Source organism: Lindgomyces ingoldianus (assembly GCF_010093535.1).
Source record: "Lindgomyces ingoldianus strain ATCC 200398 unplaced genomic scaffold BDR25scaffold_3, whole genome shotgun sequence".
Classification (NCBI taxonomy): Eukaryota; Fungi; Ascomycota; class Dothideomycetes; order Pleosporales; family Lindgomycetaceae; genus Lindgomyces; species Lindgomyces ingoldianus.
The window spans coordinates 1-56901 of NW_022985164.1; the positions used below are offsets into that span (position 1 = coordinate 1).

The window sequence follows — 56901 nt, forward strand, 5'->3', positions numbered from 1 at the left end:
ATTAACACCTATAGGCCTTGTACAAAGGATATTAGAAAACTACTAAGCTAGCTACAGGGGAGAGGTGCGACTAAATACATAAGGGAATAGGGGTAACAGCAGGGGTCAGGGCCAGGTCGGGGTCGGGGCTGATACGGGGGCCTTTCGAGCCATCTGAGATGGAACGATTCATGAGGATCGTTACAGAGCTCTGTACCACTGCGCTAATACAACTAAAAAGGTGCGAATAATTAACCAACAGTTAATTATTGCGTACAGAATAGTATTACTACCTACCTTAGCAGAGGCAAGTAAGAAAGAAAAGTAAAATATAAAAGTTTCTTTTTAAAAAGATCTTTTATTAAAGTTAACTTAGTTACACTAGTACTAGACAGTGTATAGGCTGTTACTAGATAGCCTATAGGCTCTACTAGATTATAGTTGCTTCAAGCTACAGCTCTACTGCACAGAGATTTATATAATATTAGATAATAAACCTTACCTAATTAAGTCTAGTTGCATGTACAGCATTACTACTTAGTAGCTATTATATATGCCTTTATATATTCTAGTAAAGTAATGCCTTATAGTTCTTACTAAGTTTACTAGCTTATATAACTTTCTATACTATACAGCTTTTAAAACTTTATAGAGACTTTATAAACTATTAGTAATGCTGTTTAGCTTAATAGATGCTCTAGCAACTTTTTAAAGGGCTATTAGAACAGCTTTAAATAAATACCTTAACATATTTATACTAGCATACTTAGACAACATCCTTGTTTACACCTTAGGAACAAGAGAGGACTACATTATTAAAGTAAAATTAGTGCTAGACAAACTATAGTAATATAGACTCTAACTATAGCTTAGTAAATGTAAGTTTAATATCTAGAAAACTAATTACCTTAGATTTATTATTAATAGAAAGGAAGTAAAGATTAACTTAAAAAAAATAAAATGTGTTATAAACTAGCTAAAGCCTATAAATACAAAAGGTGTAAGAGAATTTCTAGAATTATTAGGCTATGTTTAATAGCTAGTAAAAGACTACTTAAAAATAGCCTTACTACTTATAAAAGCCTAAAGTGTAAGCTATATTTAATATTCTTTTAGCATATCTAAGTAGTGTTATTAGGAATGCATTAGTATAAAAAAAGTAGTTTAGTAGGGTCTTAGTAAAAGTAAGCAACTTAAGTATATAAGCAACTCAACTATAAAGTACGTTAAAGCCTATGTAAGGCCGGATGTCCTAGAACGGGCTAGTATGGCCTTACCTGACCTGTTTGGAGGTCACATGACCTGTGCTTTGTATATAAGCATGAATCCTAACAAGCGAGGCATGGCAGCGATTCGTCTCTCTTACAATACACTCCTATCTTTCTCCGAAAACTTGCTCTCAGTGCTATCTGTGCTATCTACTATCCCATCTTTACAGCCTATTACAATCTAGATACATAATCTGTCTTAGCACTATGTAATAAAGCAGCTCTGTTTTAGCTAAAGCAACAGAGTAACTTCAAGTATATACTCTATATTAATCACAACTAGAGTAATTTATAGTTAGTTAATTAATTATCTTTCCCTAATGCTTACTTTGTAATAGCTAGTATTAGATATTACTTATCTATTGCCTCTACTACTCTCTACTACCCCCTCTTAGTAATTAGTAGTTACTTTCTCTTTGTACCTTTATCGAAGACTACTCCTATAGCCTATTAGTTCAGCCCTCTGAGCTTGACATAGCAACAGCGTACGGCAGCATCTTAGCCCTAGGCATCAACGCCCTGTAACAGTATTCTAATACGTTGTTAAACTGCGTGACTAGAAAGGCAGAGAAAGTTGCCAGGGTGGACGTCTCGCTTGTAAAGTACGTTAAAGTAGAGATGCCATAATTTGAAGGAATAATGTTCTGATGATTGAAAGATTCATAAACGAATGCTATGCTGCAATGCGCAACGCAAGTGAAGACTCCACAAATGCAACACCATCCATGCTAGAAACGAGTGCGCTATGCTATGCTCCGCATCAAACCCAATAAGACGCCAGAAAAAGTGCGTACCTATCCCATGTTTGTGTACATTCATTCCATCACGCTTCCTACTATGTTAGAGTTTCTACCCTTCCTACAAACCCCAACCAACTCGTCTCTAGACATAACCTTCTCAAGCCCTAAATCCACTCTATCCACGCAAAACCCAATCTTCTGTTCCTCTGCTATACGTGCAAAAGCCCCCATGCACCAATTCATTCTCTCTTCGTCCCCATTTCGTGTGTAGTACGCTGTTACGACGAGAAGTGGGAGAAAGATGTTTTCCGCCGCAGCAAAAGACGTGTTCGATGCGCAAAATTGCACGGAGCGGCAGATCAAAGATGCGAGTTCGGAGATCGTTTGGGTAGGAGGTGGAGAGTGTTGTGCTGCAGCGGAGATGGCAGAAAGTGAGAGGTGCGAAATAAGACGGTGGCGGCATTCAAGAAGAAGCAAGAAGGATGTCCAATGGAGGTTGTACAGCAGACAGACTTCGATGGAAAGGAATTGAAGCGGGAATGGAACGACGTCTGGTCCGGTTTGCGCCTGCGGGAGCGTCCAAGGCCCGGGAATCTTGGTCTTTAGGGTGTCTTCCCATGGACGCAGGGACGTTTCTAGTGCGGTAATGTCGTCTAAGATGGCTGAGATGGCGGAGGGAGGTATTGGGGTGCCAGAGTCGGCCGCGCGAGAGACATTGTCGGTAGTTGCGAGGATGTTGGGAAGTGGAATGATGAGTTCGCACCACTTGAAGTACAGGTCGTTTGAGTAGGAGCGAGGCGTGGCATAAAGTTGGCGGATCAGAGGGCGGTATGAAGGGTCTGAGAAATGGTATGCGCGGCGACTAGTTATGGCTTCGAAGAGCTGGTGTAGATCCCTTTTGTCAGTATGACCTTACTTGAGAAGTGATGGGCATCCCCTTACTAACCCCCTGATTGAGAACATAGAGATGCAACTCCTCGAATGTAGTTGGTTCCTTGAAGCCTTCTCTAAGTAGCTTCGTTGCCCCTTCAATGTGAGTAAGCTGACTTGCTCCGCCACCGTTAGACATGAATATTTCTGTAGAGCTCATCACCAACGTGGTAGCGAGTAGATCTTTTCGGAGTGTAGCACTCGGCTCGGGTAATACTTCTTGTACCATGCGGAGGGCCTCGAGATACATGGTCCTACTCTGATCGACAAGATTCTCGTCTTGGTATTGCGTCCCCACGAAGCAGGTTGCCAGTGCACCAATCGCAGTGTCTAAAATAGGAGAGAGTCCAACCCAGAGTGGGAGCAGAGATCGCCAGGATCCTGTCTCAGTACCCTCCTGGAGGGTATCTGGGAAGGGTTTGTTTGGATACGATCGTCTGTAGTATAAATCAAGAAAAAGCTGGGTAATGGCAAGGAGGTTGGTGGGGTCAGGGTTCGGATGATTTGTAAGAGTTTGCGCCGGCGCCATTGAGGGTGTAAGGTCGCTTGAGCAAAAAGAGAGGGAAGTTGGTGGTCGTGGTGGGATTTGAGATTGCTGGGAACCACTTGGTTGTGAGTCTAAGTCCAGCACAAGGAACTTTTGCGCATTTTGCGATCGCCACGCCGGTGGAGGTCCTGTTGATGTTACGTTGATGAAGATTGAGCCTACGTCGTATCCTCCGCATGGCTTGTTCCCTGCGATGCACCCACTGCATCGAGGTCTTTTCTTATCACACTACATGCAGTCAGTATGAGTAATGAGAATAGATTCATATTCAGCTCCATTGCACTCGCTCTTCGCAAGCTTGCTAGCTATATAGGGCGGATTCTGGTGGCAAATGTGGAATTGTAGGCCCCCTTACCTCGACTCGGCGTTCCCGACATGATTTGCAGCCGCCAATCCTCGATGGAGGGGAGATCATGGTAGAGTAGGTTAAGCTAGTGATACCGTTGGTCGGTGGCGCGACTCAATCCAGATTTTACCCGATGACCCGAAGATGCGAATTCTCGAAGGAAGCCTTGAGGTGTGACACTTTTGTGCCTTGATAGGGATAAATCGTTTCGCGGGATGCTATTCAGGTGGTAGTCTTGTGATATGGATAGTGCAGCAGGAGAAGTAGGGTCTGCGTCCGAATTGGACGGTTCCGAGAAAGTTGGAGGGTGGAAAAGAAAGCACGTGAAAGACTGTTGTGGAGAGCAAAACTTGCAGAACGACAGGAGATATACAAATTTGATACGGAAAATTGCCGTCGCATTGAATCATAGTATTGATAGATAAAGATAGAAGGACTCCAGCTCCGTCCCAAGCACCAGTTCCTTGGATACTCAGATCGAAGCTTAATGAAGCGATCCCTACTGCAAGAGGCATAAGGCTTGCCTGAAGTGTTCTAGAAAAATAAGGATAGCACTCCTATTGGTCTGAGCACAGTTCTTTGTAACGCCCGATACCGCGTGCCGATGTGGTGGTGTCGAAAACAGTCAAGGCCTTCTGTTCATGCTCTCCTCAGGCAGCCAGATTGTCGAACAACAATTGCTTGTGCCTCGTCGGCTCTTCGTGAGAAAATGCCCTCTTTTGTGGACTTCTGCTGATAATATTAGCTTCACCCTGGATCCACGTAGGAGCAGCCACCAGGATGAGACGCGAAGCCTCAACTGCCTCATTTCTCGTGACCACCGGGGCCAGTGAATGGGTCATAGCATTGGAGTCTCCCAGTCTGATTCGAGGGCTTGTCCGCCGAGGCCAGCCCGATTCGCAAAGCGAGTCTCGAACGGTTTGCAACAAGACACGGAGGCAACAGCATTAGCGACCGACGGGCAGCCCTACGAGGCTTGAGGGCGGCTGAGCAGCCGCGCAACTGTTTCCGCAGGTTGAGGCCTCGGGATGTACCTATTCAAAGAGTGAGCGAGTGAGCGGAGAGGGCTCGAAGGGAGATTCCGCGCTGGGGGAATTGACGTCTGACTAAGACCTGAAGCACGTGAGTCGATCCCGGACGGCTTGGTGCTCATAGGGGCAAATGCACTCCAGATCAAGACTGTATCCCAACCGCAATTCACTACTTTTCGCTCTTATCGCTTTGCAAGAGGCGTCCAGCGCTCAGTGCAACTCGAACACTTACCACCGCCGGGTGATCGCTCTCAGCTCCATGATTAGAAGGCTTGTGGTAGACGTTGTGGCCAATCACAGGGCAGGAAAAAAGATGGCTGAGCGGCTCAACACGTGCTGACGACTCTATGATTAGGCATCTTGTCTCACCACTGCTGAATAGGCGTCCACCGCACACTCAACAACGACATGCTATCCCCTCTTCAACTATGCACTCAACACCCAGAAATCCTGGACGGGACCCGGAGTGTACTGCACCCCCAATCTTGGAATGGCCACAGCCACCTCACCACTTCTGGCCCTACCTGCAGAACTGAGAAACCGTATCTATGACTTCTACTTCTCTCACGATCCAACCATTCCGCCCCCACCTATATTGAGATCTCCCCTTGCGCTGTCTCTCGCGTGCCGCCAGTTGCATAATGAGACTTATTCCCTCGCCTTCGCTTCCACTACGTTCCGGACCAACCGTTGGCAATGTCGTGAGCTGTCAGCCAAAATTTCAAGCATTCGATCGATATTCCGGCCCTCCATCAAGAGGCTAGAGATCACAGTCGGTATTGCCGACTTTCTCATCCACCCCCACTCTCTTGATGGCCTGATGTTAAGTCAAGCTGGACTGAGTGGTCTCGAGCATCTATATATCACCTTCACTGGGGAGCCTAAATCTGAGAAGAGGGAGACTTATATTATCTCAAACCTGGAAAATCTGCTGTGGGCCACAGTGGCGAAATGCAGAAATGAGCATCTAAGCAAGATACGGATTGTTCATGGTGGCCTGCTCCGTTGGCATGGCATTTGCGAGCTTTTTGATCGGATGCGGAGGAGGCTCCCGCTTCGGTTTTATTATGATGGAGTGTGGGACATCCAGCCAGACTTCAAGGAAGGAAGATTTCGCTTGATCAACCAAGACACGAATGGCGCTTATAAGAGAGAGGTTTTGGTTTTGATGGGTCACACGGCCCGAGAGGCGGAAATGTTCCGGACCATACAACAAGATTTACTCGAGGTAAGCAGTCATTGGTAGAATCCGGGAGGCAACTTGAATCATTCCAATACCCATTCGAAAACTGTCACCAACATTCCCATCACGAAACTAGAATGCTTTTACCTTGGAGCATCGTGCCGGGCAAGGAGGCTAGCGTGCTGGCCTCTTCGTCAAGAACAACTCCTACTTAGAGTTTCAGGTTCTATCTTGTGGCTCTTTCACTAATAATCGAGCATAGGGCAAAGTTCTCAAGCACGTCTGCGCACGGCGATCCGATCGTATAGATCCTGCAGATATGGACAACGACATACTCGCAAACGAAATTGACCAGCTTTCTCGTGTTTTCCGAATGGATAACAGGATCGATACCGAAGGCTACTACTAAGTTCATTCAGCGGAGAAGGAAAGATTCTGAGACGACGTTTTCATTCACATGAATAATCTACCCTTCCAAGCTTCTCTCCACCGAGTCGCTCGATCATCCATGCCAAGTTCTCTCACGTTCATTCTTCGCCTTGAGGTCAGCAGCACGAGTGACGAGATCTTGTCTCTTGTCTCTTGTCGTCATTGACGTTCTGCTTCCTTATCTGTTTTGCTTTCATCTTTAGTAGCGGGGTCACTGCAAAGCCTCCGGTCTCACACTGCTCCACATCGACATTTATCATTGCTACTGTCCATAATTAGCGGGCGTTACTATTCTGCACTCGTTAGACTCGACGAGGCAGTAGCAGGTTATGAATCAAACATTTCTTCAAACTTATTTATTGTGGTTTATAACATTATCATCAGCGGGTTGTATCTGCTTAGTTACTGCTCTTTCTGAACTGTTCAGACGTCGATTTAGCTCAAATCTTTAAATATCGCGACAAGGGGTGGGGGGCTTGAGGTCAAACATTGACACGGAGGGAGTGGACTAATGGTTTGATGTAGCTACGGTAACAAAGTTCAACAGCTTCTGGTTTCATAAGCTTAGCGTGCACTGAGGAAACCTTTGAGCTCTTTCAAGCAAGTCTCAGCGTTTTCTTCCATGACCACGACGGGCACTGGTATTCAAATTGAGCCCATTCGTTCCTATAGTCTACGCCGCATGGGACCAACTGGGCACGTACAAAGAAGTCCGACTTCGAACGCATTTGTTGTTGCGTTGCAGGGGATCGAAAAAGATAAGGAATAAGGAGGGCATTAGGTTCACTGAAGGTCACTTCACTTCTCTCAGTGTGTAGGGCATAGATCCAAGTCAAAATTTTCTTGGCTAGCCAGACTCCCTTCGTTCTTCCACCCCTTCATCTGCTCCTGTTCTCTCCCTCTAAACAATTGACTCATGTCCATAGGACACAGACCGTGAGGCACACTTACGGATACTTTCTTTGCCGCAATGAATGTCGAGTGAATGCCTCCTCGACTCAACGGTCCATCAAATGAGATCGGCCTTCACGACCCTTCTGGCCACAGACATCCTTGACACAGTAGCGCATGCTGAGCGGGCTCTTTTCTGTGCCGTCCTCGCCGCAATATGTCCTCGAGCCATTATCGTCACACTCTTGCGTTAAAGCAGACTGGAGCCTACGTTTGAGGGCTGCTAGGTGTTACAAACTCAGCTCTTGGCGTTCCCCCACTCTGCGGATATTGGGGTGCCCCATTAAATTGACACAGTGGGGGTAGTTGAATTCACTGTGTTTGTGGAGGCTGCGCACATTTTACTTGGACTGGCTATTGATTCTCTAGTTCTGAAACGGCCACTATTCACGCCTACTCCTATACAAGCGCCGGGAAGAGGGGCCCCTACTGCAACATCATCACAATATACAGGCTGCAAGCCATCTAGCACCAACTAGGCCACGGAATCAGAACCTTGACGCCTCACCCGTTTCATCGTCAACACAACGCTCTCTTCATTGCTGCAAGGCAGACTTGCGTTTGGGTACCCGTGGCCTTTCCGTTATCCTGCATTGAGGCTGCAGACACCCAAACAGAGCCGATTCTGCAACCACGTTAGGAGTCGGTATTTCCTGTCCTACGAAATGTCGTTTCAGAACCCTTCGGAAATATATCCTCCGGAAATTGTTAGAGAAGCTGTGAGGCTGCTCCCCAAATAGGCCTTGGGTGACTGTGATAGATAAGCTGACTCCGCGATTGTGGGGAATCCCATTTCGGTTTGTTCAAGTCCGTTAGAAGTTGCTTCTCTAGTTTACAGTTCTTTTGCTAGTTCAAGAATAAGAGGGTTCTTCAGCGTGCTGAATGCACACCTTCGAAGCTATGATGTACGATCAACTAGAGACCTTGGTTATGGACAATCCTTCGACTAGTCCAGGCTTCTAGATCGTACAAGCTCGTCTTCGAATCCGCCACAACGGGTGCCGCTAAGCCATAGAGGTGCATCGAGACGTGTTGGACTTAAATGATCAGTCTCTGACGCACAACGAAGAGAAGCTGCAAGTCGCCACTGTTAGTATTGCATCATAGAACCTATGTAACCTCTTCCACGACAACCCAATTCGTCATATTCCGTCCTCGATACCGTAAAAATCCTCGTTTGTCACTCCCAGATTGATCCCTAGCTTAGACACATCCACCAGCGCTGCATGTGTGCACGACCCAGCCACAAAGTCCGAAGCCGCGAGAATCTCAAGGATAGACGCAATCGCCATATGTTCACCAAACAATCCCTAAATGTCAAGCGTGACGTCCATGTGAATTCTGAAACGAAGCTCTGTGCATTCTTGATATTCTGGTTTGCTTCGCCACCTCCATCTATTTCATTGTAGGTATTGTTAGAACAGTCAAGCTTCATCTAACCGTCCTGTACCTGCATCGCCCCACTAGGAGCCCTTCGGGAACAATCTCATGGCTAGCAAGCATACGATACGTGAACGTCTCTGGTATCGGGCATTATGATTTAGATTTTACCAACTTACCCGCCGTGACCGAATGGCAGGGCTAGGGGTCCTTTGGCATTTACAGCTGTTAGGGTTGATTTAGCAAAGGCTGGGATGGCAAACTCATCCACCGAGTGCAGCCTTATACTCAACCGATCTCCTGTTGAACCGAGAACGAATCCTTTGGCGCCCAGTAGACTAATGTGTGTAATCGAGCTCTTACTCGAGCTTCACGCTCCAAGGCCCATAATCGGATGCCCTAAGAAGCACCGAGCAGTAGGATCCAAGACACTGCCACGCGGATGATCATGTTCCGTGCCCGCGGCCTCAGGAAATAGTGACAGGAAAGCTTCGCGCAAGATCTGAGCACTCAATAAACGTGAGACACCTTGGCATTGCTTCCTGTGAGGATAGATTAAGCAATTATCGATTTTGTGTTTGTAGGGCCGAACGTGACTGTCTTAGCTCGCAGGCGGACCGTACGATACCATTCGCGCATGCTTCGCCTCTCGCACCTAAATGAGCAGGTATTGTAGGCTGGAATAAGTATGGGATGACATCGGTGTCAGGCAGTCAACGGTTTCGGGAAAAGTTTCTTTGAGCCTTCTAAAGTGTTACTTGTTTTCGAGGAAGAAATGAGCAGGAGCAGTCGAACGGTAAAATCGTCAGACCATTTTCGAAAGAGAGAGCCAAGGGCCAATCGCAAAGTCTCCGAAAACGAGGGCTGGAGCGTGAACACTTTGTTCCTGCTTCGAGTATGCATCTGGGAGGTATGTTTAGTTGCCGACAACAGCCGGCGATAGTGCCTCAGACTGGTCATGTTCATATTGCCTTGTACCTAACATACCTACGGAGCTTGCATTCGGAGTTGGCGATGGCTTTCAAGTCGAATCGAGTCGACCTAAGGCAATTCAATCAGGAAATACAATGGGGGCCTAACAACGTTTTGGCATCACCATTATCGTTTCATCACCCCACCGTTCTAATTAGTCGGTACTGTTATCAATCCCCAGATTCACCGCATTTATTTTTGAAGAAGATCACTGGCCAATCCTCCAGCAAGTTCTCCACAATAGTACGATCATGAAACGCATTTCCCAGGCTCAGCAGCGGCTCCACTCCCTCGCATCCAGGATGCACCCCTTCTCAATTGCCTGCAGCACGTGGACTGGAAAGGGAAGCTGGCAAGTTTAGTCCCATCATCCTAGCAAAAGCTCGACAACGAACCCCCGCCCCAAAGGGTCGAGGGGCCAGGGGTGGGAAGGATCTCACAAGGGAGCCAAGATTTACCGGCCGGGTGGCTGATACATTGGGACCTGATTCCTCATCGCAGAGCAGAGCGCGAGGCTTTGGGATTCTGGGGCGAGACTGATGTGCCTCACTCAGCTTAATTGTAATGTCTCTGAATCGTAATGTGGATCACATGCGCTCTCGTGACCTTTTGCCTTTGGTCTTCGTGTGCGCAATATGCAGGAGCTACATACTGTCCAGCCTCTTCGCGAGACGCTGGGGCGGGGACGAAGGCTTCTGAGCCACTTCTATCCACATCTCTGATTCAAACGAATAAGTGCCCGAAACGGCCGTATTAGCGGCCATTTTGAATGCACCCTTCTGGCGTTTGAGGTGCTTCGTATGCGAACTCTTTACGCCAAACTCGCCGTTCAACCAATCACAGAAGTGCCGCGAAGGGACCGGCCCGAGGCATCTGATCCTCCTTGCAGCACTGTGCCACCCTCTCACCTCCAAAACCTGTTCACTTAACGTCCAAGTTTACTGTTGAAGGGTCCAGCAGGTATCGCATGACGAAACAGCGCCGGTACGGCACGGTGTATGCGCTTCCAGCCATCCGTGGACGGTGAAGCGGAACGAACGGAGCAGAACTTGAAGCTTTGCTCGCCACATCGCTAGTACTATGATACCAACACTCTCTTCATACATGGTCGCGTACATGACGCTTCACATACACGGACTGTATTGAGTGAACCACCTCTTCGGTTCTTGCAGGCGTACATTCATTGCTTAGCAGGCGTTGAGTGCCATGTGCAGGCAGGCAGGCTCATGGCAAATTTCCCATCACGATGACCCAAGAACCACATTCAGCAATTAAGCCCACTGGCGACTGCTCACGACGTGCATTTTGGGAGAATGGGAACGGGAATTAAAATGTCGTCAGATTCAACGCTGACCAACACAGCCCTACGCACTCCCAAAAGACATGACCATCTCCCCACCGAATCACCACCTCCCCCGATCCATCTAACCCTTTCCAGATTAACGCACATCTGTTCTTCTTCCCTTTACTTTTCACAATGCGCAGCCAATCCGCAGCTTGTCCCCACAAGGTATTGCATGGACTCTTCTCAGGGACGTGCGAGCTTCCCACCAACACCGATCCCGGAACATTTCCAATCAAGACCCCTTGGTTCCCGCCAAAGGATTCAGGCTATCTCGCCCGGTGTCTGTGCGTGACCTGGACAAGGGTCGAGAGCGGACCGCTCTCTGCCGCGGGTTCCCAGCGCTTTGGGCGTTTGTCAGATCCTTGCGAGCGGCGCAGGGAGGATGGTTGTTGAACGATCGAGGCTTGGCGAGCTGGGAATTCGAGGGCATGATGGCGGCTGGTGCCGTCGAGGGATGGGAAGGATTTGGGAGGATTTGAGTTGGAGATAGCGAGCATGAGGAGCAGGGCGACGGGAGGTTTTTTGGGGCTCTCTGGAATCAGCAATGTTTTGGACAGTCGACTTGTGGGCAATTTGGAAATTGAAGCATAATGCAGCAAAGTAGTTGATCCAAGTTTGACTAACGTAAGTTGCTGATCTATCAAAATTATTTTTTGAGATGATAACTGATGATTGTTTACCCTTATTTACGTAAGTGGGCCGCTATGGGTGAGAGCAATAGCTGAATCTCTGAAGCCATTCAAGTCAGAGATAAGGAAACTCTCAGATTTCTCGTCTTTCCCATGCACATATCGATACGGGAGAAGCTCAAGCTTGGGAATGTTGAAACATATTCAGCTATTGCTTGCCATAATATCTAAAAACTATCGTGTTGGTATAGTTATATGAGAAAGGATTTGAAAACTAAATCGCGATAACGATGGAAGAACGGCAACAAACGAATATGAAAACAGGAATACTACAATTACGGGTTGTTGAAGAGAGAAGGAAGAGAGTTTGTACCCGAGAAACTATTGTTACATTGCCTTGGACTTAATATGCCCACCGCTAGCAATATTCCGTGAAATATGAAATGGAAACCCAAACTGAACCACCCATATGAATGCCCTCGTAAATCATATACAAAATCGAAGAAAGCTATGAAGTAACACGAAAGAAAAACGAAAAAGTGCATATCAACTCAAAATACCGGGCTTAGACTTTTTACACTCTTCCTGAGAAGCTCCAACCGATTTCGGATGCCGAGGCCAAATTTCGTATTGAGCTCCTCCTCTTTAATTAGCTCAATGCAATACGTCAGCATATCAACTGGCGAAGAAGTTAAGGAAAACCAAACTCCATTTCGAAGAGAAAGCATGGGCGTTCCTTGCCCAAAGCTGAGATATCGTACAAGAGTCTCGTCGTGGGGTGATACGGAATCGATTGCGAATACGGGGCCCGAGAATTGCGTCACCGTAGCGTGCGTAGATCTGATCGGTGGCTTTGCGATGCTTGTGCTCCAAAGGAGTAAGCATACACGGTAGACGACGGCCGGGATCCACAGAGGCCGGTGAGACCCAGGAAGGAGACGAATAAGGCGAACAATCTGACCACAGTGATTCCAGATGCGTTGGGCGCTGCCAAGCGCTTGAGTGCGTGCCCAGGTGGTGGCCATGAACTGCTCTCGTGTACCTTCGCCACGGGCGAGGCTTTCGACCTCGGGGATGTTCGTCATCGATTTTAGAGAGATCAGATGAAAAATGATGAAATTAGATAAAAGGACCGGGCAGATTTGCCCCTCGGCTTGCATCCGTCTGCAGGCTAGCGTATACCAGCCGCCGAGTATCTCCTGGACTTCTCGCATATGGGCGAGATGATTTTCTGGAAGATCGATAGTGGAAGAAGCAATTCTTTGGTGTATCTCATGGACGAGTGCTTGAAGAGGATGGAGAAGAAGACGGAGTTGAAATCGCGTTGGTCCTCGGGGATCATTAACAAGGGTATGGCTCATAAGACGTTTGAAAAGATCTTGGAGAGAAGGAGGTGTGTTTGTCCTGCTGGGGTTTGCAGAGGACCAGGCATCAGCTGAAGTGGCCTGCCAGAGGCTTTCTTGATCAGGCAGTGCAGCAGTGAGTTCGGTGGTGCAGAAGGTGGGAGCCTTATCGTAGAACAGACTGAGCTCCTGGTCGGCAATGACCCAGGAATACACGAGCCTAAAGCCAGATCAGCGTTTGAGCAATGAAACAAAGCACATTGCCTCTGACTCACCTGTTGAGAGCCTCATGATCCCGCCACTTCTGCCAGCTAATTTCGGGGCCTAACTCGGGGAACGACTTTTCACGGTACGCAAGGAACCCGGATCGTCGGACCATCTATATTTGGTTAGGCGTGACCTATCAATTGAAAAATGGCTCTAATGCACAACTAACCTGGAAATACGAAGTTGATTGGCTCAGAGCAGCCTAATCCAAGTTAGCACCGGGCATTAAGGAGGAAACGAGATCCTGAAGCAGCTTCTTAGATCCAACACGGATGGAAAGACTTACGCCAGTGTGCCATTTCTCGTCCGTCCACAACGCGATATTCATATAGAGCAGCGCAGTCCTAAGGGTCACCGGTTGTCTCCAGAGAGACACGTCTTTGGCTGTGAAGTCATCAAGGAGGATGCGAACTGGCTCAATCAAGATATTGGTAAAGAGAGAAGTCGGGGTAGCAGAGGCCCCAGCCGCAACAATGAGAAGAAGGTGAAGTTTGTGCATGTCGGATTGGAGCAGATTAGCGATATCCATTTGTTTCGCTGCAAAGGTCGGGTAGAAGGGCTCGAATCGCGCGCTATAAGACCGCAAAAGAGTCTCCACTGCCGTAGCAGATGGAGTAGGAAGGCTACCGTCCACCCCGCCAGGTGATGTCCTAGCGGGCAGCGAAGGTGGCGATAGCCGAGCGGATTTAGAAAGTTGACGAGCCTGTTGGATGAACCCGTTAGCTACATCCATGACAGATACTCGAAGCGAATCCTCAATTGAGTCGAGGTTCAGGAACTTATCGGAAGCAGCTTTAGAGAACGTACGCGAGAGCATGGATTCCTCCCAGATTTGGGGGTGGTTGTTCGGGATTGCTTTGATGCCATCATAGTAGTTTACAGAAGTGCTGGGGATATTCGCGTTACATCGGAAGGTTGTCCATTCGTCTTGCACACCGCTCGGGGAATCAGAATCCGGAGCGGAATACTCGCTAATAGACAGAGATGGGACTGCCCTTGTATGTGGCAGCTGTGGAGGGGATGCGGACAACGATTGGCTTGGCCAGGCGTTTATTGATGAAGGCGATTCGCAAACCGGCGATTCGAAGGTGCGCATTTGACCCATTGGAGTAGAGTTACCATCAACATCCTGGGACCACATTCGCATATCTGCCTCGTTCGGTATCAGTCCAGGGATCTCGTTCTCGAAGCCAAGTCCAATGGGCATTGCACCATCATCAGACCATGCCTGGGGATTCATATAGGGTTCGAATGGGTCCGTTGTAAGGGGTTCGCCGTACGTGAAGGATTCTGGCGTTTGGGGTGTTAATCGCCCAGAACTGATGAAGCTGGTTTTGTCCATTTGATGTGGAAAGACTGCCAGGCCTTGCTCAGGGCTCCCAAAATCCGAGTAGCAACCGTCAATGATTTGAGGACTGAAAGTTGGGAGCGGTGTGAGCATATGCATGCTGTTGAAGTCCGGTTGGTGACCCAATTTTACAGCGGTAGCCATGTCCATTTGAGAAGCAGCTCTCACGAGCAGGTGTCCATTTGAAGATGGGACGCTTCGTGGTGAACCGTGACGACTCATCGTTGGGATGGAGTTGGTTGAGGGGTATCTCTTGGGAGACACCATCTTGTTCTTTGTTTGGCGGGGGTAATTGCTATCTGATGTTCGTCGAGTTGATCTTGGCTCGCACTGGAGGCCTTTCGTAGTACAACGAGAACATGATGGGATCTAAAGGCAAGCTTCGTTAGAGAGGCACTAAGACTTGACAGTGAGATCCAAGCTTACAGCTTTGTCGCACTTTGTCTTTGCTTTGGCACAGATTGTGCAGGCAATTGCTCGTCTTTGGGCCATCTTGGGGTAAGGGCTGTGGTGTTTGGAATATGGTGAGCCTTGAGGTGTCAGGCTAGACTCAAGTTTGGGTGATGGATTCATTGAATATGTGAGGCGAGGGGGAGGAGCAGTGATATAAAAAGAGTGCGCTTGGAATAGAAGCCGAACGCGGGGAGGTGCAGTGATGGGGTGCAGTTGAGACGAGGGAGGGAGTGGTGAAATATGAGTGGTGAGATTCAAAGTAGTGGGATGTGCTTAAGATGTTTGCTCAAGCTCACAGGGGAAGTGGTGGCTGATTCAAAAACTGGAGACTTCCGTGCGATACCTATATCCTCGATTCTGAGTGCCTCTGATTCCCGGAGACTTGCAGCCAGACTAAGGTGCTTTTCCAACGGCTGCCCTGTGCAGACCTTGATTCAGATTCAAGGGCCAATGACACACCCAGGATAATGTTACCTTTCATAAAGATAACCGATCGCCTTCCAAGCTGGTTCGGACTGTGCGTGGAGGTGGGGAGTGACAATCCCTGATGTTCTCAAACATGCTCCTAGCGCCTAGCCTTGCAACCATCCTGCGATTCCTGCCCCAGGAGCGCCAGGATGATCCGCCAAATTGGACACAGAAAGCAGCAAATGCATTGCCTGTTTCAGCTGAGCAAAGAGCTTGCAAGGGATGTCCTGCAGGCTGACTAGGCCGGGGTGGCACTGTTGTCGAAGGATGATCTGACCACCCTACGATGACGATGGGAGATGGCAGGTCGCTTGAGACCCAAGCTGTGGCTTGAGCCTTGCGGATGCCGGCGAGCACAGCAGCCTTGCACTTGGGATCGTAAATGTGGGCAATGCCTCATGTCTTTGCGTAAGCTAATGTGCGTGATAGATTAGTGGTGAACGGCATTCACCTGGTTACCACACACACAGGGTGGGAGCAACTGGAGGCCTGGATGCCACAAGAAGCGCCGCCGCCGAGGAGGAGAGCAGGTCAGTGGCGAAAGGGCGAAGCATGTCTCTTGCCTGTGAAACGAAACTCCGGGGCTGGGCCAGTGGATGCTTGAGGTAGACCCGTTGTGGGGTGCAAACTGGCGAGGAGGAAGAGGTGTCTGCGCAGCGCTCTAATGGCGCAGGGCAACAGAGCGATTGGGCCAGAATTGGAGAGAGGAACAGTTCGACTGCAGCTGCAAGCGCAATATCGAAGAGAGCGATGAGTGCAGGAGGTGGGAGAGGATTGGCGAGGTGTGGGATCCATTTTCGGCTGAGGCGCGGGTTCGCGGGGCCAGGGCAGCCTCCACGATGCGTCCCTTGACAGCCTGGACATCCGCCGCCAGACGACGGCCGCGACGATCTCGGGAACGAGTTAAACAACGGTTCGATACCCGTCCGCCAGCCTCGCCATCGCTGTGCATTGTGGACATTTCGCTCGACAGCGTCACGGAACCTGCACGCCTGCTATTTCTGCACACTGTGGCCGAAGCTAGGCAGTGCGCGTGAGGAGCACAATGCAGCGACGTGCAGAGACCTGCAGAGCGGTGTCATCCCGCTCTTTTTGCGGTCGTCCTGCAAGGCACAAATTGGTACTGGGGCTGCCAAATCGCCGTTTCTGGTATGTCGGGTAATATTCTGGTGAGATGAGCGTGGCTGGACAAAACCGCCGGCCAACCACATGCACTCTCTGGCGGCACAGGGACCCCATGCTCTCGGTGGCCTTCCGGATGGGGAACTATTAGGGTCCTGCCTGGTCGTTTTGGGTAGACTACCCTCTCCTCACTACTGTCTCCCGATGTGGAACAAGAGAGAAATCACCGACGGCTTCTAGAAAACCACCGCTGCCCTTCCATGACCTTGCCCGGCTAGTCACTTTGCCTTTGCCTGTAATCCCGCTCTCATAATACACACCGCATCCCATCAATATGTTAGCATCTCCACAAACAACAAGTGGAATCTTCAGGAGAGCTTACAGGACGCGGTCACACTGCCAAGCTGCTCCTGCTGGCTTTCTCTCAGGATCAACAGCATTTGCGGCCGTCGCTTTCTCGACTGAGAAGAATCGTATTGAGAGGGGTAAGCAAGCCACAAATTCAGCTTTCGACGCCATATGCTCCTCAACAAAGCCTGCGTAATCAGCCTTATGGGAAACCCCATCGAAGGAAGGGACTGCTGTATCTCGCCCTATTCGTTCCTCACTGCCGTCTCTTTTTTAGCGATGTCCAGAGCAGCAATCCGGAGATGAGAGAACAGTGGCTACACCAGAGCGGCAGCCACAGTGTTGACGAGGCTCTCGAATAATCGGAAGGATGCGGTCAGTGACAATCGGCTGGACATGTTTACGGCGGCTTCGGCTTTCGTGAGAGTTGCAGACCTCCATCCTTCTGAATTGGGCCAGGTCGCGTGAAGAATGCTCCATTGTAGAAGGCCTTGCAGCTGCAGGATTGACCACGCTACCGTCCTTCCTCACTGCTGCAGTGGGAGTGGACAGGATCCAAGAGTTCCTTCTCCTGACTTTGAATATTACGCTCCTTCATCTTGCAATGCTGAAGTGCACACGTGGTGATCTAAGGCGTGCGGCGAGCGAACCCTTGGTTCACTCCAGGCTTACTGTTGACAGATTGTGGATAGCGAAGACTTCGCTCTCTCGGCAACTCCCGCCTCGGGAGCGATGCTAGAGGGATCAGATGACAGATGGCCCTCGATCAGTCTCCCAAGGCCCAACCACGGGCGGCCTGTGGGATTTGCAAGACTGAGACAGCTCGCAGCATGGCCGTATTCCCTTTCTTAGACCCCACCGATTTGCAATGCTTATTACAACGTACCAGAAACAACACAGCGAGTTCCTCATCTTGCTAATTAAGTTCAAATGCTGTTGATATCGACGTTTAGGGTTGCATTGCGCGAAAGAGGGCAATCGGTAGACAAAGCTGCAGAACAACTAGTCGCACAGTGTTGGAGTGCGCTCAGACTCCGTATGGCCCCAGACTAATGTTTCGAAGCGTAGCACGACATTTGTGATGCTGATTGATGGTATCCGGACTCAATGAGGATAGGGCCTTGGGGCGATGTCTCGTGGAATCTCTGAGTTTGCTGCAGGTACCCATTAGTGCCTGTGCTTGCAAAGCACCTTAAATTCTCGTATGTTTTGACAAGGAGACCTGCGGGGAACAAGAGGGGAAGTTTTCGCGGTCAGCAGCACTGCCTCAATGTGTCGTTGAGTCCAAGGATAGAATCCTCGGCCGCGTTCGGCAATACGAGTGAAGACTTTGGGTCGGAAATGAAAACGAATGCCCGACGTGGGAGGAGCATTTCCCTCTTCAGCAGAACGGCCCCGACTTTTGATGAAGATTTGGTGGTATTGCTGATGTTGAGGTAGCACGGTTGGACTATAGTGTGATGAAAAAGAATTGAAGCCGGCGTAGAGCGTGGTTGACTGGAGCTGACAAAAGGGGCTATGTCACACAATACTCGCTAGCGTCTATAGTGACATTCTCCAATTTTCTTATCGCGACATGTTCTTTCATCCACTTCATTTCTTGTGGGAAACTTCCTCCACAATTGCTTTACGTTACTATTCTTAAAAAAAAATTTAAAAAAAGACCCCACCCAGCCCATCGGAAATAATGACAGTGGCTGAAACGAGGGAATTCGACCCAGGTCTCTTTCTTGCGGAAGGTGATCTCCCAAGTGATACCGTCACTCCAGATCTTCTCATACTAAACCAGCCAATCGCGAGCTTTGATGTATTTGCACGGCTCTGGAGACATACGATTTATCAGATATGTGCCGATGGTGGTGCGAACAGATTGTACGACATGTTCGAGGGGGCGCTGGAACTTCGAAGAGGGGACTTCGTAAGAGGAAACCGCACCGCCTCATTGTCAATCACTGATCTTTGGAAGTTGCCAGATGCTATTCATGGAGACCTTGATTCACTGCGAGATGACGTACGAGCTTATTATACATCACGTGGCGTTGATGTATCCCAGGACCTCGACCAATATAGTACAGACTTCGGCAAGGCTATGCAGAAAATCTTCTCACGAGACTCGCCTTCGCCACAGAGGGAGGTAATAGTGCTTGGGACTCTGGCAGGAAGAGTTGATCAAGGTCTAGGGCTGCTCCATGAATTAATCAGAGAAGAGTCGAGGCACCCAGATCTCCAACTGTGGCTCTTCTCTGAGTCAAACGTGTCCTTTATTCTGAAGGCCACACATAACATTATCCAAAACACGCTATCCAATAGGCTGTTCACCAGAAATGTTGGCCTTCTTCCAATCTACGGCCCTGCGGTTATCACCACGACTGGGTTGGAATGGGATGTGAAGGATTGGGAGACCCAGATGGGCCACCAGGTCAGTACCAGCAACCACACTGTGGCCGAAGAGGTCCATGTGCAGACCAACGCACCAATCCTGTTCACAATTGAAAGAGCTGTCCTCGCCACGGGTGCAAAGCCAGCACAGCGGAGATGATTTGTACGCCGAAGAGTGCGTATTGCGCACTGGTTGACGCCTCATTTGAGGCTCTTCTTCTTGGGTACATCAGCATTTGCGGCGCTCGTAATTCTAGATACCCCATTCGTAGCGGATTGAAAAACTGGAAGTTGAGGCGATTTTCCGAAGACCGTGCACTAGAAGGATCTCCGTTCATTTGAGAGAAGGAATGGAAGAAACTCCCTCTGCGCGGGCTTCTGCAAGCCACAAAATCTCTGCATCTCTGCATCTCTCCTTTTACGAAATGGAACCTCTCACACGACGCGGAAAACTTGACGAGACTATTGTAGAAGTTAGCCTTGCGCCGAACCATCAACCAAACTGCTGGGAGCTTGCCGACGTCGTGGTTCTCTGAGATGTCACGTTGTTGGTGAAACAAAATCATTTCCGCTCTAGATTCCATGGGCATGAATGTACATACATAGCCACGTTGTTTCTGATGAAAGAAGGATTCAGGGCCGACGAGCGCGGGGGAGACCGAGGAGGGGTGCCAGAAGCGTGCACCAAGGTATCCTTTCACGATGACACCATTGCATTCCTTGGAGTAGGCGTTCCACCTCACCATGACAGCTGCAACCCAGGCCCATCGCATCCAGTGTGCAGAGTACTGCTTCAGTCGTTGGTGATTTTCCTTTGCGGCGCTTGGAGATACTCATTTTCACGATCGCACGGGCGAGAGAAGGAACGATGATGGGGATGCACTAAGGCAGAGTGTTTGAAGATGTTGTTTCGGCACACCTGGCAGCCTTTTTCCACGGTGGGACACCCGGAGGCTTGCATCTGCCGAATATCGTGTACTACGAGACCTCATTCGCAGGCGTCATGACGTTCTCGCAACACGCTCTCCGCACGACAAAGCCGATGCGGGAGCTGCTAATGAGGTCACGAAGGCGGAGTGATTCGTCAGCACCGTATGATTAGTTTCAGTCCAAAAAAGCTGGATAGATACAGGATCGATACAGGATCGATACAAGATCGATAGCACAGATATATTGACAGCCCCGTGATTGGCCAATTGGTGGCATTCGCTCCTGTTTTCGTTCATGGGTGGGTCCGTGTTCCTGTTCCCTGTGGCTAGCTGATTGTCAACGCTATCGCACAGCTCCATCTCCATCGGCGGGTCACCCAACAAAATCAGACGTCGCTGTCTTGTCACGCTCGCTATCTCCAAGGGCTCCAAGAGTCTGTCCCTTCGCTGACACGTCCACTCGCTCGTTCGAAGAGACAAGCAACAGCCTGAACGCCTTTTTACCCATCGGGTTGTTAGCTTTGTGCCTAGGTCAGCTAGCGCTTCAAAGCTCCCTCCAGCTCAACATCGTCCTGCGCAATACTCGACTGCTCAACGGCGGCTCTCCAACCTCTGATTCTTGCAAACTGCCCCCAGCTACTCCTTCCTTTAGAACATGTTATAAACAAACTCGTTGTGCTGCCCGTATATTGCGTTGCTGGAAAAGTCGGACCGTCCGTTGCCTGTCCACCGTGGTGAGGAGACCCGGACAAAGCGAGTAGAGGACACACAGTGCACTGGGATGGCACCGCTGCGGAAAGCTGCGTCACACTCTCTGATTCGGGGTTTGGGATCAGAAGAACTGGGGGATGCCCAACAATTCGGACGGTCCGCATCGAGCCTCAACGCAGAGCGGGTTTCTGCTTCTCTCCGCGACCCCGAGCCTCGGTCCTTGGATAAGTCGGCAAGCTCGCCGAACTTGCTGCAGAAGAAGACCTCGAAGAGTCCCCAAGCTGAGACTTCCGACCCCGCAGGTTCCTCAACACTGCTTCCACCGCCTCAAGCTCGCCGCCCATCCTCCTACGTCCCCCCTGTATCCTCTCCATTGAACCCTGGCACATCTCCAGACCCTAGAAATAGTGGCAGAGCTGATAGTGATGGGCAAAGCAGACCGGGCGATGACTCTAAACCCTCCTCGGGCCTGCAAACCTGCAACGGCGATTCACCCAGTCGACGGCCACCTCCTCGACCCCCCTTGCGACGACCGAAGCAAAGAGGCACCCCTGAGATGCCTGAGGTTGAGTCTCGTCGTGTGAGCACTCCCCTGACTGTCCAGGAACTTGGCTCCGACTACACGCGCTATTTCAACCCCTTCACAGATAGTGCAAGAAGCTCTTTTGTAGACATATCCACAAATCCGCTTCCACGCTACCCCTCCAACTCGCGCGCGAACACCTTGCCTAACCCTGCGAATCCTTTCAGCACACCAAATGCGTCAACAACTAAACTGAACGCAGACCCCGACCCCGAGAAGCATGGATATTTGGTTGATGACCGTTTAGGGGCGCCATACGATGAGAAAGGAAGCTGGAGCTGGCCTCTAATCACGGACAAGGAAGAGGACGATGATGAAATGCATATGCCCAGGGATGATGATGACATCATGTACAAGCCGCATTGGAGAGACCATTTCTCGAGGGCCAACATTGTGTCGACTGTTGGCCTGTTCATGATGATCTTGGGCCTCCTATTTGTCTTCATTGTCCTTCCTGTGATAAGTTACGCCGGATATATAAATTTCAGCTCCGGATATTCTACGCCGCTTTCGCAGATGACTAGGCTTTATCCGCACGCAGAGACATGGGCCACCGTGAACAATGAAACGTACCCTCTTCTGAAGAATATCAGGACCGGTCTGATCGACCCTGACACTCCCCAGAGTGCAAAGACGATAACAGGTCTTCATGGCGACGAGTATGTCCTCGTTTTTAGTGACGAGTTTAACAACAACAATCGCACTTTTTATGAAGGCGATGACCCGTTCTGGTTTGCCCCTGACATTTGGTACGGCGCTACACAAGACCTGGACTGGTATGACCCGGACGCGGTTACCACGTGGGATGGTACGCTCGAGCTTCGGCTGGACAAGTTCCTCAATCATGGGTTGAACTTCCGCTCAGGGATGTTGAATAGCTGGAATCATCTATGCTTTAAGGGCGGAATTTTCGAGGTATCTGTCTCTCTCCCTGGGCCAGCCGCAGCTATGGGACTGTGGCCAGGAGCTTGGACAATGGGCAATCTTGGTCGACCAGGGTATCTCTCAACAACGGAAGGACTGTGGCCGTACACCTACAACACCTGCGATGCCGGTATTACACCCAATCAATCGTCCTACGACGGCCTGAGCCGGCTTCCCGGTCAACGGCTACCTTCCTGCACTTGTCCGGGTGAAGACCATCCTACGCCGGGGACAGGAAGAGGAGCGCCGGAAATTGATATCTTCGAAGCTGGTGCTAGCTACGGAGGCTTGCCGATTGCAACTCAGAGTTACCAGGTAGCACCTTTTGATTTGTGGTACTATCCTGACTACGAATTCACTGCATTCCCCGATTACAGTATCAGCTATACCAATGGATACACGGGAGGGCCATTTCAGCAAGCCATCTCTGCAACCACGAACCTCAACAAGAATTGGTATGATGGAAAACAATACCAGAAATACTCATTCGAATATGTGCCAGGCCAAGGTGAAGATGCCTACATTGGATGGAAAGTTGGAAACCAGATGACTTTTTACATTGATGGACGAGCCATCGGACCTAATGGCAACATCGGCTCTCGTCAGATATCTCAGGAACCAATGTCCTTGGTCCTCAACCTAGGCATCAGCAACTCTTGGACGTTCATCGATTGGGAAAAACTCAAGTTCCCGACAGTAATGCGTGTGGACTATGTGAGGTGGTATCAGAAGGCTGGAAGGGAGTCTGTTACTTGTGACCCCCCCGGGTATGAGACCACCACATATATAAAGGACCACCTCAACGCCTATACAAATCCGAACTTCACAGTAGGTCGTCCCTAGCTCTAGCCCCAAACGCTTCGAGGCTAATTGTGAGAAGCACTGGTCTCAGACAGGTCACGACTGGCCAAAGCACAAACTCAACACTAACTGTTGAGTCTCTTCACACCAACTCAAGCCAGATCCTCAGCTCCAGAAATATGTGCCGCACCACTCATAGTGCTACTCTCTTCGATGTCTTCGGGCGAGACTCCGATCAAAAATCTCACAAGTGGTGTCGATCATGAGGTCTAACATCTCGGCTGCAATCCACAGCAAATAAGATCATTCTATACAACGTTTAACCCTTTTTGCGAGGGCGAAGCCGCGCGCCACTACCTCAATTTCCGTTCTACCCTTGCAGTTCAGACCGACATCCAGAGTAGTTGCAGACACGGCAGGAAAACGAGGGCCGTCATTAACACGCGCGGTGCGGCTGAAGGAATTTAATGCATATGGAACGAATGTTCCGGATCTGGAGTGCTTAATCTCGATCTCGACACGAATACCTCTACCTCGCCTAATCTTGTTCCCTACCCCGAAACGAGATCTCAACATTCAGCTCCCATCATCTACGAACCGTATCAGCATCTCATTTACTCGTCCATCCCAGCATCCTCGGTCATCACATCTCGCTTTTTCCCAACACATGCAACAATTTTAGTACCTGTACCCTATTTTTAATCCTGCAGACATGGCCAACAGTTACCGGCTTTCAGCACACATTGCATTTATTAGGCCATTCTCACCTTCCCTTTCTGACGTAACCATGAATGGGCGGCTCCAAAAATTTATATTTCTTCACGGTCCTTACACGCATATACATTTGGCAGCTTTACGACTTGCATCTGGTACCGGTAGACCTTCAGGGTGATGGGTGGGGGGTATTGATTTTAACATTGACGTTCAAGCGTGCAGACAGAAACTAGGTATTCATGCAAACAGGGTGGTAGATTTGGGGGCTTTCTTTTCCTTGACATTGGGATCAGGATCAGGGCCGGAATCTGGATGCGGGTACCTTTACTAGCTTGTCGAGGAGGGACATTGGAGTGTGCATGGATTGGAAATATACAGGTAGTACGCAACGTAATAATAATACAAGAAGGGTGTTTACTAAACACCCTCAATTTTCAGCTTATATTCTAGCCCCTCTCCTACGTTTCCGGTTTCTTTACTAGCCTGAGGGTGGTGTGATGTTGCTGTAGAGGTGAATGGAGGGGAGAGCATCTTGGATTGCAACTGTTTCATTGAGGCCTTGAAACCCGTGATATCGAGCTCGGCGATATATTGATTATTAGGCTTGGTAAATATCGAAGCGTGAGTGCATTACGGTCGTTTTGACGGAGACTGGGTGGGTAAGTGGTGTGTTGGTAGCTTATTTCCAATAACTAAGTTCGTTTTCTCTCCTGGGGCACCCCCGGCTTCAGGTGAACTCAACATTGATGGTCGAGGACTCGAGCATCCATACGGCAAGTCGTATATAATATCTGCTTGCTAAGAATAGGATTGTGCTACTCAGGCACGGTCTTGCAGTGTAACACCTTCCCCTTCCTCATGTAATATTGCAACCATCGGGCTAGTCATTGAGTTTTGACGCCGTGGAACACCACCACACTCCTTGTGAACCAAACCCAGGCTTTTAAAGTTTCTCTCACTATCAAGTAGTGGGTTCTGACTAGCTCGTAGAGTAAGTGGTAGTGGGGAAGCGAGAAGCCGGAAGGGGCAATGCATATGCTATGGTGTGCGTGCATGAGCTGACGACTAGCCCATCCTCCCTTTCCACTGCGCCCCAGACGCATATATCTACACATTTAGAGGTTGACATGCCCGAGCTGTGGAAGGTGGTATCCAAACCTAAAATTGCCTTTCCCAGATGTCACTCCACCAACCACTGAGCTTTTCTGAAGTCTAGGTAACTCGACCTGCCTAGCCACTAGGACGTCTAGCCTTGTGTTAGAAGGCACGGCTGTGTATATCCAGCGGAAGGGTTTATAATATGAAGTGGTTGGTATTGGGCAGACATGCATCGCATACTGCAAGAAGAGAAGGACTTGAGGGTGTGTGGCGGTGCGTTTCTAGTCTGAAGTGCGAGGGATGGTGGTAGGGTTCGAGTAGGAAACGGACCGAGAGACGGAGAAAAAAATATAGTAGGCTTTGAAATGATGCCCACAGCGTTAGGTTCCATGGTTTTTTTTTTTTTTTTTTTAGAAATCTGCCAATTTCTTAGGACTCAGTATAGGTAGGCGTTTCATAGTTGTTATAATATGACTATACATTGTTTGGCAATATGATGGAGCCTGCTTACCAAGGTAACGTTCTGCATCTTAACAGTGTAGCCAATGCGTGCTAGATTACTCTCCCTATTTACTCTGGGGACTATATTCATCGCCTTCACTATCACTCTCTTCTTTTCTCACACTCACTTTATATTTTACATTTACATTCATTTTTACATCACATTCACATTCCTACATTGCCTAGAGAGCAGAATACACAGGGATTAAAGAACTAAGAGAATATTAAGTATTCAAAAGCTCCTGCCTGGACCAATATTCTTACTTTTATATATAATCTAAACACTCTCACTGTCTGTGTTAACACACCGCTCGATCAAGATGCTAATCCCACCCCTTCAAACTAAAAAATCGGGTGTCTTACAGGACTACGAGTATGTCTCTGTTATCTTCCTTCTTGAGTTCTGTGGGCTATCCATACATTCGAGCTGCTTCGAGGAGGAGAGTTTGACGGCATCACACTTTCTCCGTCTTCTCACACCTGCGAGGGAAAGCAAGGGGATAGTAGAGTGCTCATTTATGATATTCTTCTACTGTATGGGGAAGTGGGAAGCAAAATAATATCACCGCGGTAGACTATGACAACGCCATGTATCTAAGAATATCGTTAGAACCTATGCATCCATTGCGAATGACCAGAAATCTATCCACTTCCCAAATGCCTACTTTTCCATTCCCAAAGCGATATGATCCGTATAATAAATTTTTTCCCCATACCCCCTCAGTCATCCTCACTCCGATAACCCTCTCCCCTTCCCCCCTCCATCTCCGTTAACCGTAATGCCTCCTCCACACTATTCACAAAACAACGTCTCCCACCACACATATCTACAATCCCACTGGCCACAAACAGTCTCCAGACCTGACTCCTCTCACTCGGCACTCTACAAAAGAACACCATAACGCCTCTGTCCCGATAACCCTCAATAATCTCATACAACACCTGCGCACCCGCTCCATCTAGACTCGTAACGCCATGGACGTCGAAAATGATGTTTTTGTTGTGTTCTTCACGTCTGACACGTGGTAACGCAGGATGCACTGCGCCGGTGCCATGGTCTTCCAGACGCTTCAGTCTGTTCTTCAAATCCCCCGTATTTGCAAACGTCAACGGTTCCGGGATTTTGATGATCAGGCAACCCTCAATGAACTCCAGATTCCCGGGATCCAGTTCCGCGTTCGCAAATTTATCCGTCGTGCCTGGTACTCTTCCCAGAATCTGGATCCTGGGTCTAGTGGAATGGCGGATGAGACGGAGGATGGAGAGCCCAATTCCGACGGCAATGCCGCGCTTTAAGTCCCAGAAGATGGTTGCGAGAAATATGCCGAACATGAGGATCATTTCAGACCATCCTCGGATCCGCCAGAAGAATTTCATGTCGTGAGGAGCTTCTTCGACGAGGGAGTAGGCAACGACAGAGACCATGGCGCAGAGGACGCCTTTGGGGAGGAAGTAGAAGTAGGGCAGGAGGAAGCAGATACAGATTATGGTTATGAGGGAGAGGAAGATGGAGCTCATAGGTGTTGTGCCGCCTGTTGAGGCGTTGACTTTACTCCGACCATAGCCGCCAAAGGCGGGGAGAGACATGAAGAGACCACCGACAACGTTCGCAGTGCCGAGGGCAATGAGCTCCCGGTTGGCGCTTAGTGACATATTTTGGATACCGTCTTTCTTGCCTTCACCGTTGCCAAGGCTTTTTGCAGCGACTGAGGATTCGAAGAATCCAAGCAGGGCAATGATGAGTGCTGTGTTTACAGCATCTGACACATATTTGAGATGCGATGTTTCGAACGGGAAGTGAACTGCAAAAGTTTTGCCTCCGGACTTGACATCACCAAGTACGGCGAGTCCCTTATCTTCCCAGCCACATCTCCAGGCTAAAATGGCGGAGAAGACGACGACAAGGAACCTATCGGGCACGTATGCGACGTTAGGATATCGTGACTGTAGCCTCTTTTTTAGTTCTCTGGTATGAAATTAGCATTTGAAATGGAGTGCTGTACAAATCGAAGACTTTACCTGAAGAACATGATAATCGCAAAGGCACCAAACGAGACGGCCGAGGTAAGGCCATGGGCTTTACCTGCATTGCGGAAGAGGAAAATGATTTTGTCCAAGCAGCTTCCGTGGGACACTTCCACGGCGGCCAGCCTAGCCAATCCCATTTCAGGGATCAGTTGATCCACGAAGATGACAACACCGATAGCGCTGATGAAGCCACGCAGAAACGGTCGACTGAGGACGTTGTCGAGGAAGCCAAGTCTGAAGAGGCCAGCGGTGAAGATAAAGGCACCTGCCATGCACGTCACAATGCCTGCAATCTCAGCATTGCGGACGCCGTCCTCATCGTCGGTTGTTCCTTTCCGAATGTTCTCTCGCACCACTTCGCCTGTAAGAAGAGAGCCAGCGGCTTCGGGGCCGACAACCATCTGGGGGCAGGTACCGAGCACGGCGTAGATCAACGGGTTGATGGCGAAGCTGTAGAGCCCGTTGACAGGAGGAAGGTGGCCAAGGTTCGAGGCGTAGGAGAGTGTCATGGGGATGTAGAAAGAGGCTACCGTGAGCGCGGCAACGAAGTCGCCCCGAAGATATCGCCATTTGTACTGCCGTGCCCAGTTGAATATAGGAATATAGTAAGCGAGATACCTTTGATTTGTTAGGGATGGAGAGAGAGTAGCCAAGGGGGATGGATGTACACCACATACATAGATTTCTGGTTCTTGATGCCATTCCTCTCAGCAAGCCATCGCGTAGTGCTCATCTTGTGCCCATTGGCGGACCCCAGAACACCGTCTGCGAACGTGCCACCCAGCAGGGCATGTGTGGGATCCGCGCTCTCCCCGGGGCCTTGGGCCAGGCCGCCCGCATATCGTCCACCGAAGCCATCTCTCGACATGTCAGAGCTGATGCTTCCATAATCCCTTTGATGCCAGGGCCTGGGGGACAGCGAGCCATGATTGCAGTTCTCGCTCCCACAGCCAGAGCTTTGGTCCCAGTCCCTGTTACTCCGCAACCGTGAGCGCGGGACATGCTCCAAGTCAACTTCGATGACGGCGCCGCCTTGGTCGGGGGGAACACTCTCGCCATTGGAGTGCACCGAGGCACCGTCGGGCACGGGGGGGATGCCAGCGGTCGAAAACTCGACGGTGTTCTGGGGGGAGCTGCTCGAGGCGGCGGGGTCCTGGGCGGGGAACGACATGGTGAGCTTGGTGTCGTCGGGGGAGGTGGAGGGGTCTGAGGGGACATGGACCTCCCTCAAGTGGCTAGGGTTAAGGGGGACATGGGAATTTTGGCGGGCGCTCGCCGTGGACGACTTGCGACGAGGATGCATCAACGGCGTCCGGCAATGACGTCGATTCCGTCCTGTATCTCTTTGCGGCTCTGATGTCGTCGTTTGGGGGCTGTGGCTCAACGCCTCGCTTGTTAGCCGTATTTTGGCCGGAAGGTTTTGCTTTTCTGTGACTCGAGACGGGAGCTCAGTTTGCGGTCTGCTGGACACATGCTGGGGAGGAGAGAACAGAAGGAGAATCAGACAGAACGGAGGGGTGGCATGCCTGTTGCGGTGAGGACAGGTGACGGATATGGGTCCGAGGAAGTCATTCACTCGCTGCACGTGCCGGGATGAACGGCCTGAGCAGTCCGCCCTCCTCCTCCCTCTCTCCCAGGCTCAGAATCTGGCGTGGAGGACAGGGCCAGCCGCTCACCGCCTGCACCTTGCCTGGCAGAAAAATCAATGCTCAGAGTCAGAGCGACAGTTAAATTGCTGCGCACCTCCATGCCCACACACTGCTCTGCGCCCTTTCTCTTGCTCGTCCAGTCTCACCAAAGACAAGTGCCTGCACACCGCATTGCCCCATTCTCCAATTGATAGCCCTAAGCCCCAGCATTCCTCCCCAATGGCCTTCCCCGCCCTCCATGCCCGCGCCGAGGCCAAGCCCCTCGAACACCGCTCCTGCCTTACTCCTACTACCGCTCAACACCTCCTCCATGCGGGGTACCCCGTGCTGGTTGAGCGCAGCTCCACCGACCCCCACTATACTCGTATCTTCCAGGACGAGGAGTTCGAGCAAGTCGGCTGCACCCTCGTCGACGAAGGCGCATGGGAGACTGCCCCCACCGATCGCATAATCATTGGCTTGAAGGAGCTCCCTGAAGCCGACACTCCCCTCAGGCACACCTTCGTCCACTTTGCCCACTGCTACAAGCTGCAGGCTGGTTGGGAACAGGTCCTGGCAAGATTCCCCCGCGGCGGTGGCACCCTCTATGATCTGGAATTTCTCCAGGATTCGGCGGGTCGGAGAGTGGCGGCTTTTGGATACCACGCTGGGTTTGCAGGAGCTGCCCTCGCTATCAAGGTAGGTCGTCTACGAACTTATCCCCACCCCCACTGACACTTCCCCAGACTTGGGCATGGCAGCTCACGCATCCCACCGGAGAGCCCCTTCCAGGTCTGGAGACATTCACTGGCGGCAAGGGCTACTACAACAACGAGAGCGAGCTGATCGCACAACTCAAGGAGGATGTCGTTGCCGGTGAGAAAGTCGCTGGGCGTAGGCCCACCAGCCTTGTCCTTGGCGCTCTGGGGCGATGCGGTAGCGGGGCTGTGGACCTCCTCGAGAAAATCGGCTGTTCCGAAATCAAGAAGTGGGATCTCCCTGAAACCTCGCAGCGAGATGGCCCATACCCGGAGATCGTCCAATCCGACATCTTCGTCAACTGCATCTACCTCTCCAAGCCCATTCCCCCATTCGTCAACTTGGAGAGCCTCAAGTCGCCCGACAGGAGGCTGAGCGTGGTATGCGACGTCAGCTGCGATACGACCAATCCCCACAATCCCATTCCCATCTACACGATAAACACTACCTTCGACAAGCCCACTGTTGAGGTTCCCGTTGAAGGTGACGGTCCAAGACTCTCTGTTATCTCAATCGACCATCTGCCTTCAGCTCTCCCGCGAGAATCTTCCGAGGCTTTCAGCTCTGCTTTGCTACCAAGCCTGATGGCCTTGAAAGACAGGTCCAGCACGCCTGTGTGGCAAGGCGCAGAGCAGTTGTTCCAGGAGAAGGTTGCAACGCTGCCAGAGGGGATGGGCACGAGAGAGGTTTGAGCAGAATCAGAAGAACACATGTATGATACTAAGAAACTCTTTCTTTCATGTTCAAAAAAAAAAAAAAGGCGCAATATTAGAACCGGTATGAGCCAATGAGCCAATGAGCCAATGAGCCAATGAAGCAATTCCGTCTCCTCCATTTCAATGCCACATGTTCAATTCTGTGTGTTATTTCTCCATATCCAGAGCTTCATACAAGACCCCCTCCCATCACATCACCGGTACAACAACTCCTCCACCTCCTCCGCAATCGCTAAACTACTCGTTAACCCCGGACTCTCAATCCCCAATAAATTCACAAACCCCTGCACTCCCTCCTCCCTCTTGATCCAAAAATCTTGAAACCCCTTCCCCGACACCACACCCCCCATTCTTCCTAACTTCGGCCTGATACCCACATAATCCAGCCCCACCGCCGTAGTATTAATATCCGGGAGATACGTTGCAATGTCCGCAAGCGCGGCTGCGAGATTCTTCTCCGACACGCGGTAGTCGGAGGGGGAGTTTGTCCATTCTACATCTGGCCCAAAACGCACGCGGCCGGAGAGGTCGAGCGTGAGATGCGTGCCTAGACCTGCGTGGCCTGGGATTGGGGCTGGGTAGATTAGAGTCGAGGGTTTTGGATGGGGGAGGGAATAGGAGAAATATGACCCTTTAGCGTAATACGGGGTTCTGTGCCGTTCTGGGGGTAGGATCATGTTGGAAATAGGGATTGCGGAGAGTCCGGCGGAATTGATGAGAGTTTCGCTGGTGATGGTGACGGAGTCGTTGGAATCCGGAGTCGTGGTTGTGATTTCCCACCCTGAGCTCCCAGAATCAATGGCCTGGATACCCGTCACTGGCGAATGGAACGCGCAAATCCCACCCTTATCCTCAAAATCCCCTTGTAGAAACTGCATTAACGAATGGCTATCCACAATCCCCGTCGTAGGGCTCTCAAGGACACCTGCCTCAGCTCTAACGTCTGGCTCGCGTTTCCGGGCTTCGTCTTTGGAGAGGAAGTGTGTTGGGACCCCGATTTTAGAGGCAAAATTATGCACGTTTTCCAGCGCGGCCATTTGCGTTGAATCCTGCGCCACTATCCACTTTCCGCAGTTGCGGTGGGGGATGGTGTGTTTACGGCAAGTTTCATACATTAATTCTTTCCCGCGCAGACAGAGCTTCGTTTTCAGGCTGTCTTCACCGTAGTATAGCCCCGCATGAATTACCTATAGCAAAGACGCAATTAGTTCATGGCGCTCAATCTTAATATCAGTCTCAGTTTCAGTCTCAGTTTCAGTCTCAGCTTTAACTTTAATTCCGTTCCCCAATTCCTAATCAATATAGGAATGTCAATTACCAAGGTGGAAATAAGCTAGGACTCAGGAAAGGGAAATGTAACTACACCTCCGAATTCCTGGAACTCGTTTCCGTCCCCACAGCGCCATGCCTCTCAATCAACACGGCACTGACACCTTCCCTTTGCTGCAGTTTCCTGGCTACAGCTAATCCTACGACGCCGCCACCGATGATCGCATGCGTGAAATCTGCGGTCCGGATTACTGTTGTGGAGAAGAGTCGATATGGCGGTGTTGGTGACGGTTGCAATTTTGCGATGAGCTTAGAGGGCGAACGAGAGAGCATTGTTGGGAGGATGGAGGAAGAGAGGAAGTGGTGTCGGATGTATTACAGCAGAACGGAGTAGAATGGAAGAACAGAACAGAGGAGTTATGTACAAAGCAGGCCAACCGTAGGCATATAACTCTTCAATCTCGCTGCAGTGCACCGGAAAACTACGTTATACCGTCAGAGCACGGATATTGATGGTTCATGGACGTACATGTACTTGCTACTTCACGAATGACGCTGAGAAGTTCTTCCGACTATCGAGCCAACTAGTGCGAATCAAGCTAGACAGTTTCCCCAATAGGTTCCCTATTCGGAGCTACATCCACGCCTTAATTCAGAGTGCACGAAAACGTAGTGGGACGGAGAGTATCAATTCCAATGGGCTTGGCAGCTTCTGGTTCAAGACATCACGGTTTTGCATTCATGACTCTCTCTCGGAGTTTCTGACGACATCAAACGCAGTGCATTGATATAACAGAATGAATGTGGTCGGAATGGGAGTAAATGAATGAGTGGGTGACTACACGGTTAGAAAGATGAAAAAAAAACCAGCCATCGGCCCTCCAATTCCTCCATACTCGCCCATGCACGAGTGAGCCTGAAACATCGATCTGTGTAAGGTGGAATTCGCTACAAGCGAGTGCTGCATGTCCTGGACGTCGCTCCTCTCTCCTTCACTGGACGTCTTCCCTTCCATCAAACAGCTGCAGTGAATTGAGGACATACTCACCCCCTCGGAGGCTTGAAGCCAAGACATGGCTTGAATCCGGTCGAAGATGAGCCGAGAGGTTCAGTCCAAGTTGTCAAGGACATCTGCTAGTCGGGGACAAGGCAAGACGTTCTGTATTGAACTTGTTCCTTCGCCCCTTCGGGCTATGATCGAGGAACCTACGGCAGAGCAGCGGGTAGTGCATACGGTATAGTACAGTAGCCAACCGGTAATACAGATGCTAGCTATAGCATCGTTGAGGATCAGATCAAGTCCTAGAAAAGTAACGGCATCGTGGTTAGCCAACAGGTGTGTAAGAGCGCTGGAATCCTCTCCCACGAGGAGCGTTTTCCTTCGAGCGATCATGTAGCTTGCGCTGAGGCCCGCGAGATCGGGTAGAAAAGAAGGAATTCCGCCTATCAGATACCGTTGGATCTGTTTCGGGCGACGTGATTGTGGAAGTTGACTGAGACTGAGAGCGAGATTGTGAAGGAGAAGTTTTGTCGTACCAGTTGACGTCACTGAGCTGCAGTTTCCTAGCCCGTTGATTGCTGCGATTATTACCTGCCTTGTCAAGACGCGGTTGTGCGTACGGATTATGTGTTTTGTCGAGCCCTTGTCCAGTCTCAGTACGCTTCCGATTAAAATTAGGTTGAAGTGAGAAATGAAACGGAGAATCACCGTCTGTGTCGTTGTCGTCTCGAAGATCGTAGTTCAAGACGAGGTTCTTAATCCGCTGCTGTTCCTCTCTTTCGGCCTGTTGCTTGCTACGCATCGCCAGGGCGAAGTTAGAATCGGATGGTAGATCAATAGCACGAGTCTGCTGCTTGTTTCCACGCTTGCTGAGCAGGGAGAACTTCATGGTTTGCACCGGAGGAGCGTGAGAAGGAGCCGGTGCTTCTCCTCCGCTGTCTTCTGCAGTGGCAGCTGCGTCACGTCCGCGACGCATAGGCAGGGGAACGTCGAAAACCGGTTTGCGCTCAAATTTCCGAGAGTCTAGACTCTCGGACATCATTTTCGCAAGCTCGCGATCAAAATCAGCCTCAGCTTCGGGGTCACGTTCATCTTCTTGTCGGGTAACGACAATTTGCTCCTCCTCGTCGTCATCTAGTACACGTTCGATAGGTTCATCATCTTCCGAAGCCTGCTTCTTTGTCAACCACTAGAAGACCTATATCGAAAGAATCACAAACCTCTCCTTCTTCGCCAGAAGACTTATCATCTTCACCATCCGGCACAGCCACATCTTCATCATCTGGACCATCGTCATTGTCGTCAGAAGCAGATTCGTCTTCATCCGCCTCAACCGGCTTGTCGATCGTTGATGTTTGATAATTTTGTTTAACGGCTTCGGCAAACGAGCGAGAAGCTTCCTCTAGGTTGGTGATCAGCTTCCATTGAGGCCGAGTGAGCATGTAAGCATCTTGCACGATGAATTCGACGTCCATCGGAAGAGGGTCTTTGGTGCAGATGTAGTATTGGAAGTAGGTTAGGAAGAAATCAAGCTTCTTCTTCGCAGCACCCTTGTCATAGTACATGCCGCAGGTTTCCAATAGGTTACAGACCAAACGAATGCGGAAATAATCGTCTGGCAAATCTAATGGGTTGACGAGTCCAGGGCGAGCATAGCCACCTTCGTATCCATAGTTGAGAAGCTTATAGAGGGTATCAAAGATCAAGGGTGAGTCTACCATTCGGTAGATATACAGTTCGCCCAGGTACTTCACCTCCGCAATCCGGCGTTGATTGAACTTAAAATCGTTCAGCTCGAGTCCAAATGTTATCGACTCGATAACATCATCAATCACCGAAATAGTAAAGTCCTGATGATAGCGATGAAGAGAGCCTAGGATGACCGCTAAGAGATGGATATTGCTGTACTTGATTTTCCCGGGTTTCGCGAAGACCTTGTGAAGGAGTTTTACAATATCGTCCTCTTCCCAGTGAAGCTTGCGAATCTGCTTGACGATTTGGTCCAAGGTACGTTTGGTCAAATCTGTGTAGATAAGCTTGCGGAGAAACAGTTCGATTGGAGTCCTCTCTTTTTGCTCAATAGCCGCACGCTCAGGTGGATTGACGTAGTAGATGGCATTCTCAATCAACATGCGTTCCTGCTGCCCGAGAACTTGGGCCGCCTTTTTGCGCTGGAGGGTCTCGAGGAAGGAGGCCATTCGCGGAGAGGTGTCTGGGTTACGAAGCAAATATCGACCGCAATTCTCGAGCAGGTTACAGGTGATTTCAATATTCATCCTAGAGAAGTCATCGAGACTAACTTTCAAGCAGTGGAATATGACATGCTCGGGCACAACTCCGAACTTGGTGAGCTCTGCAAGATAGCGAACATTCTGCGTGCGGACCTGTCCAAGGAAATCCTTCGATTTGCGGCGCTGAAGGCTGCGGAATTCATCATCGAGGTAGGACACAAGACCTTGAGATACATCGGGCATGTACTTCCCGAGGGTTGCGATCAGCCTTGAATAGAGTGGCAGCAAGTCAGAGCGGCCCTTAGGTATATCCTGAACAGCTTTGATAAGGCGGTTGCGCGAAGCCTTCGAGTTCAAGAAGCAGAAGTCGATGGCAGCCTGGTCAACCATATCCTTGGTATTCAATTCTGGCAGACGGGCAAGGATGGCGTCAACCTGGGCACCAACGGACTTGTTTGCTATTGCAGTTGACTGGTCATCAGCTTCCGTAGCTTGTGTCTCAGCTGAAGGCTCCCATTTCTCCTTGCTCTCTGCTTCAAGTTTGGTCTCGACCTTCTTGCCGACTTGTTCATCATTATCAGCCTTCTTCTTTTTTGGCTCCTCCAGCAGAATCCCCGGGACACGATCCTTTAGGTCAATCATATTTTCGTAAAATCTACGCTCCTCCTCATCTTCCCAGATTCCAGGTCCATCCCCTTGACCACGCAGATAGTCTTTAGTTTTGACGAGCCCGATGACCCCATCCCCTGCGTTTGCTGAGCTGTCCTTCTCCTTCAAATCGGGCATCTCCGCGCCAATAGCATCAGCCAAAATCTGGGCGTTGGTAGCAAGTCTCTCTTGCGCCTTCACCTGCTTCTCGTAATTGGCCTGGCGATCCTCAAACACCTCACCTGACTTGACGTAAGCTTCTGCATTCTTGCGTCCCTGATTGACTAGCTGCTTTTGGTCACGCAACAGATGCGCCTTCACATCTTCAAAGTATCGAGTTAGAATGTTCTTGAATCGCTGTCGTAGCTCTGGTGAGGTGATTGGTGGGTCTTCGGCCCCAGTATCGTCTTCATCGCTGGCAGAATTGTCCTCATTCTTGTCCGCAGTCGTAGCCCCGTCCTCAGTCACAGTCTTGCGGCCCTCTGCAGAAGATGTCTTAGCTCCTAGGATATCCCAAGCAAAGGCTTTGACGAATATAACGACCAGTGGTAAGTTGATGTGCTCCCTATCATGTCCAAGCATGTCCTTCAAGACTTCCAATGGAAAGGGCTCCGCATCAGCATTGTCCGCCCGGTTGCCATTAGCGGTCACTTTAGCTCTTCCTGAGCTTTCGCCGAGTTTCGCGGCATCTTTGCCCTTGACCGCAGCTTCTTCCGGTCGAGAGACGTCGTCTAAGCTCCTCAATACTGCCACGAGCCAAAGCTCGGTCGTTACTCGCAGGAGCACTCGCTGGCGCGCGAGACGCTCCTTCTCTTCCCTCTCGCGAACATCCTGGGCTAGTGTCTTCAGATGTGACTTGTCTGGCGTACTCAAGCCTCGGCCAATGTACCACGCAATGTAACTGGTGAACTCGCCTGGCCCAAATCTTTGGTGAAGAGCACTGACGATCTCGACACCAGCTGCGATTTCGCCGGGTGACTTGAGCTTGCATAGGCCTTCATAGCAAGCTGAAATTATCTCAGAGAGGTATTTGTGGAGGGAGAGAGTACGAATGTCGTGGACGAATTGGGACTGCGAAGAGGCGGTAATAGCCGTTCTAAGTCTTTTGATGAATGCAGTGTTCTTCTTCATGGATGAATCGAGGGAGCTTTGGACCGGGAAGACATCTGGAAGGAATGTGAGTGCAGAAGCGGGTTGCGTGGAATGAGCGCGTAATACCTTGGTGGCCAGCCCATGCCCGGAAGTTGAGCTCGCGGAGCTCCCCTGGAAACTGTCAGTATTTCGCTAGGCGTGGCAGGAAAGGCCCTCACGTTTTCTCTGCCTCTCCATGGGGCAGCCTATCCCGCAGTCGAGCGAGGGTGTGCGGTGATAGCAGGGTGTCGGCTAGGTATTGCACACATAGAATTTCGCTATGTCGGGTGCAGAGTATGTGTGCATTTGATTAGTCGCAGCTCGTTCAGCTCGCAGATGGCGAGAAAATTCAGTGATGTTGCAGAGCGACGGGAATGTAAGTGTCGTGGTAGATGAAGCGGTACCTGCAGAGTCTCTCTTATCGAGCGATTGGCCCGCACTGTCTCAAATGATGACTCAGCTGCGTCACACTGAGTTTCGTTTCTCCACAAAATGAAATATTGTCAGCACTTCTATAATGGCCCATCGCCATCATGTACTTGTGGTAGTAGTAATATGCTGTATTCCTTGGAAGCTGTATGACTTCGTAAGGGTAGGGTGGCATTGAAAAGAGCTAGCCAATTTAACTCTTCAAAGGTCATAGAACTTTCCATTTCTGGAACCGTCTCTACCCTCCCGTTTGGCCCGTAATTGGCCTATAACAGCAACATTGAAAGGAGTTCCGCACAGAATGTTCAGAATGATGAACCTTTACCCCTTTTTAACGTAATTATTTTAAAAATTACACTTTTCATCGTTTGATATCTAATGGAAACTCCTACTAGTAGCCATCTATCATCCAAAGGTTTCCGCGGCTGTAAAGGCATTGCAAAATTACTTCACACCCCCCTAAAGCTATAGAATACTGTCTCCCAGGAATGGTAAGTATTGTTACGGTTGATCTTGACAGAAAGGAAACTCTTTAGATAGAAATGTATTAGTCTATGTTGGAAGAATGTTGCTGAATTCTTCACGATTAGAATGCAATGTTCACCCAGGAATGTGGTGGAGGGGTTTGAAGCGTCCACAGGTCACAATAGGCTCATAGCAGGTGAGTTGCTACAAGAGGTCGAGAAAACCAACTTTCAGGTCCCTGCTTTCCGCAATATTCTCCTCGTCATGGAGGAGCTCCATACATCACACATAGGACAGTTCCCTAACTTTGCTCTGTTAGTTCCGTTTACTTCGCTAACTTTTTCTGTAACTTAGACGCAAATGGGAGGGGTCTCATGAAATGACAATGTAGTGTGCGCAAAGAAATGCTTTCCCAAAGATCTAACAAGGCTTTGAGATGAGGGCAGTGGCCGCCTCCTCTTCGCTTAGAGGGATGTTCTTGGGAGTGAACACCGAGCCGACCGTGTGTATTCGTGACGGGCATAATTCCGAGTGGGGAATTTTCCTTGCGCATCAATGTCGCCATTCTCAATCCAAGTGGTGTGGATTAATCGTTCGATGATGAGCCAGATGCAGTTAGACTTGATGGGGCTGATGTTGCTGACTGTGATTTCCATTAGGCTAGCAATGATAGAACGAGATAGTTGAATGGCGAATCGAGATGGTGGGCCTCAAGAGATGTTCAAGGACGGCCGTTACGTCAAAGAACCTGGTAGCAGTTAGAGGGAGCGATAATAGGCCCTTCGGCTTAGCAGAAACAGTAGTCAGCACTAGAAAGATCAAAGAACTGGCCTGGAAACATGATGCAGAGCCGGTCTGCACGTGGTGAATCCGTTCGACAACACCGGGAGAGGGCCTCGTCTTTGGAAATGAGCCAGATTCAAGCCACAAACTGTGGCGAGACAGCAATAGACCTGCTCATGGCTGTGGGAAGCGTTGCCGTGAAAAATGTGCAAGCACTAAGCCAATGGACTGATGTGCTGGTCCAGGGGTCACTCCACTTGCTCTGCTCCCATCGAATGATAGAGAAATGGTTGTTGAGCGCGCGGCCTAGCAGATTCAAGACCCGAAAGCGCATGCTGGAGGCGAAGAAGCAACCTTTGGCGAGACCGGGAGGCGATTTTGTCCAGGGCAGTCTATCGATTCAGCCCTGAAGCGATCGTCGGCGGATCGTTGGTCCAGGAGGTGATTTCGAAAATTGCCACCTCGCTCCCGCCTAGATCTGCATCATAACCACAAGATTCCGAGGGGAAGCAGGGGAGCTCGAATTTGCAGCACTCGCTCAGCCCCAGGGCGGCACGGGAATTTGTGAGAAACGGGAAACCGGAAGTGGCATTCTAATCCTGCTTCCCGCAACATGGTAGTGGAACATTGTTGCGGCGCGGTCTTACCTAATAGCGATGAGGCTCGGAGTGTAGTGCAACAATGCTGCTGTGTCTTGTATTTCGATGACCGTCGATGACCGGCGATGAGCTGGCGTCGGGCGTTCACTCAGAGGGATGCCCCAAGCGGAGTGGCTCCAAGCCAAGCTCGTATTCTTGGTCAAGTCGTCTCGCTGGCGGCGTAGACGGGAATGGACGGGAGTGGAAAAGGAGAAAAGGGAGAATTTGCTTCGTTCGCTTCGCTGCTTGAGCTGCGCTAAGAAGCCCCAGACTTCGAAACTCTCCTGGCTCCTTGTTCTTGAAGTTAGCCATGCCCAGCATGGTCAGGGGGAAATGCCGTCCGAAGCCTTGGCAATGAAGCAGGCGGAATGGTGGATGCGCGGAGCACAAAGTCCCTCGCAGTGTAATTACATGGCGAGCAGACAGCATGGCGATTGTGTTATCATCGTAGCGGAGAGGAGCCTCGTAAGTACTCTATGTTGTCCGGCGCTGTATCCTCAAACACGCAGTCCGTAAAGTGGATTGCAGCGGAGGGATTAATTCCTGGCCCAAACGGGAGGCGCGAGACCCCTTTGCGGCGTACAAGGCCCACAGGCGAGGGCGGAAGGGGGTGTCCTCTGCACGCTTTGTGACGCCCAACGGTAGCGGCAGGGCACTTGTGAGTCGCCCTCCCAAAATAGTGCACGCGGAGGTGAGGGATGCACCACTCACACGGCATCATCCAGTGTCGTCAGCGGCCAGCCTGCCAAAAGCAGTCTGGCCACCCTGCGACGATCGAACAGGTCCAGCACGCTTCTGGTGGCCCCAGCGTCCGCGCCGTCGTGCTTGAACAAACTTCCTGCGACCCCCTCTCAGATTCCTTTAAGTGCTCTCCAGGATTCCTCCAGCAGACCGCATTGCTGTGCTACCTCCCTCGTGTGTCGACGCTGCCAACATAATGACCTTAGCCTAACAGTGTCATTCCCTAATCACCCCTCACACTCGTTTACCTTATCAAAACCGCCGTGGAGCTACTATATCGCCCACCGTTTCCTTACCCGCACACGAAAACTGCCAATCGTTTCTTCCAATTCAGCTCCAGTTTCCTTCCAAAAGCGTTACTTCTCTCTCGTTCGGTACCAAGATCAATTCCCTAGCGCTGTGCGACAGCCGTCATCTGCTGGCAAGCGTGCTCTGTATCACTTGACCACCTCCCCACCGCCTTGGGACAGACGCTGCAGTTGGTATCTCCATTGCCTCACCGCTGCAGAGCGAGGCCTCTGGATCAGGGCGCGTGGTTCAAATCCTTGAACCTCCACACACACGCCCACTTCAGACCAGCCGCCACCACGAAAATTTCCTCGTCCATGTCATAGGCCCTCTTATTGATCTTTCATCTCGCCCACCGCTGCTCTTTTGCACACCCTCGAGCAATTTCCACATTACATAGCATCCTCTAATACCCCCAATATGTGGCAACAAGTCTCTATGCTTGCCAGGGCCGTCAACGAAAATGGTGTGCCCGCCATAACGGACCCTTGGGCAACCAAAGATGTGAGAAGCTCCAGCGCTCAGATTGAGATTTGTATCCATGTGTTGACCGTATGTCCAGATTGTCTATGTAGCTATTGTCGGCAGCGTCATGCTTGCTGCTTTGCTCGAATGGTTCCTTTGGTTAGCTGCTTTTCTATATTGTTTGGTCAAAGTCTTCCAGAAGGCCGAGACCATTAGTGTCAGAATTCTGGCGATTATCATGATGATTCTTTTCACGGCTCTCCGGTAAGCAGGCCCCGGTCAGTCCTATGCACGCATCTAATGGCCCTCAGAGCGATTTTTCTTCCCATCATGGTCGTAACCCTTCCGCTGCCGTCGCAGGTTACACAATATTTTCCGACCGCTATGGTTAGCTTTTTGCAATGGTTCGCCTTCTGGTCTTTTGCCGGTCTTCTGACAATTCCGTGGTTGTTCTGCGTTTACCAGCTGGTCACCCACTCTGTTGGACGAAGGAAGCGGATAAAGACGGTGCTGGACGAAGCCTCGGCTCCCAAGGTCGTCATCATCATGCCCTGCTACAAGGAAATTCCCGAGATTCTCCTCCGCACTGTTGACTCGTTAGTTGACTGCGAGTATCCACCGTCATGTCTTCACATCTTCCTCTCTTTTGATGGGGACCAGGAAGATGAGCTGTACCTCAACACCATTGAAAAATTAGGAGTACCTCTTACCCTCGACTCGTACCCCAAGTCTATTGATGTGACCTACCGAAGCTGTCGCATCACAGTCTCTCGATTCCCTCATGGTGGAAAGCGCCACTGCCAGAAGCGAACTTTCAAGCTCATCGACAAGATCTATACCGAGTATCTCAAGCGCAACGATAACCTTTTCGTGCTCTTTATCGATTCCGATTGTATCCTAGACAAAGTCTGCATTCAGAACTTCATGTATGAAATGGAGCTCAAGCCCGGAAGCAAGAAGAATATGTTGGCGATGACTGGCGTGATTACGTCCACAACAGAGAAAAACTCGCTTATCACGCTGTTACAGGATATGGAGTATATCCACGGTCAACTTTTCGAGCGTTCCGTTGAATCTGGTTGCGGAGCCGTCACCTGTCTACCTGGTGCCCTCACAATTCTTCGTTTCTCGGCCTTCCGACGCATGGCTAAATACTACTTCGCTGACAAGGCCGAGCAGTGCGAGGATCTCTTCGACTACGGAAAATGTCATTTGGGCGAAGATCGATGGCTGACCCACTTGTTCATGATTGGTGCAAAGGAACGATACCAAATTCAGATGAATACGGGAGCTTTTTGCAAGACCGAGGCTGTACAATCCTACCGATCCCTCCTCAAGCAACGTCGCCGATGGTTCCTGGGGTTTATCACCAACGAAGTATGCATGTTGACAGACATTCGACTCTGGAAGCGATACACCATCCTTTGTATTGTCCGATTCATGCAGAACACTATTCGTACAACCGCCCTTCTCTTCTTCATTATGGTTATCTCCATCATCACCACATCCCAGAAGGTCAAAAATCTACCGGTGGGCTTCATCGCCATTTCACTTGGCCTGAATTGGGTTCTCATGCTGTACTTTGGTGCCAAACTCGGACGTTACAAAATCATGCTTTACCCCGTCATGTTCGTCATCAACCCCTTCTTCAATTGGGTGTACATGGTTTACGGTATCTTCACTGCGGGTCAGCGGACCTGGGGAGGACCTCGAGCAGATGCCGGATCTGCTGACACCACGACCACACCCCAACAGGCCATTGAGCAAGCCGAAGCCGCCGGTGATGATCTCAATGTTGTTCCTGAGACCTTTAAACCTGCTGTGGAGGCACAGAAGAATCGTCCTGCAGCTGTGCCGCTCCAACCTTCTGACCACTTAGAAGGCCGCTTCGCCCCGGCAGAGAGACAGCCAGGTGGCTGGTACCAACAACCCAACGACTCAGGTCTCACCCTTCCAAACATGCTTCCGCGCAATCCAAATGCACCACACGTCCCACTTCACCCACGCACTTCAATGGACTCTTTCATGTCTGGAACTTCCGCTGGCAACTCGGTCTATCTACCACGTCGCATCGAAAGTATTATGGATCCCGAAGACGCTCGCTTGTATCACAAGACCCAAGCGTCCCAGAAACCTGCTGGTGGCGCGTACTTTGAAACGGATCACCGCCCTAAGCATCCGTATCAGATAAACACAGCCCAGGCTAAATCTCCGTACCATGAATCCGTCGAGTCTCTCTCAGACGACTCCATTTATCAAGGCCATGGGAAGCTCCCGCAGAGACCCCCACACTCACGTGGTAACAGTGACCAGAGCACCCGCTCTCCTAGTCAACATTCTCCAGCTGCTAATTCGCCTCTTTCTGCAGAGTTCGGGCAAGCTGGGTTAGAAGTACCGAAGGCGAGCCACAGTCGAGAAGGCCACCGCGACTCCTCTGGATCCTACACGGCCGCTAATCGCACGGGCCGCAGCCCGCTTGCCCGAGCCAGCTTTGTCCGGACCGCTCCGGGTGAGGAAGTTGGCATCGAGCTCCAGCAGCAACAGCAGAGGAGTTTGATGCGCGATGTTTCACCTGCACCTGTTGTAACCCCGACAGAGCCGGGCCATTCGAGAAGCGAGAGCCGTGATTCTGAGAAGAAGAGGAGAAGGAGACTAACGAAGAATCCTCCTGGTAGTAGCAAATAGGCTTTGTGGTTGTCAAACGGACCATCAATATCGTGTGGTAGCAGTTCTACGTTCCTTAAACTCGTCGCATACGCATACCAAAAATCGGATTTCATTTCACATGTCCCTCGCTGTGCTATCACTGCACTTAGACGTTAAAGAATATTTTCACCACATCCTCGGATTTTCTTCAAGTTTCATCTTGCATAGGGCATTGGCGTTTTTAGAATCGATAACAGGCCTTCATCAACATTCCTTAATGTACTTTAACGGAGGCTGGGTGCAGGTGATTATTGGATGGAACTAACTGGGTTGGGTTGAATTTGGGATGTCATGAGGTTCTTGGGCTTGACACAGGCAGAGATCATGACGGACGCTATTCCTACCTCCAATGATGCGCCGGTATCGGCGCTTATATATAAGTGCTCCGGTATATATGAGACGGAGGCGTGCAACAGCTGGCAAGGGTCAGCAGGGTGAATACTTAATGTTTAGAGTATTGAGATCAGCGATATTATCCCTTTCATTTGCCTTTTGTAGTTGTTCTGTGCATCCTGACATTTTTGGACCTTTGATTCAGTAAAGATTCAGGCAATTTACCCAGCACTGCAAGATCCGTCTCTCGACTACCCTAGAAGCTAAGCGAGCTTTTCTCTCGCGAAAACCTTCACCTTTTGCCCTCCTCATCCTAGTATAGCATAAAATACTCCAAGCTCCACCAGCTCTCTACGGTAGTAGAGTCTGCGGTCGTTATAACAAGCACGTTCACATCCAGCTGCTCTCCTCCACTCTCCCTCCATCGCCCAAACTTCGAGCCAGCATTTCTATTAGTCTGCGGATCACAACAGGAAAGCTGTCTCATTCTGGATCAAATTCAAACTATGTACTAAGTCCGCCAACCTTTTAATTAATCACACGTCTTCATACTCCCAAGGTCATCTTCTACGGTTATTCCAGCAAGCATAGAAGCTGCTGAGCTGTTCTTATCTGCTTCTCCCTCTTATCCTGATTCACGTCTTAGCGCGTCTCTGAAGTCCCGGGTTCTCGTATGCTCAGCTGTAATTGATACTATTCTATCATTTCCAGGTACGTTTGTTTACCATCTTTCCAATATGCATATGAGAGAACAAAAGAGCGTCTGATAATGAACAGAGATATTGACGTAATCTGTGCCCGGAGGAAGATCCGCAAACCGTCCGTGGTGAAGATATCGGGCGCTAGTTAAAGCAGGAAGAGAAGGCAAAAGCAATTCTCGTACTCTAGCTGTTTGTCAAGTCCGCCGCCCCGGTTGACAGCGAGTTGAGGCGTGGCAAGCAGAGCGAGTCACAGTTTTAACGATAACAGAGCGTTTAGAATAAGCGCTTACATTATTCTATACACGTGTTCGTTAGGGAACTATTACATATTATTTGCCCTCGGCCTTTAAAACCTCTTTGTTAATATTTATAATGTAGAGTTTCGGACAGGTGATATGATGTCGCATGTAGGCTAGAAGCAATTCCACGTCGTTATATGCCCAGCTCCCAGCTGGCGCGCCAGCTCTGGGCTCAGAAAGCATAGAACAAGTTTTGGTCTCCTACACTTAAATCATGTATCCAGCAAAGATTCTGAATTAGCCCACTACTCCAGAGCCCGTCTGTAACCATATCTCTAATAACTGTTGATGACAATTGTTGGATGCCGTTGTTGGCAGCAACCTTATCGACTTTTTTAGATACCTCGCATCTGGAGTAAGCTCTAACGAAAACTTGGCATGAACCATACGGATTCTCTTGCCATTTATCATCTCTCTGAGTCTGAAAGTAGGTTTGCTTTAGCAACTGGCTGGGTAACGTGGAGAGTGGCATTTAGGGACAGCTCACCAGAGCTATTCATCAAGCACTCCCAAAATATATGAGAGGCTGAGAAGTGCAGAACTCAAGTCGAAAGAAATCGCTCTTGTACCTTCCAAGCTCCATTATGCAGTGGACCTTGTCCCAAGTCGCTTTCCCACTGTCCACAAGGGCCCGTAGATTCTAGCAGGACATAAGGCACCTTCACCAAGCACATCCCGCAAGACTCAGTTCGTTTGGGCTCATAATGGATACTCCATAGTGTAATCTCTCGCACAGAACAATCTATCAGACCCTCGGGACACTTCGGTTGCACCTATATTGTAAAAATTGTAAGAGAACACTTCGCGCATTGCAGCAGCTTCCCATGTCAGTCCTTGATGTTGCCTTGGGAAGCACAGAGTGAGCCGATCCAATAATATAAGGCGCAGCATATTTGCTTGTGGTGAAGGTTACATCGCGGAAAGCCTTTAGAGAACTTCTAGTGGAAATGCCTGCCCTTAGAAAGTCTTTAGTCCTTCTATTAGAGTACAGTAGCTTCCTGTTTCCCTAGCAAGTGCTTTACATAAGGTAGGGCTAGGAAGTTAATTTGTCCTAATTTTAAAGATGCACAGCTTAGTAATATATGTCTCCTGTCGGTTGACCTGGGTTCGATTGAACGAACGTACGCCCAAGGGGCGTACTAAGAGGTGAGCAGGCAAAGATCTTCTTGTTATTAACTACTGCCCTCTCTCTTTGTACAAAGAAAGAGGGCTCTTAAGTACACATAGCCCCTAACGCACAGGCTAAATAGCTAATATTTTAGGTAACCTAATTTAGCTATACACGTGTACAGACATAGCTATACTTACATACAAACACTAGCAACTTTTTACTTTTATAAAGTTACTTACTTATTTATATGTTAATTTTACTTTTTTTTTTTTTTTTTTTTTACTCTTTTACTTTCTTTTTTAGAGCTAACCCTTAGTGCTTTTTTTATTTATAATATCCCCTAGCTTCTTAGCTTGTGTATAATTTAACCTGCCTTTAGAATAGTGCCTGTGCTTAGCTAGAGCAAGAAGAAGTTCTTGCCTAATTACATAAAAAAGGTTGTTAAAATTATGCGTTGTTTATCTCTTAAAGTTGTTTTACTTTTACAGTGTGTACCTTCCTTTTAGTAGCTTACGCATGTTAAAGAAGATGTACACTGTGTATAAAGCTTATTATTATAGTAGGGGAGAGTCTATATTTATCCTATTATGCAGAAGATCTAAATCCACCTCTCTGCGTAGAATTGTTTTAGACACACGTGTAACCCCTAACAACTCTTTATATAAGGTGTATAGAGACGCTATAACTTAGGGGGGAGTGTAGGTTAATTGCCTTCTGTGCAGGCAATTAATCCCTAGGGGGGGGGAGAGGGGAGGTGTTAGTTAATCGCCTTTTGTGCGGGCAATAGATGTTGGGTCGCAGCGTGTTTAGGCAACGTAGGGGGGGGGGGAGGTATATCGCGGGCTTTTGTATGTGCGATAGATGTTAACTAATTAATCGCCTTTTATGCAGGCAATTAATTAAGAGGGTGTTAACAAGGCAGGCTGCTAATAAGAAGCCTCCTCTGCGTGGCTACGCACGCAGTAGGTTTCTAATCATGCGGCCTGTATTGTCTCCTCTGCGTGGCTACGCACGCAGTAGGCAAGTAGTTGCACAGCCTGTGTTAACAGGAGGCTCTAGGGCGCATAAAGGCTTAGCAGTAAGCCCTCTCTGCGTAGCTACGCACGCAGCAGGTTGCTAATCTTGTCTTTATGCAATTAGTTAATCTAGGGGCGCGCATAAGGCTTACTTACCCCTCTCTATGTGGCTACGCACATAGTGGATGTAAGCTTCTTTGTACCTTCTCTGCGTAGCTACGCACGCAGTAGGTGTGAGCTTCTTGTACAGTAGCAGTTTTATTAATCCTTGCAAATCTGTCTATTAAGGACAATATCCTCTGCGTAGCTACGCACGCAGTAAATAGTCTGTTAATAGACTAATTAGTGTTAGTTAACCTAGGTTTAATTAAACAAATATACGCCTAAGGGGTGTACTAAGAGGTAAGTAGGTAAAGATCTTTTTATTATTAACTACTACTCTTTCTTTTTATACAAAGAAAGAGGGCTCTTAAGTACACATAGCCCCTAACGCACAGGCCAGATAGCCAACGTTTTAGGCAACCTAATTTAGCCGTACGCGTGTACGGACACAGCTGTACTTACGTACAGACATCTCCTATTCTAATTACACAGCTTATATACTATACATGCTTTAATTAAATCTCTAGCAATAAGTTTAGTAGCTTAATTATTTTGTTTTTACAGCATTAACGTACACCACAGGCAAGTTGCTTACACACCTAAGTTGCTTACTTTTGCTAAGACTACACTAAACTACTTTTTCTACACTAATGCATTCCTAACAATAATACTTAAATGTGCTAAAAAAGATGTTAAATATAGCCTATACTTTAGGCTTTTAAACAAAATATAACACTTTTAAAGTAATATGCTATAGCTAATATACTCTATAGGTAAGTTACTTACACACTTAAGTTACTTACTTTTACTAAGACTTTACTAAACTACTTTTTTTACACTAATATATTTCTAATAACACTACTTAGATGTGCTAAAAGAATATTAGATATAGCTTATACTTTAGGCTTTTAAATAAAACATAATATACTTAAAGTAATATGCTATAGCTATATATAATATTCTTTTAGCATGTTTAAGTAGTGTTATTAGAAATACATTAGTATAAGAAAAGTAGTTTAGTAAAGTCTTTACAAAAGTAAGCAACTTAGGTATGTAAGCAACTGTTACAACCTACGATTAGGCTGTAAGCTACCACCTAAAGGTGCCCTACTGTTTAGACAAATCAGTATAGACTCCTTAGGTCACCCCACCTTAAGACACATCACGTGACCTAACAGACGACGAATGGACAGATGCTTAGTCTAATAGGAAATTAACTGTTAAGCGCAATAAGCGTTAATAAGCGCAGATGTGTGTTGTAAGCAACTACGCTTACTTATAATCACCTATAATTAACCCTAGAACATTATGTATATAGCTAATACAGTAGACTATAATAAGAGAGTGTAATTAATAGTTTAGTTTATAAGTTACTATAGACTAAGTAGCATTACTACTTTATAATAAGCGTAATACTATCTGTATATTTTATACTATATATACTTCCTCTTCTATCTTTAGACTGTTTAACCTAGCATCTTATACTACTATTATAAAGGCAAACTATAGTTAGCTGCCCCCTCTCTTATTTATAAGCTAAGTTCGCACAGACTGTACACCTGCTGCTAACCCTGCTTCTTACCCTGTGTTCTCTTACTACTTAGGCCTAGCGTACTACTAGAGAATTCTAGCAGTAAGGATTATAATATTAATTACTACCCTCTCTTTAACAAAGTATAAATTCTATTCTTCTTATTCTTAGAGGCTTACTTATAGCAGGTGCTACTTTATTAGGAAGTAATTTTAACTTAATAGACTCTAAGTTAGAACTTACAAAGTAGGTTGTAAACTTATTAGTTAAATTAAGCTCCCTCTATTATAAGCTTAATAAATAGATAACTATACTTATAAGAAAATCTCTTTGCCTAGCACTTTTAAACTCTTTTATAGGTAATTTAAAAGACTTAAAACCTTTTTTTACACATTACTAGCTTTATATAAGCTATAACTCTAGCGTCTTTTAGCAGAGCAAGGAAATAGTCTAGTAGATAGGCCTACACTTAGAAGGATCCCTAGTAATATAGTTTTAACCCTATGCTAATAACTAGAACTAACACAAAAGAATAGAGATACTACTTAGAAATAAAATAAAAACATGTTAAAAAATGTAAAAGCCTTTAAAGACACCTTAAGAACTATTATAGCTAATAAAATAAACAACTTTTAATAAGAAAAAAAACTATGTAACTTTATACATTCTAGTTCTAAGAACAGCTAGCTATCTATAGTTAGACTAACTAAAAGGCTCTCTATTGCATGTTCTATAAAGAACTTTAAGATTAAATTAAGAATAAATACACTTATATATAAAAACTAAAAGATCTAGAGGACTTTATTAAGTCTGCTACTATTTATAATAACTAACACTAAGAACAAGACTTTAAAAAGAAAAAAAGAGATATAAACTAGAAGTTTCTTTAGCCTTATAAAAGAAGAAAAAGCTTACTTTAGAAGAACTTATAAACCTAAGTAAGCTTAAAGCTACTAAAATAAAAGCTTCTAAATAAAAAGAGCAGACTAGACTACTTTTAATAAAAGAAAAAAAAAGCTTAAAAGAAAAGCCTATCTAAACTATAAAAAAGTAGACTATTTTTATTAAAATTACTTAAACTTTAAGACTTTAAAAAAAATAATAATTTAAAACTAGTAATAAAAGCTATTTACATAAAAAAGGCTTTATAGTAGACAACATCTGCAACAGGCTTACTAGAAGACTTTGTTAGAAGTGTAGTTCTAACTATAAACTAATAAAATGCCCTAGGAATTACTAGAAAGTGTAACGATTCTCATGAATCGTTCCATCTCAGGTCGCCCGGAACCTCCGGAAGGCCCTTGTATCAGCCCCGACCTCGACCTTGTCAGATTGAAGCACTGTTTCTGGGCTTCCTGAGATGAATGATGGGTTTAGATATGATGTATGGGATGATTAATTAATTGTATTAATTGTGTTTATTTATTAATCCTTTTTCTGCTCTACTTGTGTTGCTTGGCTTTTTGTTTTGCTAATCCGAGTCCCTCGCGCACTTGCCCTATGCGCGACCAGCTTGCAAAATGCTGCAATTTTCTGCAATTTGCTGCAAACTGCTGCAACATGCTGCAAAATGCTGCAATTTGCAGCAACATACTGTTCGAGCTTATTGCTCGTACTATGTAGCAGCTTTCGTCAAGCGTTCCTCCTGTCTTGACAGTAGGTGCGCAAATCTGACACACCCCCTCAGCTTAGACATGCTTTAAGCTGGTTCCTAATTGCGCAACCTTAGTATGCTTCTAGGGCTTCTATTCTTGCTTTAATCTCTTCCATATCTGCTTCCTAACTGACTATCCTCTCCCTAACGTTAACTAGCCAAATTTGCTAAAGAAAGCTTAGCCATTTGCTAACTAGAAGCGCTTTAGTAAGTCTGTCTGCAAGCATCTTACTAGAGGGGACATAGACAACCTTAATTGTTTGTTAAGAGACTTCCTGTTAGAGCTAGTAGTTATAGATGTTAACATGTTAGAGCTTAGTTTAAAGTTAAGATATCTCTTTATTTACTAGTTAGATTATCTGCTTGTTGTTGCACTAGATTATAATAGTTAAATTAGGCAGCTTAACCTGCAGTTTATTAAGAAGCATTCTTATAAACATAGCTTCCTTAGCAACTTAGAACAGTGCAAGTAATTTTACTTCTGTTGTTAATATTATAACTATATCTTATTTATTTACTTACTATGTAATCTATCTGCTAAATAGTTAAATAATGTAGCTCTAAAAGCTCTTTTTATTTAGTGTATTATTTATAAATAATGTATTACTTGCTACTATAAGGTAGTCTTCTCCTCCTAATTAGAGTGTGTACGTCTGTGTCGCATGTAGGTACAGAATGACTTAATTAGCTGCATTCTAATGGTTAGATGCGGGATTTGTGAGAAACTGTGCAAGGCGTAATGTAGTAAAGGCAATGTCTAGTCTTGTAGTAACTGCTGTAAAAAGTAAAGATCTAATTTTCTGCTAATATTAATTTACTTCTAATAAGGTTGTAAAACTAGATTGCAGCATAAGTTTAATCCTACTTATAGGTGTAGTGTGCTGCAAGTTCTTTCTGTTAGCTAGCCTAGCTATTTTATTAATATATAAGGCTTATAATAGCTAAATTATTTATTACTATTAATCTTTAATAATCTTAACTCTTAAGAACTATTATAGGTCCTTACCTTTTATTAGAGTATACTTCTCTTATAACTAGTCTACTACACGCTGTGCATCTGCTTTAGAGCCTTTTTTATACATAATAATAAAGTTGTTTATATAGAAAAAGATAAATATTTTAGCTTTAGTTATGTAGTAGAGTTTATGTAAAATAGCTAAAAACCTAAGGCCTTTAAAAGTTATTATAAAATAGTGTTACTAAAGTAGAAAAAAATTTTATAAGCTATATAGTGCTTTTTAAAGCTTTAGTATTATACCTAGTTTCTAATAGCCTCTTAGCATCTACATGTAGATATTACAGTTAATTACTACATATATAAACATGTTAGTTACATTATATTATTTAAGCTTTAAGTTAAAGTGTGTAAATATTACTATTAGCATTTAAAATAAGTGTTTTGCTAGGGTAGCAGTGTAGGTATTTTATGTAGTAATGTTTTTTTATTAATTGCTATAAACTACTAGTTGCGCTTTACATCTTTATAATCTATAGTGCTTATTAAGCTTATAGGTGTACACTTATATATAATTTAAAATCTGCTGTCTAGCTGCTTTAATTAGCTTTATTTAGACCTCTGTCTAGGATTTTATTGTCTAATAACTGTCTAGGTGTGTTTTTTCTGCTGCTTTAAACATTTTATGTAGAAGGTGCTTCTTTAGTTACTTTTAAGTTAATAGTAAAAGTAGTAGCTAGCTTTTATAAAGTGTTTTTCTTTTAAATAGCATCTTTATTAATGCTGCTTTATTTAGTGTTTTACTACTATACTTTTTTACACTTTTAGATCTTATACTAGCTATAAAGGCTATAGCTTATAGTATAGTTTTTAATAACTTTATTTAGCTTAGCTTTAGTGCTGCTTTAGCTATTAACTATATAAGTAATGCTATAAGTAGCAGAGTATTTAAAAAAGATAAATAGTTATTTTTAATTTTTTTTTAATAGTAGCCTAGTAAGTCTACTTTATTAAAATTTAATATATTATTTATAGTGTTATCTTTATAAAATAACTTTATCTTTAGCTAATAACTAAGTGTTAAAAGCTTAATTATTTTAATATATGTAGTAATTTTTTTTACTATGTTATATATAAAGTTATTTATTAGGTCTTTAGGCTTACTATTAAAAATTAAGTGTTTATTAAAAATAACATTATATGTATAGATTACTTTTACTAGCAGTAGTATTTATATATAGTAGATGTTTAATAATTAGTACTTAACTAGATATTTAATTTACGCCTTTAAGTTTAGCCTCTATAGCTTAGATTTATTTTAATATGTGTTATTAGTTATTATAAATGCTTTATAGCTATAAGCTTTTAAATATATAAAGCTTAGCTTTTAAATTAATATAATAACTTTATTATTTAAAGCTACTTATATAAAAAAGATCTTATATAGTGTTTTCTAGTTATTAGCATAGTTTAGGGTCTAATTATATAAGTATACGCCTGCTCTAGTAATATATAGCTATATATTTTATAGTAGGTTAGCATTTAGTTACATAGCTTATAACTTTTTCTTATTTACACTTTTTAAGCATTTAGCTTCTCTGTTCTAGGCTTATGTATTTAGTGCTAAAAGCTTAATAGTTATTTTATGTAATGCTAGCTAGTATTTTACTTTTAGTTTTACTATTATAATCTTATTATTAGCTTTAATAACTTTTATAGTAATATTATAATAGTTTTTTAAAAAAAAAAATTATAAACGCTTTAATAATTAATTTAGTAAGCTTATTATTTTTAAAGTAAAGGTCTTACTAAAGGCTAAAATACTTATTAGTAATTAGCATTTAACTTTACTTTTTTATAATGCTTTATGCTTTATATATATAGAAATTAATTAATAGTCTTTTACTAGGTCTACTATTACTAATTTATAGTGTACAGCTAATTTATTATTATATCTTAGCTTTACTATATAAGTTATATTAAACTATTATAATTTCTTTAATTTGCACCCCCTTAGCTTACTATATAAGGTGTTAAAGTGTAGCTAGTCTAGAGTATCCTAGACGCTTATGCTATAGCTCTACTAATGCCTTTTATAGACTATGTTTAGTTTTTATGTTAATTATGTGTGTATAATATAAGCTTTTTTATAGTAGATAGTACTTTAACACTTATTAGCTATAAATTTTTATAAAATTTTTAATTATTATTCTATTTAAAGCCTTTAAAGTAGTTAGCTTTACTTATGTGTTCTACTAGATTCCTTTTTATTACAGTAGGCAGAATAAGACTAGGTTGCACAGCAGGTCTAAGCATAGTGTAGTGTTATGTAGTATAAGACTATATACTTAACTATGTGTTTTATGCTTACTTTTTAAGCTTAGTGTAATTAATTTATAGCTTTAAATCTATATATAAGAGTTTCTAGACTAAATAAAGTTTTTTAGTATTAGTAAATAATAGTTATAAATTTAATTAAGATTATTTATAATATAGCATATTAAGCTTAAGTTAAAGATAAATAATTCTTTTAATAAATATCTATTCTAGTTTAAATTAACTATAGCTAGTAATGTAGCTGCCTTAACTCTTAATACTTTCTAGCTTTTAAGTTAGTCTTTTTATATTTTTAGTGTAGGTGTATGTAAACTTTTTAAGATTAGTATCTTTAAATTATGTCTACACTACTCTTTTAGTAGGCCTTAAAATTCTAAGTTATGCTTATGCTTTAATACTATAAGCTTTTTAACTTTTTTATTTAGCATCTACTAGTCTAGTGCTTTGTCTAGATAGACATAGAAGCAGTTCTTTAGTGCATAGATGTGTCTATATGCAGAATATTTAGTGCCTTTTATTTTAGTAAGTTTTTAGCTTAAAAATAACTCTTTATTATCTTTTTAATAATATTAATGTTAAGGTTTACTTTATTTTTTTAATGTTATAACTTTTACACTATAAGTGTTTTTATTTATGCCTTAGGTAGTCTTTTTACTTTTAGTAAAGTATAATAAGTTATCTATTATAAAAGTAGCTTTATACTTTTCTATATATATTAAATAATTTAACATTAACTATATGTTTTTAAAAGCGCTTTATTATTTTTTTTTAATTTATGTCTAGTGTAAACTGTCTGCTTTTTTAAAAAGTTATAGACTAATAAAAGGTAACTTTATTTATAGTAGTTAAAAAGTCTTTTATAACAGTATTAAACTATGTTGTTTCTAGAACATTTTATGTCTCTACTTCTATAGCAGCGTAATTATACTCTGCTAGCTATAGGTTTTATATGCTTATATTTTTTAGTAGCTTTAAAGATGCATTATATTAGTTACACATGTGTTTTTATTTAAATTAGTTATTAACACCTACTGTAGCTTTAAGGTTTGTAATCTACTGTCTAAGTAGTTAATCTAGGGAACAGCATGTACACTGCAGATGTGGGCTAACTATTAACTAGATAAAGACAATAATTTATTAAAAGCTTAATTACTCTCTTTTATAATTATGTCTGTTACTTTTGTACTTGTTAGCCTTAATCTTATAGTATTTAATAGCTTCTTTAAAGGCTCTAACACTGCTTGTTAATAGCTTGTTTATGTGCGTAGGCGTTTTAACATTAGAGGCTAGTGAAAACTTAGCTATTAGTAGCATCTCTAGAGCTCTTAGTTTAGAGATTATTTGGATGGTCAACTTAGGATCCACTTGCGGCCAGATGCTGTGCGCTACACATCTCAATTGCAGCTGCATCATCCAGGCTCTGTAGTCGGTGTGGTCTTGAAGGACGACTGTCGCGTCTCAAGGAGGCTGGGTGGCCATTTTGTATTAATGGAGGCACTAAGACTCTTAATTGTTAGATTAAAGCACTGTTTCTAGGCTTCCTAAGATAAATAATAGGTTTAGATATAATGTATAAGATAATTAATTAATTATATTAATTATGTTTATTTATTAATCCTTTTTCTGCTCTACTCGTGTTGCTCAGCTTTTTGTTTTGCTGATCTAAGTCCCTCGCGCACTTGCCCTATGCGCGACCAGCTTGCAAAATGCTGCAATTTTCTGCAATTTGCTGCAAACTGCTGCAACATGCTGCAATTTGCAGCAACATACTGTTCGAGCTTATTGCTCGTACTATGTAGCAGCTTTCGTCAAGCGTTCCTCCTGTCTTGACAGTAGGTGCGCAAATCTAACAATTATATTAAACTATTTAGTCTATAGATAGGATACTAGAGACTTTTTATTAACTAAAGCTTTTAAGTTTAGAACTTCTTATCCTCTATAATTAAGATTACCTTTAGAAAAGTTATAAAAAATGCGCTAAAGTAGAAACCTAAAGACTACTAATAACTTATTAAAATTAAAGGCAACTGCTAATGTCTAACTAACTACTCTTTAACTCTAGAGTTAACTACACTCTAGCTAAGCTATACTCTACCTAATTTAGAGTTAATGCATAGCAACATGCCCTAATAGACCTTAATTAACTACTAAATTACCTTTAATAATGCCTTAAATCACCTCTACTACTTTAGTAGTAAGAAACCTATTAGGCACTTTTAATAATACCTAAATTATTACCTTATTAAACGCACACCTAAAATTAATAACTACATAGATAGCAAAGAATAATTAGCTAGACATTTATATAGATTAATATTAAAGCAGGCGCGCACGCATAGTGTAACGATTCTCATGAATCGCTCCATCTCGGGTCGCCGGAACTTCCGGAAGGCTTCCGTATCGGCCCCGACCCCGACCTGGCCCCGACCCCTGCTGTTACCCCTATTCCCTCATGTATTTAGTCGCACCTTGCCCCTGTAGCTAGCTCGGTAGTTTTCTGATATCCTACGTACAAGGCCTATAGGTGTCATTGGTATTCCCAGGTCTCTAAGTCCCCACGCACTCCCATATGCCTCTGAGTGGATTCATACCGCATTCGGACCCATTGTCTTGCCTGCGCCGTTACACATAGTGTTTAGTTTAGAGGACACTGCTAGCAGTGTAAAGGAATACTTAGCAAGGACACCTAGCTAAATTAGACTAGTTTTAGTTTAAGAAGGCAGAGGACATAACAGTAATACTTTATACTATAATTACTACTAATAAGGACTATTAGTCTACAGAGGGGGGTAGTGTAATAATTCTTATAAATTATTCTATCTTAGGTTGCCTAGAACTTCTAGAAGGCCCTTGTATTAGCCCTAACCTTAACCTAGCCCTAACTCTGCCTAGCCCTCTGCTGTTACTCTTATTCTCTTATGTATTTAGTTGCACCTTGCCCTTGTAGCTAGCTTAGTAGTTTTCTAATATCCTTTATACAAGGCCTATAGGTGTTAATAGAAATTCCTAGGTTCTAAGTCCCCACGCACTCCCATATGCCTCTTGTCAGATATGCGCACCTACTGTCAAGACAGGAGGAACGTTTGACGAAAGCTGCTACATAGTACGAGCAATAAGCTCGAACAGTATGTTGCTGCAAATTGCTGCATTTTGCAGCATTTTGCAGCATGTTGCAGCAAATTGCAGCATTTTACAGCATGTTGCAGCAAATTGCAGCA

The 56901-nt window shown here is 46.5% G+C and overlaps 14 protein-coding genes across 14 annotated transcripts; 6 read left to right on the forward strand and 8 right to left on the reverse strand.

Annotated features, from left to right (window-relative positions):
* Nucleotides 1-2062: 2062 nt before the first annotated feature.
* BDR25DRAFT_339280 (uncharacterized protein) lies at nt 2063-3879 on the reverse strand (the record flags this gene model as incomplete). The annotated part of the gene is made up of 3 exons (XM_033693366.1): nt 2063-2826; nt 2930-3692; nt 3820-3879. 3 exons carry the CDS (start codon nt 3877-3879, stop codon nt 2063-2065), a joined length of 1587 nt encoding a protein of 528 aa, XP_033552997.1.
* Nucleotides 3880-5331: 1452 nt separating this feature from the next.
* Nucleotides 5332-6433, forward strand: BDR25DRAFT_309603 (uncharacterized protein; the record flags this gene model as incomplete). The annotated part of the gene is made up of 2 exons (XM_033691102.1): nt 5332-6069; nt 6287-6433. 2 exons carry the CDS (start codon nt 5332-5334, stop codon nt 6431-6433), a joined length of 885 nt encoding a protein of 294 aa, XP_033552998.1.
* Nucleotides 6434-9477: 3044 nt separating this feature from the next.
* Nucleotides 9478-10315, forward strand: BDR25DRAFT_349278 (uncharacterized protein; the record flags this gene model as incomplete). Its single annotated transcript, XM_033694528.1, has 5 exons — nt 9478-9503; nt 9558-9694; nt 9728-9986; nt 10026-10165; nt 10200-10315. The coding sequence occupies 5 exons, from the start codon at nt 9478-9480 to the stop codon at nt 10313-10315; spliced, it is 678 nt and encodes a 225-aa protein (XP_033552999.1).
* Nucleotides 10316-12281: 1966 nt separating this feature from the next.
* Nucleotides 12282-15180, reverse strand: BDR25DRAFT_309604 (uncharacterized protein; the record flags this gene model as incomplete). Its single annotated transcript, XM_033691103.1, has 5 exons — nt 12282-13293; nt 13349-13452; nt 13510-13542; nt 13627-15018; nt 15115-15180. 5 exons carry the CDS (start codon nt 15178-15180, stop codon nt 12282-12284), a joined length of 2607 nt encoding a protein of 868 aa, XP_033553000.1.
* Nucleotides 15181-18683: 3503 nt separating this feature from the next.
* BDR25DRAFT_331100 (thiamine pyrophosphokinase-like protein 1) lies at nt 18684-20115 on the forward strand. Its single transcript, XM_033692600.1, has 2 exons — nt 18684-18997; nt 19046-20115. Exons 1-2 carry the CDS (start codon nt 18767-18769, stop codon nt 19616-19618), a joined length of 804 nt encoding a protein of 267 aa, XP_033553001.1. The 5' UTR covers nt 18684-18766; the 3' UTR covers nt 19619-20115.
* On the reverse strand, nt 19660-20419 carry BDR25DRAFT_349281 (uncharacterized protein; the record flags this gene model as incomplete). The annotated part of the gene is made up of 3 exons (XM_033694529.1): nt 19660-19776; nt 19848-20290; nt 20326-20419. The coding sequence occupies 3 exons, from the start codon at nt 20417-20419 to the stop codon at nt 19660-19662; spliced, it is 654 nt and encodes a 217-aa protein (XP_033553002.1).
* Nucleotides 20420-21654: 1235 nt separating this feature from the next.
* BDR25DRAFT_210328 (beta-glucan synthesis-associated) lies at nt 21655-23542 on the forward strand (the record flags this gene model as incomplete). The annotated part of the gene is made up of 2 exons (XM_033684642.1): nt 21655-23433; nt 23486-23542. The coding sequence occupies 2 exons, from the start codon at nt 21655-21657 to the stop codon at nt 23540-23542; spliced, it is 1836 nt and encodes a 611-aa protein (XP_033553003.1).
* Nucleotides 23543-24750: 1208 nt separating this feature from the next.
* On the reverse strand, nt 24751-25609 carry BDR25DRAFT_349283 (uncharacterized protein; the record flags this gene model as incomplete). The annotated part of the gene is made up of 6 exons (XM_033694530.1): nt 24751-24914; nt 24948-25041; nt 25080-25206; nt 25248-25288; nt 25347-25474; nt 25549-25609. The coding sequence occupies 6 exons, from the start codon at nt 25607-25609 to the stop codon at nt 24751-24753; spliced, it is 615 nt and encodes a 204-aa protein (XP_033553004.1).
* A 756-nt stretch (nt 25610-26365) lies between these two features.
* BDR25DRAFT_277146 (high affinity sulfate transporter 1) lies at nt 26366-29339 on the reverse strand. The gene is made up of 3 exons (XM_033687595.1): nt 28425-29339; nt 27739-28365; nt 26366-27685 (listed from the first exon to the last, which is right to left on the reverse strand). The coding sequence occupies exons 1-3, from the start codon at nt 29048-29050 to the stop codon at nt 26440-26442; spliced, it is 2499 nt and encodes an 832-aa protein (XP_033553005.1). The 5' UTR covers nt 29051-29339; the 3' UTR covers nt 26366-26439.
* Nucleotides 29340-29487: 148 nt separating this feature from the next.
* BDR25DRAFT_277149 (uncharacterized protein) lies at nt 29488-30951 on the forward strand. The gene is made up of 2 exons (XM_033687596.1): nt 29488-30074; nt 30122-30951. The coding sequence occupies exons 1-2, from the start codon at nt 29616-29618 to the stop codon at nt 30824-30826; spliced, it is 1164 nt and encodes a 387-aa protein (XP_033553006.1). The 5' UTR covers nt 29488-29615; the 3' UTR covers nt 30827-30951.
* A 12-nt stretch (nt 30952-30963) lies between these two features.
* On the reverse strand, nt 30964-32634 carry BDR25DRAFT_277152 (FAD dependent oxidoreductase). Its single transcript, XM_033687597.1, has 2 exons — nt 32216-32634; nt 30964-32037 (listed from the first exon to the last, which is right to left on the reverse strand). The coding sequence occupies exons 1-2, from the start codon at nt 32450-32452 to the stop codon at nt 31045-31047; spliced, it is 1230 nt and encodes a 409-aa protein (XP_033553007.1). The 5' UTR covers nt 32453-32634; the 3' UTR covers nt 30964-31044.
* A 694-nt stretch (nt 32635-33328) lies between these two features.
* BDR25DRAFT_339288 (ARM repeat-containing protein) lies at nt 33329-37509 on the reverse strand. The gene is made up of 4 exons (XM_033693367.1): nt 37309-37509; nt 37217-37261; nt 34340-37164; nt 33329-34308 (listed from the first exon to the last, which is right to left on the reverse strand). The coding sequence occupies exons 1-4, from the start codon at nt 37325-37327 to the stop codon at nt 33445-33447; spliced, it is 3753 nt and encodes a 1250-aa protein (XP_033553008.1). The 5' UTR covers nt 37328-37509; the 3' UTR covers nt 33329-33444.
* A 3129-nt stretch (nt 37510-40638) lies between these two features.
* Nucleotides 40639-43808, forward strand: BDR25DRAFT_64248 (uncharacterized protein). Its single transcript, XM_033698862.1, has 3 exons — nt 40639-40977; nt 41036-41202; nt 41250-43808. The coding sequence occupies exons 1-3, from the start codon at nt 40894-40896 to the stop codon at nt 43621-43623; spliced, it is 2625 nt and encodes an 874-aa protein (XP_033553009.1). The 5' UTR covers nt 40639-40893; the 3' UTR covers nt 43624-43808.
* Nucleotides 43809-45110: 1302 nt separating this feature from the next.
* BDR25DRAFT_349290 (uncharacterized protein) lies at nt 45111-45868 on the reverse strand (the record flags this gene model as incomplete). The annotated part of the gene is made up of 6 exons (XM_033694531.1): nt 45111-45148; nt 45185-45398; nt 45424-45469; nt 45520-45594; nt 45643-45719; nt 45779-45868. The coding sequence occupies 6 exons, from the start codon at nt 45866-45868 to the stop codon at nt 45111-45113; spliced, it is 540 nt and encodes a 179-aa protein (XP_033553010.1).
* Nucleotides 45869-56901: the final 11033 nt, after the last annotated feature.

What these genes read in the sequence shown, in the direction of transcription:
- BDR25DRAFT_277149 (XM_033687596.1), top strand. Translation starts at nt 29,616, where the DNA reads ATGGCCTTCCCCGCCCTCCATGCCCGCGCCGAGGCCAAGCCCCTCGAA. An exon ending in GAGCTGCCCTCGCTATCAAG is followed by an intron (nt 30,075 to 30,121) that starts GTAGGTCGTCTA and finishes ACACTTCCCCAG; the next exon opens with ACTTGGGCATGGCAGCTCAC.
- BDR25DRAFT_64248 (XM_033698862.1), top strand. Translation starts at nt 40,894, where the DNA reads ATGTGGCAACAAGTCTCTATGCTTGCCAGGGCCGTCAACGAAAATGGT. An exon ending in ACCCTTGGGCAACCAAAGAT is followed by an intron (nt 40,978 to 41,035) that starts GTGAGAAGCTCC and finishes CCGTATGTCCAG; the next exon opens with ATTGTCTATGTAGCTATTGT. An exon ending in ATTCTTTTCACGGCTCTCCG is followed by an intron (nt 41,203 to 41,249) that starts GTAAGCAGGCCC and finishes AATGGCCCTCAG; the next exon opens with AGCGATTTTTCTTCCCATCA.
- BDR25DRAFT_331100 (XM_033692600.1), top strand. Translation starts at nt 18,767, where the DNA reads ATGACAGTGGCTGAAACGAGGGAATTCGACCCAGGTCTCTTTCTTGCG. An exon ending in AACTTCGAAGAGGGGACTTC is followed by an intron (nt 18,998 to 19,045) that starts GTAAGAGGAAAC and finishes GATCTTTGGAAG; the next exon opens with TTGCCAGATGCTATTCATGG.
- BDR25DRAFT_277146 (XM_033687595.1), bottom strand. Translation starts at nt 29,050, where the DNA reads ATGCATCCTCGTCGCAAGTCGTCCACGGCGAGCGCCCGCCAAAATTCC. An exon ending in ATCAAGAACCAGAAATCTAT is followed by an intron (nt 28,366 to 28,424) that starts GTATGTGGTGTA and finishes AACAAATCAAAG; the next exon opens with GTATCTCGCTTACTATATTC. An exon ending in GCGATTATCATGTTCTTCAG is followed by an intron (nt 27,686 to 27,738) that starts GTAAAGTCTTCG and finishes ATTTCATACCAG; the next exon opens with AGAACTAAAAAAGAGGCTAC.
- BDR25DRAFT_277152 (XM_033687597.1), bottom strand. Translation starts at nt 32,452, where the DNA reads ATGCTCTCTCGTTCGCCCTCTAAGCTCATCGCAAAATTGCAACCGTCA. An exon ending in CGAGTTCCAGGAATTCGGAG is followed by an intron (nt 32,038 to 32,215) that starts GTGTAGTTACAT and finishes TCTTTGCTATAG; the next exon opens with GTAATTCATGCGGGGCTATA.
- BDR25DRAFT_339288 (XM_033693367.1), bottom strand. An exon ending in GGCATGGGCTGGCCACCAAG is followed by an intron (nt 37,165 to 37,216) that starts GTATTACGCGCT and finishes CATTCCTTCCAG; the next exon opens with ATGTCTTCCCGGTCCAAAGC. An exon ending in CTTCTGGCGAAGAAGGAGAG is followed by an intron (nt 34,309 to 34,339) that starts GTTTGTGATTCT and finishes TAGGTCTTCTAG; the next exon opens with TGGTTGACAAAGAAGCAGGC.